Source organism: Jatropha curcas, chromosome 2 (genome assembly GCF_041381405.1).
Source record: "Jatropha curcas cultivar XTBG-Jc1 chromosome 2, XTBG_Jcur_1.0, whole genome shotgun sequence".
Taxonomy (NCBI): Eukaryota; Viridiplantae; Streptophyta; class Magnoliopsida; order Malpighiales; family Euphorbiaceae; genus Jatropha; species Jatropha curcas.
Window position 1 is genome coordinate 20,385,635 of NC_143152.1, and position 72,089 is coordinate 20,457,723.

General features: G+C 34.5%; 1 protein-coding gene across 5 annotated transcripts; it reads right to left on the reverse strand.

The window, feature by feature from the left end:
* Positions 1 to 24,714: 24,714 nt before the first annotated feature.
* On the reverse strand, positions 24,715 to 30,485 carry FAR1 (FRS (FAR1 Related Sequences) transcription factor family). 5 transcript variants are annotated; one of them, XM_089718177.1, is made up of 8 exons: positions 30,206 to 30,485; positions 27,223 to 29,360; positions 27,047 to 27,103; positions 25,479 to 25,547; positions 25,325 to 25,393; positions 25,151 to 25,219; positions 25,028 to 25,075; positions 24,715 to 24,943 (listed from the first exon to the last, which is right to left on the reverse strand). In XM_089718177.1, exons 2-8 carry the CDS (start codon positions 29,332 to 29,334, stop codon positions 24,887 to 24,889), a joined length of 2,481 nt encoding a protein of 826 aa, XP_089574303.1. In that variant the 5' UTR covers positions 29,335 to 29,360; positions 30,206 to 30,485; the 3' UTR covers positions 24,715 to 24,886. The 5 variants fall into 5 exon arrangements, with proteins under 5 accessions (XP_089574303.1, XP_089574302.1, XP_089574301.1 ...); XM_089718176.1 differs by having other exon boundaries at positions 25,151 to 25,213; positions 27,223 to 29,427; XM_089718175.1 differs by having other exon boundaries at positions 27,223 to 29,427; positions 30,206 to 30,484.
* Positions 30,486 to 72,089: the final 41,604 nt, after the last annotated feature.

The following is a 72,089-nucleotide window of genomic DNA, read 5'->3' on the forward strand; positions in this document are numbered from 1 at the left end:
GAGTGAAGGATCCTCCAAGTGAAACAATACATCCACCTTTTTTTTCATCAACTATATTGTCAGACTAAAAGGAAGTTGATAGCTGATTCAAAATTGGAAATCAAAAAATCACACAGGCAATATGTGGGATGAAATAAAAAAAGGAATAAAACTAAAGTCAAAACTGGGACTGAGAGACCAGTGGGTTTGAGTTGCAGCACCAAAATGAGACCAGCGGAACAAGAATCATCGGCAGAGGTCACCGAAAAATGCCGCATGCGCCGGTGCATGAAAGAAGGCCAGAAACGTCTGGCGATGCATATGCACACACACGTGGTCGGACGGTGACGTGATTTGACTAGAAGGCCGATCGGCAATTGCTCCTCCTTCTGAAGTGGGTAGTGATGACCAACTTCCACTCTTGACAGCGTTATGTGAACCTTAAACCTGTTTGCAGACTGAAATCGATGCCAAAAAATCACGGCAAGGCTCTAATACCATGTAGTTTTTAAAGAAGAGAGAGTTTTATTTCTCTATCTTGTGTTAAATATATACAATCTCTATATTTATATACAAAAAAACATTCCCGTATAGGAAGTAATCTAAATAGGAAATAAATCTAAACTAGGAAAGAAAATATTTACTTTAATTACAAAGATTTCAACACGCAGCTGGGTTTCGTCCTCCTTCCTAATTCCCATAAATAGCATATTGAAAAAAAAAACCTTCTGTATCCTCAAAAATGGCACCATAACCCACAAAATCTAAACCTAGAAACAATGTGCCATCAGTAAATGCTAACCATGCATTCATATCCAATCCCAACATGTGGGACATCGTCTAAATAGGACAAGGAGCTTGAGCTAACAGATGCAACACTGCACTTGCATGAGAAGCAGCTTGAAATTACCTTGAAGCTGACATATGAAATATGCAAAGGTGAAAAACATATAGCTTATCATTGCAGAAATCCATATTTTCCATGCATAAACTGTCATGCATGCAACACGTTCCATACCCTAAGAAGTAACAATTTGCTTGAATAATTATGAAAATTGGACATTAGAATCTGTCACTAGAGGGACAGTAAAACCACCTAGACTCCATCCATTTGGTGTTAGGGGGCATTGGACAATTACCTGATCAACACTTTCTTCTATCTAACAAGCTAAATTGCTTCCTACCCTAACCTCAATCCCCCTTTTTTTATTTGTTGGAATGACATTCCAAAAGGCCTACCACATGAAATCTCTTGCCTTAGGCAAGACATCTAATTTCTAAACCACACTTTAAATGAACCCATTTTGTATAACACTCCCTTTCCGTTCCCATAGGATCAAGTAGGAGATGCCACATTCTATGCCAAAAGCACATATTGACTTGCTTATTACTAAACCATTTACTTAATCATATTTATAAAAGATGTTTAGTTTACAAAAACACTAAAGAAAGAAGAAAGACTGAATATCATACTTATAAGACAAATTAAGATTTAACATCAACATAATTAAGTTTCAAATCAAATGATAGGTAAGCCCATCAAACAAACTCATAAAAATATTTTAGGAAAATTCTGCATCAAAACTACAAGAGTTTCCTTTGAAAATACAACTTATTAAAATTCGATTAAACCTGTTAACGTCACATATCAAATTTCCAAAATCTCATTCAATATTGATAAACAAGTTTTGTAAAAACATCATCCACTTGATATATCATCATCCACTTGATATATCAAACCTTTATTCCAAAAGAAGTTCAAAACTACATCCTGATTTTCAGTTCTCAAAACCAAATCCAAAATTCTTAAACATAAAACTTAAATGTTTAAATCCAAAACAAACTAAAGTACTTAAACTTATTTATTACAAATCCAATAATAAAATCATTACTCTCATTAACACAAAACAAATACACTCCACAAGCCTAATATAGGGATTCATACTTAAGATTGGAGGTTTGAAGACTTTCTCCTCTATATGCAGGTATTCAGGAACTAAGCAATAATTTAAATCTTCAACCTACGCGAGATACAACACATATATGCAATCCATACAGCATACAATTATGGTTCACTGAAACCATATCCATCAAGTCAGCTAAATTTATAGTACTGTGAACCCCTTCCCCAAAAACACATAGGCATGTGATGCATATGATGAATGAGAAGAAATACACGTGATGTGTGTGAGTCACCACCTTGTTTAATTATTTTAGGGTAAACTAGGAAAAAACCCTAAGTGACTCCATTTTTAATTAACCTAGTTACTAGATTAATTATCCCAATGATTAAGGCATGGTCTACGAACCCGAGATGGATCCCGAGACTATGTCATGCTGATGAACTAACCGATGAATGAATGCTTTGCAAGGTGAATGATGTAATTGGACCAAATGAAATGTTTATGTGATTTTGATGATTTCGACTTGCCACCCGGGGTGAAATCCCGAACGTGCCTACGTACTTCCGTTTGAATGGAAGATCAAAGTCAATGTAGTTCGATAGGCCTTCTTTGAAGGGCTTTGAATGGGTATGCTTTATGCATGAGTGTGTATGCTTTGTGCATGATTTTGTGTATGCTTTGTGCATTTTGTGTGTATGCTTTGTGCATGATTTTGTGTATGCTTTGTGCATGAGTGTGTATGCTTTGTGCATGAGTGTGTATGCTTTGTGCATGAGTGTGTGTATGCTTTGTGCATTTTGTGTATGCTTTGTGCATGATTTTTGTTTAGGCATTTTGCCAAAAATGTTGATTTTAAAGGCATTTTGCCAAAAATGTCGATTTTACGCGATTTGTCGCTAAAATGGTTGATTTTAGGCCTTTGGCCGAAAATTGGTTCATTTTAAGGCATTTTGCCAAAAGATTGATTTTAAGCGATTTGTCGCTAAAAATGGTTGATTTTAGGCCTTTGGCCAAAAGGTGTTGTTTTAGGCAATTAGTTTGCCAAAATGTGCGATTTAGGCTTTAATGCCACGATTATCAATTAATCGGGCGTTCGAGCTTAATCACAATTTATTGTCGAAACGTGATTGATTAAGGCTTTTAGCCACAATTATTGATTAATTGGACTTAAGCCGGATTTGTTCGAAATAAGGCAATTGAACCGTAGTTATTAATTAACTAGGCTCTTTTAGCCAATATTGTCGGATTTAAACTTTAATACCACGATTATTGATTAACCGGGCATTTAAGCTTAATCAAATTAATTAAGGCAGTTTATTTACCAAAAATAATGACGTGGATGCATTTATGCAATTGTAGAATTATTAAGAGTAGAAGAGAAATATGCATGAAATGCTAAAATTAAATAGGCAGAGTTTTGTTTACATACCTGATTTAATCGACGACCGCTTCTTAACTCCAGATTAAGCTCCTCGCTTAGGAAATATTAATTAATTTTAATTTGTTTAATTTTAATGTCCAAATATCACAATAAAAATGCAATAAAAATTAAATTAAAATGCAAAAAGCGGTAAAGAAGGACGCAAAGAGCGTGAGAGAGAGAAGGTTTCGTCTATCAAAATAGACAAGGCACACCAGAAAATGGCTGAAAATGGCCTATTTATAGGCCATTTTCGGGTCCCGGGCGGCAGCTGCCGCCCAGGGGGTCTGGGCGGCAGCTGCCGCCCAGTCGGTGGGGCGGCAGGCCCCGCCTGGTCTGGGCGGCAGGTGCTGCCCAGGGGCGTGGGGGAGCCAGGCCCCGCATGCGCGGGGCGACAGGTCTCGCCCGCGCGCGCGGCAGGCCCCGCCCGCGCGGGGCGACAGGCCCCGCGCGCGCTGGGCGGCAGGCCTCGCCCGCGCGGGGCGACAGGCCTCGCCCGCGCGCCCGGTAGGCCCCGCCCGCGTGGGGCGACAGGCCCCGCGCGCGCTGGGCGGCAGGCCTCGCCCGCGCGGGGCGGCAGCCCTCGCCCGCGCTGGGCGGCAGGCCTTGCCCAGGAAGTGGGGCGGCAGGTGCCGCCCAGGCTGGGCGGCTGCTGCCGCCGTGGCCGGCGGCCGGCGGCGCCGTGGCCGGTGTGGACACCGTGCCTCGCTCCGGGGGCCCTTTTGGGAGTTCTGGACCTCCGAAAAATATTCCGGGACCTGTTCCGCGATCCTCGCGATATTCCGGACGTTTTAAGTACCATATTGACATATTTTCGGTGAACTTCCGAAATAGCCTCCGGTCCGGCCGGACTCTTTGCAGTCCGGGAAAACAGGCTTTCTGAGCCTCAAAATTTGGGTATTCACAAGTACACAAACTAACATCATTGACACGTATTCATATTCACAAGTATACTCATAATCTATACTCATATCAATAAGTATATACAAGTTAATAACTATAAGTTCTTATCAAACAGATATACTATGTTCCATAAGGATGAATATTCTCATATCATGATATGATAAGTACTGTAATCCAACACATATACAAGCATTTAATATTAAACATAAATGCTCATTCAAGAAACATATACAACATCATTAGTCTTTAATATATCTCAAATAGCTTATTATAGGTATTGCATTAACATATTTTAGAATTTGGGCCTTATCAGTAACTTAGAAGAAATAGAAGTAGAACAAATAATAGAATGGTGTTTGAATAAAATAAGACTAGCACTAGCTAGATAGCCTTTTGTAGCATTAGGCTTAAAAGCCTTTCAGAAACAGTATTAGTGGAGAGCATCCGCTCAATCACAAGTCACCCATGTGTTTGGCATATGATCAAACGCTCAATCCAGTTCAAAATCAATAACGTGCTTTTTGTTTTTAAAAATAGAATAACCATATTCTAACAACTATGCAACCAAGTATACAATAGGAGCCCAGTAGATTATTATTTTAGTGAACTTATTTCAATTCCAATTCCAATTCCAAATAATAACCATATAGGTATCATATACAATTATCCACAATAAATAAGCTTTACCTCTTAGCAATATCACCTAATTAAGATTCATAGGAACTCATAAAACTGTATGCATCCCAATCTCAGCATGCTAAAAATCAAATCAGTTAATATTCATTCATAACAATAAGCAATAGCCAAACATCATCATTCAAGCTTATATCATTGAACTTATACTCATAGGTAACACATTCCAAGTAAAGCATCAAAAAGTCTTACTTATCTCTTGCCAAAGCTTCGGCCTCTTCAAGGGTCCTTGCTAAATATGCCTCTTTCAGTCATTTAATCGTGCATTTATAACATACATGCTTTTAATTGAAAGACTATTAAGTCAAAACAACTCAATCAAGCTTAATAAATCAAAAACCCTAATCAAGTTATATTCAAGTTAAAAACCTTAATTCACTTCATAATTCATCACTCAATTAACTAATTAAATAACTTACATAGATACAAGTTAAGATTCAACATAAGACATAATTAAACGCATCTCACTTTAAGGTGAGGTTTGACTAGTCTTAGTGTACTAGGATACATGCATCATATACATGATTTGATCACATAATAACATTATACCAATATCCAATTGCACTTATATGCATTCAATTTTCATACCTAGGGTCATATAGTCAAAATCTCCAATTATGGTCCAATTGATTACCTAAAACCCTAATCAAGCTATTATTACACAATCCAAGAATAATCACATATAGGGAAAATAATTATTTCGATCATGAGGTTTTACAAAATTAATTAACTCGTCCTCACATTTTTGTATATTAGGTATAGTACCTGAGGTTTGATTCCATCTCATTGGATGGTCCTTCCGTCTAATTTTCCATATTTTTGACGTTAAATGCCTCATAAAAGACCAAAATACCATTTTTATAAGAAAAAAAAAAAGTAAAGTTACCATCAATTGTTATCTCCTTCATCTCTCTAAATCTCCATCTCAGTAACTATTCAAACTCAAAATTAATTATTTTCCTTTGTCTTGGTAATTAGTAATTAATTTTGATTATTTCTTTAGACTTATCCACCGAAAGAGAAAACTAGGCCATAAGGCTTCAGTGAGATAGTTTAGCATAAATGCACATGTTCTTTTATTTTATTTCCCCTTTCCTTCACTTTCCCTTTGCTTTCATTCTTTCTTTTACTTTTTCCTCATAATTTTCTTTTATGTCTTGTGGGTTTTCTTCAGTTTCCATAAAACCCATGGATTTTCACCGAAATATTACATTTTCTTGTGACTATTACCAATCGGAGCAAGTCCTTCCGTCCTCTTTCTCTAGTTCTAAGCTTGGAATTCTATCACACTCACTAGACCTCTTGATGACCTTTTCTCTTCTCAAAATACTGTAGGTATTAATTTCTCTTTTTTTAAATTTTTTTTTTTACTTTTTATTCTTTACAATATTTATAAGAACTGCAGTTTTTGCAACAAAAAATTTGGTCTCATTGTAGCTTCAAAAAATTTGTTGCCTTTGTCTGTGAGATCGAGCTTGAAGTTGGTGGTCAGTGCCATTGATTGAGGGTCTGGATCTTAATGAGAAGGAGAAGAATCAAACAGAAATTTCTTCTATAATCTGTGTATGCAAAGTTTAATGGTACCCTGCAATGTCCATTACGATGTCATATATGTTACTTTCTTTTGGTGCTCTTTTGTTGGTAGTTGTGGCTGTCGTAATGGCTACAGTGACTACGCCATTTGTGGAATTTTTGTGGTTGTTGATAATGGTCTTTCTGCGGTTGGCAGCGATGAGGAGTTCATATAAAATGGCTTTCTTGGATATGAACAATTCTAGGTTTTATAAAGGGTACTACTTATCAATTTGAAATATCAGTCTTTCCTCTTTCTTAGTTTTTTTTTTTTTTTTTTTCAATTGAAGGAAAAAAATAGTTGATTTTGGATGGAAGGACCATCTAATGAGACGAAATCAAATCTCGGGACTAAATACCTAATATACAAAATTGCGAGGACGAGTTAATTAATTTTATAAAATTTCAGGGACGAAATAATTATTTTCCCTCACTTATAAATCAACACACAACCTCATCATAGGTTTCGCCAACTTAAGGTATTAAGCTTAAAATGGTTCTTTCATGCATTTAACCTTATTCTTAATTAGTTCATTCTACTTTAGACCAACTACTCCTCTACACAGATAATTAGGTTCATTTAGACATAAACTCTTTATCTAAGTCACACATAGCTCTTAAACTCAAAACATATCTTAAACAAACTTCAATTCAATTATAAGATTCATTACTTAATTAACAAATAAGATTTACTCATTAATCATCAATTAAACATCATAGTCATTCACCAACATGGTTCAGCCTCCTCTAGGATTTAGGTAGAACAAACTCAATTTACAATACAACCACACTACATAAGCACATATTAATATAATTCAACATTATTATAATATAATTGTACAAAATCAAAGCACAACATTCATCAATACATCACTGTAGGTTCAGCATTCTCAAACAAACAAGGCCAATGAACCAATTTGAACAAACCAAGATACAATGCCACGTTACTGAATTAACCAAACATCAATAATCAAGCAATTAACAAAATAACAAACGAAATTCACATATATACATGCACTATACCATTCAACCACTACTAGTTCTTATAGCTAGGATTACTCAATTTTCAATTCCTTTATGGAACAACATCAATTAATACCCCATTGCATAATTATCAAGTCAATTTCATCAAATTCCACCAAAATCACAGAAATTTCCAAAATACCCTCATAAATCCTAGTTGAGAAAAAATCATGCAAAATTAAAATTGATCACATTAATGAAGAGTGCTAACCTCCAATTAGACAACCAAAGTGCTTAAATGCGATAATCAGACCATTCCCTAATCTTTATCAACTTCCGAAGGTTTGTCCTTCTCTAAAATCAGTGATCAAATAAATAATCAAAATGATGCAACTATTAACGATTCCTAATCTATATGATCAATAATCAACAACAAAACTTGAAATTTCAAAAATGGAAGTCTGAAATCGTTTACAAACACCTATTGGATTTTGTAGTATGTTCTTGATTTCTTTGCTAAATACCACCAATCTAGAGGTTTAATTCTTGGTATTCGTTTTCTAAAATTGCTATTGTATAATCTAATTATGGTGTTTCATTTTAGAAGAGAAGAAATGATGAAGAAACGAAAGAAAAATTCTCTATTTGCTTTCTGTAGCTTGAGAAGGGGGCGCTCATTCTTATGCTATAAGAGCCTTCAACTTCTTTTAATATTAGCATGGAAATTTTATTTTATTTATTTATTACTTAAAGTTGGAACATCATCTCCGTAAACTAGGGAAAAATCAATTAAATCAATTTTTAATTAGGAAAATAACATAATTCAATTTTAATTAAAAATAATTATTAATAAATCATCAATTAGAAAAATAAATAACCAATAAATAGGGGAAGATACAAAAATTCCAGCTAAATTTCTTTTAAGCTTAATTTCACTTCAATTTGTGGTAATTGAGCTTTATATATCCAATTAATAGGCTAAAAATCCAAGTGCATTCTAAAATCATAAATTAAAATTCTAAAAATCAACACACTATATGTAATGCATGAATCACAAGCAAAACTCAATAATTATGAAAACAACTTATCCGGATTGAAAATCATGCCAAAACCCTAGTTTGATACCATCTATCAATCCAATAAGCTACACCCATAATTCTAGAAATAAGGGTTTTACATTTTGCACCACCTGTCCACCTCCAAGTAGCTTAATTCCCACATGATATCCTGACTTCACTGTATAAACCCCCTTTTCTCGGAATGCAAAAGAAGTGAATCTCTCCTATCTTAAATACTATGGGAACGGTAAGGATAGTTCTCATATCCCTCATACTAAACCAATTCATGACCTTAGTTATGTCCCATTTCCTTATCCTTTCCATAAATAAATAACATACCCTAACAAGATCATGAATAAAAACAACACCATCCTCTATCATGAAGGAATCTTCCTTAGGTATTTAGGGTTCTCTTGTAACAAAAATATTTTGGCATCACCCACCCTCCACCTCACACCCTTTTTTAATACATTCCTAAAGGACAAAATACTCTGTTAAGTAAAGCTATAATCAATACCAATTACAGTTGAAAGAAAGTCCCCCTGTGGGAAATATTTAGCTTTGAAAATGCGGTAGTATGATTTCAGTCAATAACCTCCGCCCTGTTTCCCCAGAAAAGCAGTATTAAAATATCTGAGCTATCTAAAACCCATCCCTCCCTCCTTTTTGCTATCCCTCATCTTCTCCCAAGAAATCCAATTGATGCCTTTTCCCCCTTCTTTCCTACCATTACCAAAAATGGTTCATCACAACTTGCAGGTCATTACAAATAGTCACAGGAATTTGAAAAATGCTCATACAATTGGAAGGAAGAGCTTAAGCCACCGAATTAATTAGAACCTCTTTACCCTCTCTATATAAAAACTTATTGCTCTACCTATTAAGCCTACTCCATAATCTGTCTTTTAAAACCCAAAAATCTGACGTTTATTTTGCCCTATTAAAGAGGGAAGCCCAAGATAACTACCCACCCAAGGGATATAAGACCCCCAACATAGTGGAAATAACACCTTTCACAATATTACTCAGGCACGAACTTAACAGGATACTTGATTTCTAGAAATTAACAGATTGCCTAGAAGCTAATCATACTTATCAAGGATATTCTTCACATTAGACACTTCCCTAGCATTACTCTAAAAATAGAAGAGTGAGTCATCAACAAAGAGTAAATGGGAAACTCAAGGACAAGCAGTTATCACCCTACGCCTATAGATTAAACCTTTGATCTTAGCCTCCTTAAAAAGCAAAGACAAGCCTTCGGCCACTATTAAAAGTATGTAGAGGGAGAGAGGATCACTCTGCCTAAGCCCTCTTTCTAGTATAATAGGCCTTACTAAATTCCCATTAACATTAATCATGTATTTAACATCAGAAAAGCACATAACTAACCACCTCACCCACTGATCATAGAGCCCAAGCCTCGCAGCATATCCTTCAAATAATCCCAGTTAACTTGATCATAAGCTTTGGTAATATTAGTCTTAAGGCACAAAAACTCAAGCTACCCCTAGAACACCTCTTCATTTTATTAATAGTCTCAAAGACAACTAAAATATTATCTGTAATCAAATGGTCGGGACAAATGTTGACTGGTTACCAGCCTTGTAACACCCCTTCCCGGTCCACCCGTTAACCCGAATGAATCGAGCCGAGACGCTACAATCTGGTTGAATTTATATCCTGTCATGTTGATATCATACTGTATGCAAAATAAGAATATAAACACTCCCAGTTACACTCTAAACTTCCAACATCTCCAAGAATCATCATAACACAATAACCCTTTATATATATATATCTTTACATAATTGTATAAATCCTCAAAAGCATTTAATATCTAGCAATTAATTTCATTCAGAATCTATATCAAGTTTTCATGACCTAATTATATCAACTATAGTAAACTATTTCATCTTCAATCATTTCATAAATATTAGTCTTATCACCAACTACTTACACCAAAATAATTACATGTTTCACTTATATTTACAATCACATAAGCTCTAACAATAAAAGAATTATACATGCCATAACTCTTAATACATGCCATAAATCTTAATTTACATCTCTCAATCTACTATGACCAAATTAAGCACTTCTGCTTTGATAGTACTCCTCAAGTCTTCAAGTAACAACCACGATCTTCAACCTGCGCGTGATAAAAATCGACGCGCTGAGTATAAAACTCAGTGGTTCTTATACTTCACATACTAAACAAAGTGCGATGGCAACTAACTTCAAATACCAATTTCATAAGCATTGATACTCATAGAATCAGTAAATTTTAACATGAATGTCTCTTTGTAGCAACGAATAAACTTCTAACTCATAAACATAATTAATCTACTTCTCTCATAACTCCTTTACATGAACCTTATATTACACATTATGATACTATCATGGTCTTACCTGCTGTTCATTGTGTTGTCTGCATGAAATCAATAAATATGTAAGAATACATAACAGTATATGTTCATTGTCTTACTTGCTATTCATTATGCTGTATGACTTATGCCCTTTTAGTCACATCATATAAATTATGATTAATAACAACTCATGACTGTATGGCTTCTTAAGAATTAAATAAATAAACTTGTGAGCATATATAACATTATACTTTCATGATCTTACCTGATGTTCTTTATGCTGTATGAACTCTGCAACTTTGATTAAACTCAGTGAATATCACAATGAATGAAGAAACATATAAGCACATACATATGTGGAAATAAATACACATTTACTCGCATATGGAATGTAAGCACACATATCATGATACTGTCATGTTTCACTTGATGATCTTTCTTGCTGTATAGTATACTGTATGATTCATGCAATGTTATGTCAAGATATCTGTATGGCTCCATAAGGTTATAGTGAAACCGAAGTGATAAGATAAACTGTATGAAACTGGGTGAAACTGTATGCTATAGGCCCCGAACCGGATTCGCCTATGCCAATATTGTCCGTTTTGGTGCACCTAACCGGATTCGCACCGCACGGTTTAATCATATCCACTCAACGGCCTGTAGCCGGAGTTCCAAACTGTATGGGGCGCAGATCTGCTATTCTATGTCGCGACATAGCCTTATCTACATGGTTTCTCCCTAACCTCAATGGAGCTTATTATGTACATGTCAATAATATAACACCATAATACATAAATGGTTGCATAACTTCATAGTTCATCATGTTGATTTGATTTCACATCATATGAATGCTTGTATGTTGTTTTCATCCATGTTCTTATGTTGTATTTTTGTTGAAAAATGATTGGATGCATGCATGTTGAGCAAAGGAATGTAATTACATAGCAAATGAAAGGCAAAAGAGTGTCAAAGCATCAGTCGCGAGCGCGACATTCCAAGTCGCGAGCGCGAGATGCTTCCCAGAGAGAAGTCGCGAGCGCGTCTTCAAACCTCGCGAGCGCGAGAAATGCATTTGAGAGTCAGAGGGTTTTCTGGCTCAAGTCGCGACCGCGTATGTGAAAGTCGCGAGCGCGAGATGAAGTCGCGAGCGCGCTTGTGTGATTCGCGAGCGCGAGATGCGCACACTGAGAGTCAGAGAGCTTCTGGCCAAAGTCGCGACCGCGCATGTGAAAGTCGCGAGCGCGACTTGCTTTCCAGACCGCGCGAGCGCGCGACGTGTTTCCAGATTGTGCAGTCTGTGTTCTTTTGGCCATAACTCTCAATATACAACTCCAAATTGAATGATTCAAAAGCCCACGTAAAGATAACACATAGAGGAACAAATAACTCTTCTATGACAATTCCTAGTTCCATCATTAACTGGGGTCAAAATCAAGATAAAGTTGCTGGTAAAATTTCCAGCAAACTCTGTTTCCACTTCATATATTTATCCCCTGTTTTCACCTCCTTCCCACTTCTTTCATTCAACAATACTCAACAAGAATTCTCATGAACAACACTCCATACAAGTTTTCATGCAAAGAACATGGGAAATAACAAGAGATATCAAACCTTGTTTTCAAAAAGCTGGGACTCTGTTTTAGCTTCTCTTTTCTGCAACTTTTGAACTTTCTTCTCCTATACACAAGAATTCTCATAACTCATCTCCAATATAACTCAATGAAATAGGAAATAACATCACACTTCAAGGAATTTTACTTACTTGCAGTTGACTTAATGCTTAACTATGTTGACAACGGAAAGAAAATGGGCGGGACAAGTAAGAAGAGAATGATAAACATGAAAATAGGAAAGTAAATTGATAAGAACGGGTAGTCTCTAGAAGAAGTGAGTTGGCTGTGTAACATATCTAATTGGTACCTCAAGTGTACAAAGGCTACAACTTCATACCCAAGCTGTATGTTTTAATGCAAGCAAGTCCTAACTTTACATTCACATAAGTCCACTTATACTCTCATTCTACCCCAACAAGGTTTGATTCAACCCAACTCAACTTACCTCTATGAAATGACTCAACTCAACTCACTAGGATGTTACAATTCTACCCCCCTTAAAGAATTTCGTCCGCGAAATTCGTTTACATTAAACACTTACAACTCTCCTAATAGTTTCCAACTCAATTTGATTCTTCATTCATCGGCTAGCACTCACTAGCCTTATGTTCTCCACATGATTCTCTCAAATGAACATCCATACTAGCTAATATATCCAGTCTACATCAACACTCAATCCAAAGACCGATATACTGCCCAGTCTAAACATATCAGCATAGCATAGACATATCATATCATCATCTCATATACATGTCAAGGCATTTCGTTGCAATAGCCTATTCAAAGATTTGCATGAAGTACATTCTCAGAAGCATGATGAGATTATAGAAACATATCCTGATATCAGATAATTTATGTTCATAACTGTATGAATAACTTCATGTCGTCATGGTACTTAATTTCATCATGGTACTTCTTCTCATCCACTGTCATGCATATATACATATAGTCATACATGCATACTTGCAAGTTCCAGTCAAGAAGAAAACAAAATGAAACCAAAGTTCCAAATGTCAATACATGAGAGTAATTGTACACAATCACAAAGTTATGCAAATCATGCAATGTGCCATATAGATTATCTCAACTTGATCATTTATCCATAATGATTTGGTAGCTGCATCCAATTAGCAATTCCACCTTTCTCTCTCTCTCTTTTTTTTTTTTGACTCATAGATAGCTCACATAAATCCATAAATCATCCATGACTTATAAATACTTCTATAAATAATTAACCAATCATTTCTGTCTGAAGAATGATCACTTATAAAATCTTGAGCATTTGGCTCAGAATTTATTCTCATATGCACATAGGGAGATCAACACGAACCACAATTTGTACATATTCATGAACTCTCAAAGGATAGTAAGTCTGATCTTGTATATACTCTGATGCATCTTTACTTCTATTTCCATCAAATCTTAATAACCATGATTCCTAACTTGTCACAAAAACTCTGAATGATTATCATCTCATTTAACTCATCCTAATCTATATTCCTTTATCTTTGTAAGTGATACTCTTCTAAATCTTAATTTACTCACATGACTAGATCCATTCTTACTTACCTAATTTCTTAGTATAACATCAATTCAATGGTTGGCCAACTATCTCTCCATGGCCAATGTCATTCATCATTTCACTTAATCCTCATGGTCCAATATGTATCTAACATCATTATCTTCATTTGGTGTTTAGGAGTCGTTTACTTTTTTCCTCGGATAATCCTTATGTATCACTTACATAACATCTAGCATTCAACAAATATTTTAAACCTCAAAATTTAAATCTTATTCAATATAATTCACGCTTATACCATATTAACCCACAAGGTGCCACAATTCATATAGTTTCCCTACTAGGCTCATCAAGAGTTACATAATTGATTTCATCCTAGAAATCACCATACTTTTCTTATAACCATAGTACGTTATATGACTCCTGATAGTCATACATTTGCAAACTAGCTAATGAACACCACAATATACTTGATTCCACCAAATCGTAAGTAGTTCTCATAAATATAAATCACTTCTCCTAAATGACTTGAAATACTGACAGTAGTTCCTATGAAAAATACTCATCACCCCTTCTTAGAACGATTCACATCAAATCATTCATCATTAAGATCATTTATGTAAATACACCAATAACTATATGTCTATATGTATTCTATCCAGCAAAATACTTATCTCAATAGTTATAATAAGTTCCATTAACCACAATCATGTAAACATCAATACTCTTCGTAAATAAATTTTCATGTCCTTAAATCCGAATCAGTTTGTTTGCTTATTAGCTAATACCAGCAACTCATCCTCAACATATTCCGTCCATAGGCACATGTACACACATTCATGCATTTTATGCAAGCAGTTCACATTTACATCATTTCACCTTTATACTCGTAATCATGCATAACTTAATATAGCTTTGTGCATACACAACCATACAAGTGTATACTTCATCTGACATACTTAAATATATACATATATGTTACTTCCATGTTCACGTCATAAACTATTATACTTTCATAGCTCATGAATTTATACAAGTGACTTCATTGTCATGTATAAAACAATCCTTCATTTATCAAAACTTTAGAAAACCACACTTGAAAATATATATATATATTTATTTATTTATATTTTTTTTTTCAAAGTGTTCTGAGAAGAAGAATTTTCATAGCAAAATCATTTGTTCAGAAGCAACATAAACTGTGCTTCTTCTGGAGGCAACATGAACAAACATGTTTATAAGTCATTCATGCCATCACCATCATAGATAAAAAATCAGTTTCAAAATATAATCTCATAATACTGATAACATGTTGAACTCATATCAACTCACGAAAGTACACAAATCCTTAATACCTCAATAATCTTTCATCTCCAATAACCATTACATCGACTTCCCTATCCACTATTCTCTAAGCATATCCTCCATGAACAATGATCTCAATGATCTAAAGGATATAACCAGTAATTATCAATAGGAACCTCAATATACACTCCGCTTACTACGCCATCATTCTACAATGGCTGGTTGTTTCCAATCAAACCAATATGGCATGTCTTTAACTTAAATTACTCATACTCTCACTGTATGTCTTTAACCTACATAGATACACCTATTGTCCGAGAACCGCCTAAACCAGGCTCTGATACCAAAAATTGTAACACCCCTTCCCGGTCCACCCGTTAACCCGAATGAACCGAGCCGAGACGCTACAATCTGGTTGAACTTATATCCTGTCATGTTGATATCATACTGTATGCAAAATAAGAATATAAACACTCCCAGTTACACTCTAAACTTCCAACATCTCCAAGAATCATCATAACACAATAACCCTTTATATATATATCTTTACATAATTGTATAAATCCTCAAAAGCATTTAATATCTAGCAATTAATTTCATTCAGAATCTATATCAAGTTTTCATGACCTAATTATATCAACTATAGTAAACTATTTCATCTTCAATCATTTCATAAATATTAGTCTTATCACCAACTACTTACACCAAAATAATTACATGTTTCACTTATATTTACAATCACATAAGCTCTAACAATAAAAGAATTATACATGCCATAACTCTTAATACATGCCATAAATCTTAATTTACATCTCTCAATCTACTATGACCAAATTAAGCACTTCTGCTTTGATAGTACTCCTCAAGTCTTCAAGTAACAACCACGATCTTCAACCTGCGCGTGATAAAAATCGACGCGCTGAGTATAAAACTCAGTGGTTCTTATACTTCACATACTAAACAAAGTGCGATGGCAACTAACTTCAAATACCAATTTCATAAGCATTGATACTCATAGAATCAGTAAATTTTAACATGAATGTCTCTTTGTAGCAACGAATAAACTTCTAACTCATAAACATAATTAATCTACTTCTCTCATAACTCCTTTACATGAACCTTATATTACACATTATGATACTATCATGGTCTTACCTGCTGTTCATTGTGTTGTCTGCATGAAATCAATAAATATGTAAGAATACATAACAGTATATGTTCATTGTCTTACTTGCTATTCATTATGCTGTATGACTTATGCCCTTTTAGTCACATCATATAAATTATGATTAATAACAACTCATGACTGTATGGCTTCTTAAGAATTAAATAAATAAACTTGTGAGCATATATAACATTATACTTTCATGATCTTACCTGATGTTCTTTATGCTGTATGAACTCTGCAACTTTGATTAAACTCAGTGAATATCACAATGAATGAAGAAACATATAAGCACATACATATGTGGAAATAAATACACATTTACTCGCATATGGAATGTAAGCACACATATCATGATACTGTCATGTTTCACTTGATGATCTTTCTTGCTGTATAGTATACTGTATGATTCATGCAATGTTATGTCAAGATATCTGTATGGCTCCATAAGGTTATAGTGAAACCGAAGTGATAAGATAAACTGTATGAAACTGGGTGAAACTGTATGCTATAGGCCCCGAACCGGATTCGCCTATGCCAATATTGTCCGTTTTGGTGCACCTAACCGGATTCGCACCGCACGGTTTAATCATATCCACTCAACGGCCTGTAGCCGGAGTTCCAAACTGTATGGGGCGCAGATCTGCTATTCTATGTCGCGACATAGCCTTATCTACATGGTTTCTCCCTAACCTCAATGGAGCTTATTATGTACATGTCAATAATATAACACCATAATACATAAATGGTTGCATAACTTCATAGTTCATCATGTTGATTTGATTTCACATCATATGAATGCTTGTATGTTGTTTTCATCCATGTTCTTATGTTGTATTTTTGTTGAAAAATGATTGGATGCATGCATGTTGAGCAAAGGAATGTAATTACATAGCAAATGAAAGGCAAAAGAGTGTCAAAGCATCAGTCGCGAGCGCGACATTCCAAGTCGCGAGCGCGAGATGCTTCCCAGAGAGAAGTCGCGAGCGCGTCTTCAAACCTCGCGAGCGCGAGAAATGCATTTGAGAGTCAGAGGGTTTTCTGGCTCAAGTCGCGACCGCGTATGTGAAAGTCGCGAGCGCGAGATGAAGTCGCGAGCGCGCTTGTGTGATTCGCGAGCGCGAGATGCGCACACTGAGAGTCAGAGAGCTTCTGGCCAAAGTCGCGACCGCGCATGTGAAAGTCGCGAGCGCGACTTGCTTTCCAGACCGCGCGAGCGCGCGACGTGTTTCCAGATTGTGCAGTCTGTGTTCTTTTGGCCATAACTCTCAATATACAACTCCAAATTGAATGATTCAAAAGCCCACGTAAAGATAACACATAGAGGAACAAATAACTCTTCTATGACAATTCCTAGTTCCATCATTAACTGGGGTCAAAATCAAGATAAAGTTGCTGGTAAAATTTCCAGCAAACTCTGTTTCCACTTCATATATTTATCCCCTGTTTTCACCTCCTTCCCACTTCTTTCATTCAACAATACTCAACAAGAATTCTCATGAACAACACTCCATACAAGTTTTCATGCAAAGAACATGGGAAATAACAAGAGATATCAAACCTTGTTTTCAAAAAGCTGGGACTCTGTTTTAGCTTCTCTTTTCTGCAACTTTTGAACTTTCTTCTCCTATACACAAGAATTCTCATAACTCATCTCCAATATAACTCAATGAAATAGGAAATAACATCACACTTCAAGGAATTTTACTTACTTGCAGTTGACTTAATGCTTAACTATGTTGACAACGGAAAGAAAATGGGCGGGACAAGTAAGAAGAGAATGATAAACATGAAAATAGGAAAGTAAATTGATAAGAACGGGTAGTCTCTAGAAGAAGTGAGTTGGCTGTGTAACATATCTAATTGGTACCTCAAGTGTACAAAGGCTACAACTTCATACCCAAGCTGTATGTTTTAATGCAAGCAAGTCCTAACTTTACATTCACATAAGTCCACTTATACTCTCATTCTACCCGAACAAGGTTTGATTCAACCCAACTCAACTTACCTCTATGAAATGACTCAACTCAACTCACTAGGATGTTACAAGCCTCAACACTCTACCTCGCAAAAGATGGGGAGCCTTTAAACCCTTTAGAAAAATGGCTACTAATTAAATTATTAAGATTGTTTCTATCATTCACCCACTGCCCATTGTTGTCCACAAGTTTTTCAATCATGTTACATCGCGCCTAGACTTGATTTAGTTATGGAAGAATTTAATATTCTTGTCACCATTAGTAACTAGAAAATCTTAGCCTGTTGCTTGGACCGTATCTCCTCTTTAGCTAATATCTTTGATCATTCCTCTTTAATAAAGAAAATCAACGATGCTTCCAAGTCATCGATTTAATTGTTCAAAATATTCCTAATGATACACTTCTTTCTCAAGAATTCCTTATTGCACTTCCTGCCCCACGGTTTAATATTGTCAATTAAACAATCCCACTTCTGCAAAACCTCCTCCCCACCCTAATACTTATTCCAGTTCATCATCGGTGAGCCAGGAATTATCGAACCTAAAGTGCCAATGATGGCTGCTGGCAATTTGAGAATGAGTGGAAATAATTAACGAGGTATGGTCTGAAATTGGAGCAACAATAGTAGTATAAACCACATTAGGAAACTAAGCCACCCAACTGCCATTGGCCATGCCTTTGTCTAACTTTTCCTTCACGCAAAACTGGCACCCTCCTTTTATCTCCATGTAAATGCAGGACCATGGTGGGCAAATTTTTAAATTGACATCGCCTGGAGTCTCTACGAAACCATTGATGAGGAAAAAGGGTTTAAGAGGACTACCAACCTTCTCCAAAGCAGATGCAATATCATTATAGTCTCCCATGTGCAGCCATGGGAGCTGACTACTAGTTGCAGGGGCCCTAATTAAGTTCTAAGAAAAATGCCTTTTATTACCTTTCGAGAAGCTGTAAAATCCTGTTACCCTCTATATAACATATTGACCTTGTATAGTGCAACCAATAAAATTTCTTAAATTACCTACTACCATCAAATTCATTATTTCTCTCCATAGCAATGACAACCGACCCCCTATAACCAAGCTGCCCACCAAGAAGCAGTTATCAAAATGGAGCAAATTTTTAATAGACTCCTTATGTACCCTATGTACTTTGGTTTCGATAAGAAACAAAACCTTCGGCTTATAGCATGAGACCAAGTCTTGTAAAGCTTAAACTATTCGAGAGTTGTCGGCACCTTGGCAGTTCCAACTGAGCATATTCATGGCTTCTGACTATCTCATTTCTCGGGATTAGCCTATGGTTTCACACTTGTCGATGAAGACAAACTAGTATAGCTTGTAGATGAATCCTTTTTAAAGGAAACTCCTGTAACTGATTGAGATTTATTACTTATAGGCCTCTTGTTATGGTCTCCAGGTCTTACAAATACCTTATCCTCCCCTAGCCCATTGTCTCCCCCTAGGCCCATGCACATAATGTTGATTTCCTTAAGCAATTCCCTTGCTCCATTATTATGAAAATTCAACCGTCAGCCATATAAGTCTAGACACTTAAATTTTGCCCATAAAAAGTTTAATGATGATACACCGTTTTTCACATAAAATTGGACTAGGGTTTCCGATCGGCCTGATTTTTGGATCAATGGTTCATGGCTGAGATTATCTACGTGTTTAGCCATTTTTACATATTTGAGTTATCGAGCGTTTCACGACAAAAACGGGCCCGAGAAGCGTGCCAGACCCGCCCGATACACTTCCTAGTATATTGTCTCATTTTGCGGGCCACCCGATCTATTTTGTAAAAGTGGACCCGGTCCCATTGTGAGGCCTGACAGTGGCATTTTTGTCATGTCAGCCACCCACCCTCATTTGCCTATAAATAGGCATTGGGGGGTGTGCTATAGGAAAGGATTTTGGGAAAACTAGGGGAGACTCTTGCATTTTTAAAACTCAACCTTAAAATCCTAAGGCAACTTGTGTTTACCTTAGATTTAAGTTAAGATCTATCACTTAATTAATCAAAAAATCCCCTATGATCAAGCTGAAATCCTAAAAAAAACAAACTTTAATCCTGAAATTCGAATCATTAGATTGAGAACCAAAGGAGTTGGGTTCTTCATCCATTTTTTATTCAACCTTCAAAGGAAACCATCAAAGGTTGTTTTTGAGAACTTTTAATCCATCTCTTCGTCTTTTTCTTTTCTTTTTCGGTGTTTAAAACACCTTCTTTGGGTCTGGCTATGAGGGAAACCTAGGATCAACCAAACAAAGGGTTTTGCACCTCTGTGGCTCGAGGCTAACAAGAGTGGCGGCGCCACTACATTTGGCGTGCACCACTACATATGGCATGCGGCACTTCCTAGTGCCTCACGCCACTATTGCCCAGAACCCCTGTCTTCACCCAATAAACACTAGAAGCCTTCCTGACCTAGGAAAGGCCCTACTTCATTAAGTGTGACGTGCACCATAAGCATGAGGCACACGCCATAGTCCCATATGAATAAAAATTCAATAAATGTCCCAATTCGGAGGTCCAGTGGCCAAACTCTGACCTTAAATGGTTCGTGATGCGTATTAGGTCGTATAGATCAAATAAACAAATAAATCAAGATTGAGATCCATGAATTGTGGATTTGTTCATCCTAATAGGATGAACATCAAGACAATGAGCTTAAATCTCGTTAAAACCTTTAAACTCATGTCATTTAAATATTGTCTTTTACTTTACAAGCACTTTATTATTACTGTTCCTCAAATATTTTTGTCTTTTAATATTTTGCCCTTTAGTTTAATGCATTATGCTTATTATTGTACCAACTCGATTATTCATTAATCTTACATTGTTAAACATTCATCATTATTATAGTTATTGAATGATTGTGTGATATTTGCTTCTGTGAATGATTGTTATTATTTATGCTTGTTGTTTCCTTATGTTTGGGATTGTGTGTAATTCTTATTCCAAAATGTAAAGGGTCCTTAATGGGATTCCTATTATTGCTTGTTGTAATAGTTAATTGAGTTTGGGAAATTTGGAGGGTTTAAGGGTATATTGTATTTTAGGAGATGGATTGTAAACTTTTCTCCTTCCCCCCCCCCCCCCCTCTCTCTCTTTGGATGCCTATTTTATGTTCTATGCTTGTAATAACTTGTATGAGTGACATTATTTACTAAAAACTACATTAAACCGTTTTACACTTTAATATTTAGTTAATTGCATTATTAGATTATTGCGAATGTTTGGACAATGAGGAGGCCGGTTTAACCGGGAGAAATGGGTGCCTAACACCTTTCCATTTTGTACCTAACTTCCGACCCCATTTCTGGTTTAAAACCGGGTTAACTAACTCCAAAGAATCGATCAATTTGAGAATTTTTCCTAATAAGGATGGCAATTCCAAAATAAATGAACCCTTACCAAAACAAGGGAACCATTTTCCGAGGATTCAACGGGTTTAATAAAAGAAAATCATTTTTTAAAAATAAAATAAATTAAGTTCGTTCAATTCGGTTCTTTCAAATCATTCTTGAAAAAACCACGCATCCTCAATAAGTAAGCTCTGAAAGCTTGAGAAGAAAGTAACATATTATCCCATTATCAAATCCCTCCACTCCCACCTTACTTCCCGCTAGGTCTAACTTGCTATTTTTGTGTAACCAGGAGCTTACCATTTGAGAAGACCAGTGACTGGGCACCCTAATACGATCATACCATTCTAGGATCAACTCTTTTTTATCCTAATATAGCCTGAGTTCACAAAATGAATCTGTGTGACCCAACCTGCCATAAAGATAACAAAACACGGACAAACACTCATATCGGAATTGAGCATAGACACATTACCAACCAAGTTAACTATTTTCTTCTTCCTTCTCAATGGCTATCTAATATCGGGCCTCACTCTAATTCTCATAAAACAGTTTGCCATGATAAGGAAGTTCTTAATATCATAGTCTAGAAATGATCCCACAAAAGTCCCCAAGGATTTTGTGATAGGTTCTATCATAGATCCCACCGATAGGTCGTGCACTTAAACCCAGAAATTCGCATAGAGAAGGGGGATTTTTAATGGGTCCTCACCATTAGCAATAGTGTCATGACTAGCAGATGATGACTGAAGGTCCATGGGGCGACGTCTACTACCCTCTCAATGTCAACAAGGTTATAAAATCTGCACAAATATCTTTTGGCCCTTAGTTCAAGATGTTAACTCCACTAAGAGGGTGCCATAGATCCGCGAAAATAGACTGCATAGACTAGAAGTTAAATCAAGTTATACGTCAAGAAAATACCCACCAAGCAAAACATAGTTCAGTACCATTAAAAAGAAAAACCCTAGCCAACAACCAAACTATTCAAGAGGAAAAGAAACATGCCGCAGAAAGCATAGAAGAGCCAACTGTTCTTCTAAGACTAATCTTTTAAATTCTCTCACGAGGATCAAATTCCATCATTTTCTCAATATATGTAAAATTATCAATTTGTTTTATAATGAGATAACAAAATATAGTTTTATATTATTTCAACTCAAATTCAATTTCAAACTTTACAAAAAATTAAAGATTTTTCAATCCTATATTTATTTTGGAGTTAATAACATCATTATCACTAGACATAATATCGAATAATTATCTAAGTTCAAATATAATCACTTACAATAATAATGCGAGCATATTTAGAAAAACTAAACAGATCAATAATCATTAGAGGATTGTGAGCCGTCGTTACATTTACTCATTTGGGTTTAAAATATAATGATGCAATAGAATTTCTACTTTAAATAAAATTCAATACCCAAGTATTCATAAAACAACTTTATTTTTTGCTTAATAAATAAACATGAAAATCAATTTATTATTTTATGATGAAATCTCAAGTCATCTCTAAATCAAACAACCAATAACTCCTTTAGATAGGTTCTTGAATGAAAAACTTAAAGACTAAATTACAAACAAACTCAATTTATGGGCAAGTTTAAATTCTAGTTTATTTTGAATTTCAAAGATTTTTCTTTTAAGTTCTCCTACCAGAATTAAATTCCATCAATTACATGTCGATGCAATCTTTTTATGTCATTTTTTGTCTATATATCGGAAAATTTTTGTACTTAGGAGAAAATTCAATAAAGTTGTGCCGCTATGCGAATTTATATTTAGACTTCTAATTTTTCTTTTTCTTTTTTTTTTTTTATTTTTTTCAAATATCTTTTCAATTTTCAGATACTACCTTTGCAGTACCTTTTGAATAATCAGCCTTAAATATTGACAACTAATAAAAAATCCACCCATATGTTAATAAATAAAATTCAAATATTTTAACCCTATATTGATGTATTGGTAGCATCCACCTCCATTTTGAATATCCTCAGGCGTAAATAAGAGACCCAAACCATTGCAAGCCCAAATGAAAGAGAATAATTAAAAAAGAGTTTACAGGATTTAAAGAAGTCACTAGGAGTGTATATAAGTATCAAACATACAATACAACATTTTCTACGAAGAGATCACTGTGCTAATCCTATCGTATAAATTATTTAGACATGACCACAACTTCAAAACCGCCAATTCCCCCACAACTTCAAAACGGTTGAGAAGTTCTATTCTAATTTGAAACCAAAATTAGATAACCTCAATATTTTTATTTTTTATTTTTACTTTGTAACTTGAGTAAATAATAAAATAAAAAATAAATTGGGCTTCTTTGAAAAAAATATATCTTTTTTTCATGAACCGCCAGTTTAGAAAAAAACCGCCAGCTGCAGATTTGAATTGCAAAAAATAAAGAACCCCAACTAAACTTTAAATACTAGATTTCGATTGTAATTTGAAATCAGAAGACCATTAACTACGAATTTGATGCCACTTTTGACCGATTCAATTTCAGTTCAATTCCCATTTGCAACTACACTATGGTCATGCCTAACATCATCTTCTGCCTCAATCGGACAATAATTTTTACAGCGAAAAAGATAATATATCACAACAAAGAAAAAGCTTGTTCTGTATGATCTTAAAAAGGCATCTTTAGTGATCTTGCCCATAAATTAAATGTAACCTACTGGACAAACAAGACGTCAATTTATACATTTCCAACAGTTTAGGCAGGACTGTTGCCATAGTATATATATCCATGGTATCCATTGCACTTGAGCTGCCCATAAATTGTGCCACCATAACTGCCAATATACCAAAAATTAAAGATCCTCTACCGGGATGAATGATCGATAAAACAAAGATCAAATCCCGAGAAAAGAAATCTACCAGCAATGCGTGTAATTTTTGGCTTTTTGAGAGAATCAATCATGATATGCTCAAAAAGAATAGCTCTGAACCATTCAATGGAGTTAGTTCTAAGTACAGCACATTACTCCAAGTCCGATCTTTGACACCTAATTTAACAAGAATATTACTTACAACTACTACAAACAAAGTTTTGGCCTTAAGCATGTCTTGGAGCATTCCCATGCAAATGTGAAGACCTCAAGTGAGAATCATCCTACAATGAAAAGAAAAAAATTCGTTCTTAGATGCATAGAAAAAGACAAATGACAATATTGATCTCATATCCTCCAAAGCTCACCTGCAAGCTATAACTGAAACTAGTTGGAGGTCGAAAATCAAATTGACCCTACATAAATTAGTATAAATCAGGGAACATCATCTGAATACAAATTTCTACACAAATAATCTTGCCATTACATACCATTCCATTCATGCTTTGCTGGGTCCCAAAAAAACCATCATGGCCCTGTGCTATTGAATTCAACTGTCCCTAATGATAAACCCAATTTGACATATCGTAAATCATTCATAAAACAGCTTTTTTTAAAAAAAGAAAATTTCATGAAGTCATAAGCAATAACCGTGGATAATTTACCAGGCCTTGCATGCTCTGTTGATTGACATAGTAACCATCATGAGGCGGCTCCATTAAATTCAGCTGCACCTGCAATTAGCACCAATATAAAAATGTCATCAATTGAAATCAAGTTTTTCTTAAAGAACTATAGTTAAAACATTGACTTGTTTACCAGTCCTTGCACATTCTGTTGTGTACCATAATAACCATTTAGCGTCATCCCTTCTGTGCCTAGATTTTCCTGCAAATATTATAACACACATTTAATAGTTCCATTACCCAAATCAATTGCAGGTAGATGCACGATCATTTTAAGACTTTATTGTCGCAGCCATATTATTGAAAATGTTGTAAACTAATATAAGTTAAGAGACATGACTAAAATGAAGAATTGCAACTAACTAATGAGCATATATCCACCAAATAAAACAGTGAATCTGTGATTTACATTCATTAGTAAGAATTAACTACAATAACTGGAGCAATGCAAAGTAGAGGATAAGGATCTAACTTTGTCGCCCCAAAAAGCATGCTAGGAGGGTCTCAAGCAACTACATTAAAGGTGCAAGGGGCACTAAGACGCAAAGCACTGCTGGAACCTAGGCACCGCTCTGGGTGAAGCTGTGCGCCTAAGCAAGGTGAGGCACAAAAAAGAAAATAATAACACAAATCTAAAAATTATATTTTAAGATCAGTAAAAAGAAAAAAGAAAAAAATTAGAAAAACATGGAAAGAAACACACACAAATCAGAAAACAAATAGCAACATGACAACTCATATTTTATGTGTTGGAGTTAAGATAGAAAAGAGTAGAATCAAGAATATGAAAAAGAAAAGAGATAGAAAGAATAGCAAGCAAACATAGGAAGAGAAATTGAGAGAGGCATATTTGAATGGCTGCTAAATAAAAACTAGATTACATTAGGTGAGTGCTAGATGGAGGAGTGGAGGCTGGATCACGAAGCACATCGCTGGGTTTTGTGTTGCATTCAATTTCTTTGGTTTATTTTTTTATTTATTTTATGTAAATAGATGTTAGCTGGACAACTTTATATTGAAAAAAAATCCTAGGTGACTTGTTCAAGAAAAGAAAAAAAGAAAGGCGCGCCTTTCCAGCACTTAAGGTACAAAAAGGTGTGCACCTGTACCCAGAGGCGATTGCCTAAGTGAGGTCCTAAGGACCGTTGAGTTTGATGAGTTTTGGTCCTTATACTTGTGGATAACAAGTAGAATCTTTCAAGGAAATTGAGAAGAATTGCCTTAAGCTGATATTTGCCTTGATACATTTAAAATGATAAGGTATTTGAAACCATTCAACTTAAAAAAAAAAAAAAAAAAAAAAAAAAAAAAGCACAGAAAGGAGGCTGGAATTGGACAACCATGCTGTAACCTGTGGCTTAATAGAGTGCAGCAGTTTGTAAGGGTCAGGACCACTACTTTAATGCTAACAGATGCAACCCTAACAAAAAAATAAAAAATAAAAAATAAAACAACAAAAATGCCCATTATTTATAGGTGGTAAACGTAACACCATCCCCAAAATCTGTTATGTAACGGACCCCTGGTCACAGTTAGGCAGCTGACATCATCCCTTCAGAGACATCAATAAGAAAAGAGCTCTTAATACAGACTAAGCTACATATAATGAAATATTAACGACATCCTTCTTTTGTCAATATAATCCACAACATCATTTATACTGAGATCACAGGACATGAGAGCAGAAAAAACAGGACAAACCATTTGATGCATGCTGTCCTGTGCTTCCACAAGCATGACATCTGTATCAGATTGTACCTGAAATAGAAAGAAGCAACATTCAAAGACCTTTTCTTTTTTGTGGAACATTAAATGGTAGAAGTAGCATATATAGAACATAAACAGGTTCAAACACGAATTTCAATTCCAGAACTAACCTTTCTTTTCCTGACTGGATTCTTCTTCTTACTTGACTTGGTAGCAAGATTTCCTTGGTTTTCTTCTTCTACATGATGAGCCAAGGATTGGCTACCAGATTCCACCACACTGTTATTTCTGTTATTTACATTCACACAATTCTTCAGTGCTTCTACTAGTGTGCGGAAAGCGATATTATAACTCTCTTCACCTAATGATCCTTCTTCACTCATTTCAATTGCTAGTTTGCATAAAGTATTGTAGCGCTGCACCCTAGTTTCTACCCTTGTTCCTTCAGTCAATGGTTGCCTACACCTTGCATCCTTCGTCCACCTCTTCAAAATATACTGAGTTGGGATGCTTGAAAGACCACAGATTTGGAGAACAATTAACGCATGCCGACAAAGAAAACCTTTGTATTCAAATAATCGGCATAAACAGGACACTGCTGACTTTGTCTGGTCCCATGTCACCAAAAAATACTCATTCTTTTCACAGTCTTGAACTCTAAATGTCACATTTGTTCCATCTTCATTTTCCTTTTTGGGATGGCAGCCAACTACTCCCAAAACTTCAACTTGAAATTTTTTGAATATCGCATGTGTGTAAACCATCGACATTTGCTTTTCCCAAGGAGAAGGAGATTTTATGGCCGGCTGTTTGTGAGAAGTATCAAAATCTGCTATGGCCTCCTCCTCATACCTATTTTGCAAAATTAATCCATATTGTTTCATAAATTCTTTCAGTGTGATTTTCCTATGAATATATTTATCAAAGAAAGAGTTCATACTTTCAGAACGTTGAGTGGCAGAAATACCGGCTAGAAATGTATCCCCCATGTATGTAGGCACCCACTTTTTACGATCATCATATAATGACTGAATCCATTCATCATCATGGAGTTCAAATTGTGTGACCATTGTCCACCACCTCATGTCAAACTCTTCATCTGTCCATGATTTAAAAATGCACTTGTGAAATTCTGGCAAAAAATCATCATGCCGTTTGATCACATGAGAAAGAGTTTCTGACATCTTTTCCAAAATATGCCACAGAGAAAAACAATGGCGGGTATTTGGGAAGACTTCTTCAATTGCTGCCTTCAAGGTTTTGTCCATATCAGTGATAATAACTTTAGGGGCTTGCCCACCCAATGCTCTAAGCCATGTTTTCAATAACCAAACAAATGTCAATTTAGACTCATCTGCAACAAATGCACATCCAAGCAATATCGGCTGACAGTGATGATTTACCCCAACAAAAGGAGCAAATGGCAATTTTTCATGGTATTTAACATAGTAGGTGTCAAAAGAAACTACATCACTGAAGCTGATATAGTCATTCCTACTTTTTGCATCAACCCAAAACAAATTTCTCAGACGCTGCTCTTCATTCAAATCTATCGCATAGAAGAAGTTGGGATTCTCCTTCTTAATACGCTTGAAATACTCTAGTAACGCTTGGGCATCTCCGTCATCAAGAGCCAAGTGTCGGCCTTTCTCAAATTGCGAATTAATGTCACTTTGAACAAATGCAAAATTTTGACATCCACCAGACTGTCTCAACATCTCAACATACATCTTTCTTGTTCGTTCGCTAACAGCATGCAAGATGTCAATATTATTCTTTTCAGCTAGTTTTACATTTCGATGAATTCGAAAATGATATGCTAGGGCTGGTAAAAGCTCATGGTTATGCTCCTTAACAAATTCATGAATTATCCACTTGCCATCCGGTCTTCTCTTTACATGCATACTGGCTTTGCAATCTGTTTTTTTCACACTTGATCGCCGACTATTACTACCATCAGTTTCTGGCGTAACTCCATATCTAGAACATGCAAATTTGGCATCTATAAATTCTTTTGATTTCTTCGAACGTCTACTGTTTTTTATTGAAGTGGTGAACCCCATTGATTTAGCATATTCTTGATAAAATGAGTATGCTGCCTCATGTGATTCAAATTCAATTCCATTACCCGGCTCAAAGTCTGTGCTCTCTTCAAACATTGCAACAGCTGTTTTGGGGTAATTAGCAACCCCACCATCTCCATTTTGCGCCTCGTCCATGACATCAACCATATTTTCGCCCAATGCATCTCCAAAAGGCACATTATCTTGCAGATTAACCATATCATGAGCCACATGCTGATTCCTTCCTGCCATTATTATCATCTACTTCCATGAGTAAAAACCACTCCTTGCAAAGATTGCTTATAATGATACCTAAAACAACAAAGGAAGTGTATAAAGATACATTTTGAATGGCATGTAAAAGAGACCATGTGATACAAGTAAATTCGATGAACCAAACACTTAAAAGTTGTTGACAAACTCAATAACGTTTTCCTCTTCACTATTCCTTCTTGCCTTCTCAGTTTTTGTAGTTTCTATTGCCAGTTGAATTGCAGTCATGAGTTGAGAGATTTATGTTAAACAGAAACTAAAAACATTGTCCTCTCAAGATATTATAAAGATAGCTCTGCACAAACACCAAACAGCTAAAACAAACAAAACAAAAATCCCAGTTCACAAATTCTAACAGTGATCATTCGGATTAGCTACCATTGCCTCTCAAGACCTAAAAGGAATCTACTGGCAGTTGAACATCAAATCAAAGACCCTCTCCATCAAATCAAAGAACAAAAGTAACTAAACTGCAAGCTTGCCAAGATAATCGAAATGAATGATATACAATATCAAACTTCTGTGTACATTTAGCTACATTGGACGTTGATAAATAGATTGGAAAACCACCTAACAAGTCCATGATGTTGCATTCGGATAGAGAATTTAAAATCGAAACCTTTTAGTTCAATTTGCATAAATGACGATATAGACACGCAGAGTTTCAGAAATAACATTTTCCAATTAAATCTTAAAGCTTATTTGAAAATTTAGCTTCTCTTGAAGAGGGAAAGAGAAATTTATGGCAAAAGATAACCAATTCCTGAGAAAAGAAAAGCAAACAAAAAATTAAAGAGGCATGGGTGAAATAATCAACCTGAATTCAAAGAATCCAAAGTAACCGCTTCCTTCTCTACACTAAAACTTCCTTCCTTTGTAATTCTTCAAAATTTCTTGCTTTATCCTTCCGAAACTTTCAAGTTCTTGGAGTCTTGGAACCATACAAAAAGGGTTTGGGAAATCACAAGCAATTGTTGAATTGAGAGAGAAAAGAAAAGGCTCGAGTGTGGGGAAGAGGAGCTGGCTGTGGTCTTGTCGATGCGGAGAAGAGCGGGGTGGAGAAGAGGTGTTGGCTTAAACTTTTGCGAGGTGATATTAATTAACAGGTTAGTATATACGTGGTCGTTTGACCAGTTTTTTCCCCTTGCCATGTTCAAGTCAAGGTGTTCATAAACCGGCCCAAACCTCTCAAATCCAATCAAATCGTATACAAATTTGGAAATAGTTGGAGAATAATTAAACTTTTCATAACACCGTTAATGAAATTTGAAATATTATATCATAGCCTTAATTATAGACAATTAAAAAATATATTTTATTAATTAATTAGATATAGATTATGAAAATTATTTTTTAATAAATATATATAGATGATTAATTATTATATGAGATCTCTAATCTCGGCTAACAAGACAAAATAAAGGGATTTATATTTAATTTTTATAAAGACGAAATAATTTTATATTTATATTAGATGTAAAGACGAAATAATTACATTAGACAATAATAGAAGAAATGAACATGCTATAAAAACGAAATAATATAAAATTAATGAAATAATATGAACGTGTTATAAATACGAAATAACTAAAACAAAACATATAAATATTCAATTAATGGGAAAAATTCATTATCTAAAGAATAGTAGACTTGATAAATAAATAGTAAAAATTAGTATAACAAATAAATAATAAAAAATGTTGATAAATAAATAATAAAAATTTATTACACAAAGACTAATAAATAAATAGTAAATGAAAGATAAAAATTAGGAATTCATATTGATATTTAAAAATTAGGAATTCATATTGATATTTGTATATTATTAATATTATTGTATATACTAAATAGTTTCTTAATTTAATGGGTACATATAACATCATCAACATAATAATACAAATTAGGAATTGATATTTTATATATATTATTTATTATACTTTATTATATCAAACATATATTAAGAACACTATTTGAAAAGTTTGTCTAATCTTAATTAGAAATTAGAACTCTACATATATGTTTAATTCGTGTAAAAAAAATTAATCCTATTTTTTTCGCTTTGGCTATTAAATAAATTTTATTTTCTTTGCATAAAGTGTTTATTGATTTCGCTATTAACGATTTTTTATTTCATTATCAAGAGTATGTTGAATGCTCTCGTGACTTATCATTGTTGATAATTTTTTTTTATTCTTAAGTTATTAAATTTTTAATTCAAATTATTCATAATTTACAAAAAGTTGCAATTTTATATCACTTTTAAAGATGAAATAAAGAGATTTTGGCAATTTATTCCGATGGATATGAATTCTTATATATTTGTTTTTTTCTTTTCTTCCAAAAGCTTAAACTTTAATATTTTTATCTAATCTCTCTACCTATTTGGTTTTTAATAACATTGTTATTATAACTAAATAAAAGTTTTTAATTTATAGTATTTGCTTGAATATTTATATGCTTCATTCGAAGCATTAAATTATTTATATAACTTTTTTATTTTTGTCAATTTTTTAATGTTTACAATTACAATTCAATTTTGTGAGAAGTTTATGAACATGATGTTTAATAAATATATTATGTATAAGTTAAACAAAATTTAGAACTAAATAATTCGATGCAGATTTGTTATCTGTTTATATATTACTAAAAAATTAAATAGAAGATTTAAACGAGGAAAATGATTAATTTTTAAAATAGTAGATGCAACAAGGAACTACAATAAATATAAATAATGTGCAACATTCGTGTATATATATTTATAATTTATCTATCTATATTATATATAAATGTAGGAATAGAGGTGAATTATGAGATTTTGGATAGTGCCTTTAATGAAATTTAAAATATGCTAAAAATAATCCTAGTTATAGCCAATAGAAAATTACATATACTATATATAAATGTGGGAATATGGGAGAATAATGAGATTTTCGATAGTATCTTTAATGAAATTTAAAATATGCTAAAATAACCTTAATCATAGACAATAGAAAATTACATTTTATTAGTTGATTGGATATATTTATAAAAATTATTTTTAAATAAATATATATAGATAATTCAGCATTTCAAAATTTTAAGTTTTATCTTTTTAAAATTTATTTACAATAAATATATATTATAAGGAGACATTGAAAAATTTTATACTTTATTTTTAAAATATTTGATTCTATTCTAATTATAATTTAAAATATTTTATTTTGAAGAGAAATAAAAATATATTATTTTTTCATTATATTTGTTTGATTTAATTGGATATATTTTTTAAAAAAATAAAATTTCAAATAGAATATATATAATATTTTATTCAGGAGAGAGATAAAAAAACTAAAAATATATTCTTTTTATAAATATTTTTTCTTTATATTTTTATAATTTGATTGGACATATTTTTAAAAAAAAATAAATTTTCAAATAGAATATACATAATATTTTATTTAGGAGAGAGATAAAAAACTATATAATTTTTATTAATATTTTCTCTTTATGTTTGTATGATTTGATTGGATATATTTAAAAAAAAAATAAATTGTCAAATAGAAAACACATAATTAAATATTTTAAAATTTTAAAATTTTCACTTGTCAAAATTTATTTTAAATAAAATAAACATATGTGTGGGATTGGCGAATAGTTTAAAATTTTAATTTTGAAAATATATATAAATATTTTATTGCTATATTTATATAGCTATATATATTGAAACCTTTTTTTTAGGTGAATTTTGAAAAGAGTTTTATTCTTAATAATAATTTTTTATTTTTTTCGTTACTGAATAATTTGTAACTATTATCGTTTTAATTTAGTAAAAGATTTATATCTCCCTTGCAATAAATAGATGACTTATTAATGATTAAGTATTTTTAATTTTCTTAATATTTTTTCCTCTTATATCATAAATGTGTTTGACTTGAAAGAAAATAGTGTTTAGGAAACTGGAAAAAAACTAGAATTATATACTTCTATTTTGGGTCACTTTTTGGATTTCAAAAATTTGTGTATATGTGCATATATTCATTTCTCTAATACATTGGGTAAGTAATAATGCTACTGTAGCAAAACTGATTACTATTATCAATTCAGTTTGAGACCATTTCATTATATAAAAATATAATTAAGTGAATAAGAAGTAGCATTACAAGCAGTGTGTATGGCAAAATGTAATACAAATTAACTACTTTTATTTATTTTAATCTAAACAAAAACTTATGCTTTCACATTATATTTATGAAAAAAAATTAAAAGAGTACAAAAAGTTAATATATAACGAGCATAGTCAACGTCTAATGCACGTCATAAAAAAGACTAGTTAAACTAAAATCGGTCAAACGTATTAAAATATCTTGAGCTTTGCATTTTGATGCAATTTACTCCATTTAAACCTTGTCCCAATTTTATCTCAAATTGCACATATTGTTGCGATCTTATCCTAATTTTCAATTAAGCTCCTATTGCAAATAAAATATACAAACCGACGGGCTCCATTCCCACTGTAAGTTAAGTTAACCCAAATCTTTTTTCTCTAAGCAAAATGCACCTTTATACGAAAACAAATTTTTAATTTTCTTAATATTTTTTCCTCTTATATCATAAATGTGTTTGACTTGAAAGAAAATAGTGTTTAGGAAACTGGAAAAAAACTTGAATTATATATTTCTATTTTGGGTCACTTTTTGGATTTCAAGAATTTGTGTATATGTGCATATATTCATTTCTCTAATACATTGGGTAAGTAATAATGTTACTGTAGCCAAACTGATTACTATTATCAATTCAGTTTGAGACCACTTCATTATATAAAAATATAATTAAGTGAATAAGAAGTAGCATTACAAGTAGTGTGTATGGCAAAATGTAATACAAATTAACTACTTTTATTTATTTTAATCTAAACAAAACTTATGCTTTCACATTATATTTATGAAAAAAAATTAAAAGAGTACAAAAAGTTAATATATAACAAGCATAGTCAACGTGCAATGCACGTCATAAAAAAGACTAGTTAAACTAAAATTGGCCAAACGTATTAAAATATCTTGAGCTTTGCATTTTGATGCAATTTACTCCATTTAAACCTTGTCCCAATTTTATCTCAAATTGCACATATTGTTACGATCTTATCCTAATTTTCAATTAAGTTCCTATTGCAAATAAAATATACAAATCGATGGGCTCCATTCCCACTGTAAGTTAAGTTAACCCAAGTCTTTTTCTCTAACCAAAATGCACCTTTATATGAAAACAAATTGAGATAATTGACTTCACGAGTAACAACATTTTTGCCTGAAAAATCCAGCTTTAAAAATCACAATTAATTCCAACTTCTCCCTTCTTTGCTCCATATGTGAACCTACATTGATTCTTCTTTCTCCTCTGAACTTCAACACTTCCAATCTATTTAATTTCCTAATATTGACCTAGGGCACTCTCTTTAACTTTGATTGGTAGTTTTTCCTCTTCAATCTTGCATTGTAGTTGATGATTACTCAATATTAGAAAACAATGATTCAAATTAGGTGAGGATTTATTTTGAGAAAGCAAACCACAATGGAGAACAGCATGGCTTTACCTGGTGAAATGAGTAAGGTTTCTCTAACAACCACAAACCCATAGAAGTCCTATCATGTGCAAGCATAAGGCTTCATAAAACATAAAGCAAATGAGGGTACTGATTAAAGTGCTTGCTACCAAAAATCCAAGAGGGACTAAATGATGTTTGTGACACCTACATTGTGAAGATTTCTTGTTGAAATCTACTTCATAGGTTGTATAGACTGTAGCCCAAAATACTTTCTTGAAACCCTTACCTCTATACAACTTCCAATTAGCATGAACAGACTTTGCCCAGTTTGTATATTTTGCAAATGGAACATGATTTGTAATAGCATTCTCCAACCCCTTAGTCATAATACAATGCATAAAATTAAAGTATTAATATTCATGTAATAGATAAAAGTGAATGAAAAATCAACACATTATTCATACTCCAATTAGAAAAAACTGAATAAAAGAGTAAGAGGGATTACTTATGTCTTTATTTGTGAGGTCCCACTTGAGCACTAAATCCAGTTTGCTAAAGGAATTGAAATGCTGCTTTTGGACTTGAGCTCACAGATGGAAAGTAGCTTTTTAGACTTGAACTCATAGAAGGAAAGTAACTATCAGTTTGTTTTAGAAATTTTGATGTTGGAGTAAGTTGCAACATTAACTTTCAATTTTTGAGTAGAAACTATAAAGGAGAAAATCATAAATTGACTCCATACTTATCCAATAAAAGGATCATTAAAACTCAAAACTAAAGAGGATTCAGGGATTAGATTTTTAGTTTAAGCAATATAAATTTGGCTAATGCTTAAAATGAAATTTTATGAAAATAATTTCATGACATTATAAGATGCATAGACATGTAATACGTGAACAATAAATAAACATGCATTCATTCATAAAGTAAAATAAAATAAGAAGAGGAGGAAGAATAATATTATTTCATTTATTTGTTTACAACTTTAGATTTCCCAGCATATTGCTTTAAATGGGAATCAAAATACTAGAGTTCTTTCTGTGTTGAGATGGGGATTGATTTTATTCTTTGATTGTTATATGTTAGATTTCTGTTTATCAAGATTTGAGAAGATGAGAAGAAGATATTAGGAGTAGAGAAACTTTACGTTTGTCTTCTTTGATTTTAAAGGAGAAAGAATGTTATGACTTTTCTTGTTATTTTAGGATATTTTCTAGGATTTTAGTTAGTATTTTATGTAATTTTTCTTTTATTTTGGTTCACAATTTGTTTTTTGTGTTTGTCTTCGATGCGAAGTGGAATTTGACTAATTTTGAACTAAAAACGTAATTTTGAGCTAAAAAGTTATTTAATGTTGTGTTTTAGAGATAGATTTTTAGAGGACAAGTTCATTTGATGGGATAAGGCTTTAACACGCTCATATTGATATATAAACGGGTGTGTTCCAAACACACAATCAAAGGACCGAGCAATATAACCATGATGTAAGAAGAGCAAACTTCCAGAGAGTAACAAGGGCTGCGACATACCCATGCCGTAGGGTGTCTTGAAACTCAAGAAAAATGCTCTACAAGTTAAAATACAATTGTCCAAACTCAACACGCCCATGTCAGGCCTTAGGCAATTCCGCTTTTCTCGCTTTTTCTAGTTAACATGAACATGTTACTTTTCAATATGCGCGTGTTCTTCATGATTTTTCAAGATTTTTCTATTGGAAAAGGTCATGGATAAACAATTTTAGTTTTTACATTTGAATTTTGTATTTAGTTGGAGCATTATAAGATAAGGGAAACGAGAACCAGAGAGGAGAATACTAGAGACCATATTTGGATCACAACAGAGAAGAGAATTAGGGGGGCATCATCCAAACAACAAAATATAATTTAATTGAACAAGAAAGAGGAAAATAAATTGAAATTTAGAAACAAAGTAAATAAGTCCAAAAATATTGTATGGATATTAATTATTATATGAAAGATTAAACTTATAAAATTACAACTTAGAAAAAAACAACAATACTCGGACCTTTATAAAATGGGATTGTTGAGCACCCAAGGAATTTGATTAAGGCCCACGATAGAAAAATGGGATTGTTTTGTAAATTCTTTCAATAATGTTTAATTGTTGTATAAAAGTTAAAACTTACAAAATTATATCTTAGAAATAATTAAAAAATATTCAGTGTCTTTGTAAAATAGAACTGTTAAGAGGCCAATGTCTTTTCCAAGAGAATAGTACAGATGTTTTTTCCAATATTAGTTTATGAGAATGATTGATGATTAGGAAATAAAAAAAGTCATTAAAATTATTGATTTTCGAGGAAAGAAAAATGGTTAATGAAAAATGGTTAATGAGGTTATGAGCGGAAGAGATGAATGAAATTTAACTATAGTTGTTTTAGATGGGTTAAAATTAAAGTTGAGTAATTAATATAACCATTCTTCCATATTTCTAGGTTATTAATTGCCTTAATGAGTGGAAAATTGTACCCATTAAAAAAATTGTTAAAATTTTATATTTATACTATTTTATCCTTTCTTCATATTTTTTTAAACTTTTTTCATTGCAAAATACAAATATCACAAAAAGATACAGAGATAAACTAGTTAATTTTGATTAAGGTAAGGTTAAATTAGTTAATTTTTTTAAAGTAGTATTATAAGGATTAATGAAAAAGTTTAAAAAATTAATAGAGAAAGTAATATAATAAATACAAAACACAAGGAAAATTAGTATATTGTAGAAAATATAAGAAAAAATTAATGTATTTTGATAAACTACATGGATGAAATAGTAATTTTCTCTAAATTAAATCATTAGTCATTTGTTTCACTTTCTATCTTTTTCATGTAATATTTATTTTCTATTTTAATAAATAATTTCTTAATTTGAAAGTTTGTCACTTCTATTTTTTTTTTTTTTAGAAAAAAAAGATATCAATTCTAGTTTTAGTCCTTGCTTGAAACCTTTAAAAAATTCTTTTAAATCAAACCTTAAAAATTTATAGTTGCAAGTTTGTATTCTCCTTAATTATTTTCATCCCTAATGTCTTTCCTCTTTTTAATTTAATTTGATTCTATTAATATTAGTGAACCATAAATATAACTAGTGTAATAAATTGAAATTTTCAAATTTTAGGGTGACATTATTTCAAAGCAAAATTTATTTTTAATTGAGCAAAATTTATTATGCGTACAAAATAGGATTTAGACACTTTAGTGCTCTCTCTCTTGTATACGTTTAAGGTGGGTGATTTCTCTCTTCACCTTGCACATCACAGGATAACTATGTTATTTTTCCTTTTCCTCATTATCATATAAAATAACATTTTTTTCTTATATTCATAAAGTTTTATTTTTTTTGTTATATATTTGTTTCTATTTCTCTATTTCCTTTGATTATTAAAACCTATTAATCTATCTTTACTTTTTAGTGTAGACCAATTTCTATATCTAATATCTTTCTTGAATCTTATACATTTCTCAATTTTGACTCCTTTTGTGACTAAAACTTGAAACTATCAATTTAATTAGCAAAAAAAAAAAAAAATTATTTTTTTATTTTTTAAATAACTTGAGATGAGAAAAAAATAGTTTGTATTTGACTATAGGATTCAAGATGTCTTGAACTTCTAGGAGGAGGAAATGGAAAAATTGAATTTTTAATACTTAACAGTACCAATAACCTATTCTTTTTAAGGCGTTAGCTGTTTGTACATGCTTAACTTGGTTTAAAGATAGTCTATTCTCATCGGGTTACATCTATACAGATTGCTAATATTTTTTTCCATGCTTTAAACTCTTAGTTTTTTGATTATTCATAATTTAGAATTGTTATGAATAATTGAAAACTTTATTAGTTTTTAGGTATAGTATTGCTATTAGATAGTTTCGGAGATAAGTGAATGTAGGAGCTTATACACTAGTTTGAGCTTCCTATAATCATGATCGTTTCTAAGTGTGGGAGTTGATTCCATATTGCTCGTTATCATTAATCTTAATATAGAGTTTGTGGTTGTTTGCTTCAAAAAAAAAATTATAATATCAATATTTTTATAGTGCTTGGTAGCTGATATCTAAGGAAGAAGAAGCCACCATCTACCTTTGAGAAAAAGAAAAAGAATTCATTCAAAACTAGCATAAACGGAGAATTTTATTTTTTTGGATGGGGGAGGAGGGGAAGGGGAGGGCTCTAATGTCAATCCCATTAAAATTAAAGTATTTTTCTTCTCCTTCATCCTCATCGTCATCAAATAACATGAAGGAGAGTGTATGTAGCACCGATCGTCTAGCACCTTTTTAAGATACAGATTTAAATCTTATTAGCTAAAGACATGGATAAATTTTTTGTTTTATATAGTTTGTTTCAAGTCTCATAAGTCTAGTAAGTCTATAGTTTTTCTTAGAAAATGATTTGGAAAATCCTACACAAAAACTGCAAGAGTTTTTCCTAAAAATTGGAATTAACTAAAAAAAACTGTGAAATAAGAAAATTCTTTCAAAACTAACCACAACAATCCACCAACTCTAATATAATCAATCTCAAACTCAAACTATAATACATATATAATCTTTAAATCATCGTCATCATCATCTCATGATCATATATTATCATAAATACTCTTAAATATAAATTCCACAATCCATTCATGTATAAATAACTTAAACTTCAATTATACAACTTAAAGATACCTAGCTCCATAATTAATAAAACTCATACAAGCTTCTAATATAGATTCTCATACATAAGTCTCAAATAATTACATATTTCAAATAACCTTAATTTATATGCCATAATTATCAAATACATAAATTACATGATTTAAACTACATAAAATTAATATCCTTTCACTTTAATGCCAGTACCTTGGTCTTCTACCAGCACTATCAGTCAACAACCTGCTCATGAGCACTGAGTATAAAACTCAATGGTGCTCATAAATTACATATATCTAAATATTGTGATGGTAACATACATTCAAATGACAATTTAGCATTCAAGCTCGTTCTCATATAATCATGTGAACATTAAACATGCATAAGCATTTATAGTACATGTAATCATTTTAAGCATATAAATCAATAATACTCATAATGAAATCATATCATATCATCTAAACCATACTTAAGCATTTATATTATATATAAGCATGTTAAACATGTGAATCTAGACTTCTCATGATTATATAATGTCACATCACTTAACAGTATAATATATACACAAGCCAGAATCACATAGTATTGTGTCAATAAACATCAGACAGACAAATAATAGAATTCAAGCCTGTATAGCATAGGTCTAAGTTATAACTCACAAGTTCACATATTATGAAATATTATCTTATTAAGTCAAATTCCTTTAAATAAATACTTTGGGGCTCACACACACTTATTAGAAAATGAAGCAGATTAGATTTCAAAAATAGAGTCAGAGGGGCTTTAAAAGCCTAACAAAAGTAGATAGACCGCATCCGCTTATACAGAGGGCACCCACGTACTAAGTATATGATCATAGTTGTATCTAAATAACAGAATGGTATCAAGTTATGAGCATGCTCATAAAATAGAGTAAATCCAAATCTCATAATAATTTCACACAAGTATGTTAGAGCCTAAAACTTTACTTGTTCAGATAGTACGTACATAGCTTATACAAGATTGTATCTTAGTTCACGTGTCCTTGAAACCATTTAACACAAATATAGAAAGTCTTATATGCCTTAAATCCAAGTAATTAGAATAAAATCTTCATGATCATACATATCAAGTCATAAGTCTTAAGCATATAAGGCATGGAGAAGTTACACGTCCTATGAAAATTGCTCATAAGCTATGTAATTTAAGCATAGCCAATATATTTGGAGAATCTCATAAAGCATATCATAAACACTTATGAACTTATAAATGGTAATTAAATTTTTATTAACACTTATAGCATACAAGAATCATGCTTAAGTACTCATGAAAACTTTGAAATCTCAAAGAGCCTTGAAAATCATATAACTTCCTGGATTGTATATAAGTCATATTCTTATATGCATATTACATTTCCATCACTAAGTCTTATAATCATAAATATATCCCTTATATACACTAATCAAAGTTACCTTTCAAGGCTTATATCTAAAACTCTATTTTCATGAAAAACACATTACTTGGAAAATTTATCATTTTTCTTAAAAATCAAAAAATTTAAAAATCATACTTAATTCAACTCTTTCATATGTGCAGTCTTAGTACTCTTCTCCTAGCACTTTAAAAAACCTCATAGGAAAAGATTCATGGCCTCTATGGCCTAAAGTGAAATTCTTATAAAATAAAATTTTCTTGTCACATTTGCAACAATCAAAACCTTAAATTGACACTAATAACCATAACCAAACTCAATTGATGTATAATTCTTTCAAATTTTTTCGAAAATTCAAAATTTTACTCATAGAAAAAAAAAATACTTATTTCCAAGGATTCATTAAAAATATTTTCTCCAATTTAGACCTTACTTTATCATTAAAAGCTTAACATAGGAATTTCATGTCATAAAAGTCATTTTTCATATTCAAAACACTTACTCATCAACTAACTTAACCAAAACATTCCTTAAACATATATAAGCATATACATATGCAAAACATGCAAGCTTAACGACATATACTTAAAGGTTCATATAGCTAAAGTTATGGGAAAACTTAAGTCATAAGTTTCATTCTTAACATTAAGGCTTTCTTTTTCTCATCAATTCATTCAAAAATACTTTATGTACCTTAAGAAATATAAATACTACTAAGGCATGCATATGCTTATAATTTTTTTCCAAAATCTCTATGACTTAAGTCATAGGAGTTTTACTAATTCTTAATATATATAAAGGATATCTATATCACATTCAAATAGTTATACCAATTTGCAAGACTTCCATTTATTAAAAGCATAAGAATTCTTTAGTCAAGTACTATTCCTACATATAGCCATACATAGGAAAAATCTCGTAATTACATTCCCTTCATGCAAATCAAGCTTTTGACATCCTAATATCACGCATTAAATTCCAACATCATATAAATGTGCTCAACACACTCAATTACAAGGTTTGGAGGCAAAATCCCCAACTTTTACCATACTTTTTGTCATAGAAAAATTCACAAAAGCAACAAATTTTTGCAAGCTAGCTTCACCAACATTTAGATACATTCATATTACAATACTTAGAAGCCTAATCATGCTTACAAAAAAAGAAAGCACAAGTCTTACCACCCATGGGTGGTTTAACCAAGTATAGCTCATAGGAGGGGGAGCTTCTCCCTTCAATCCAATCACTCACATCATCCTTACTTGCTCAAGAACACAATCTACATAATAGAATGCACCAATGTAACCATATAACACATTTTCCCCGAATTTGCATACTTTTAATCATAGGAAAAATTAGGAAAACTAAGGATACACACTAAAACTTTTACCACATGTTAAATACATATCTAGCATCATTCTAAGAGTGTTACAAAGAAAAAAAAGCAAGAAGAACTCCAAGTCTCCCTTCCTAGTAGGTTAAGCCAAAGCTAGGTGAGAAGGAGGGGAAGATGCTTCCATGCAATTGATCATTTTTCTAGCTTATTCCAACACTCAAGAACATAACTAAATGCTTCACATAAGCCAATAATCATGAAATCTCAAATTTTCTAACATAGAACCCTAGAATAGAATATTTGCAAAATTAACAAAGGATGGGGATTTATGTGCACTAACCTCTTAAATCAACAACTAAAACATTTCCTTTCCTTTGTCTAGCTTGAAGGGTTCTCCTTCTTCTATACAAAAGAGAAAGCTAACCATAAACACAAAGAAGACAAAAAGAAAGAGAGCAAAGAAACAATGTAGAAATGCATGAGACTTAACTTCCCATAGTCTAACTTAAATAAAAAAACCCTACTTGAGCTATGAAGTTTTCTCTAAAGTTATGAACTTCCTCAAGCTAAAAGCCTAAAAGATAGCCTTCAATCTTTAAGAATCAAGGTGGGTTTTATTTTAGGTGAGCTATTTAGTGAGTTTTCTTATAGTAAAATGAAAAGAAAAAGGAGAGGAGAAGAGAAGTGAAGAGGGATTCAGCCACCATGGAGAAGAAGAAGGAGAAGCAGGGAAGAAAATGTGATAGGAAAAGAAGGAGATAAAGAAATAAAAGAGTTGTAGCTTTTTCATTAATGACATTCTTGTAATTTCAGACAACTTAATTAAGAAGTTATCTAATGTGTGATTGAAATTAAATCTTGGATTTTGATCCAATGGCTATAAATATTTCCAAATATATACCTCTGATAATATTATTTTTCTTCACTTTAATTATTAAAAATACTCCATGAGAATAATTCTCCAATTTTCTAATTTCTAAAAATATCATAATTCACTATTTGCTAATTACTTAAATTCTCCAAATAAATTCATAATTTATTTTCTTACCCATCAAAATACTATATACGTGCTCTAAAATAATTATCAAAATATTAGTTATGAATAATAATTTTTTGCGATCGGAACAACACTAATTTCTAGTCGAGTGGTACTATTCACAAACTAATAAATCACTATTCATGACATAGAAAAAATCAGGGCATTACAATATAAAAAGTTTTATAGTGCTCCAATTTGTCTCTATCATATGTGAGTTTAAGTGAAGGAACAAAAGGATAAGACATGTTTCAATCTATATTATTTTGAGTTTCAATGAAAAAAATAATGGGTGAATGAATAAATGAACATAACGATCAATTTTACAAATACAACAAATTTTATTCTAATAGTAATAGTTTTTGCCTTGTAAATAACACCATTCTAATTTAATTCTTGGATACGAAAAATGATAAGTCTGAGATTATAAATTTCATAAAAATTTCTTGAAAATAGGCACTCTAATGCCCCAAATCCTAGGTCAGTAGAAATATTTGGATCATGATCAGTGGTCTTTGGGAGTATCCAGTAACTTTGATCCGTAGATAATGTTATTTAAGTTACGTGAGTATGTCAAATTTGGTGATAAAGTAGTTGGTTTAAACAGTTAAGAATCAACGTTTCTAACCTGGGCAAGGGCATAGTTTAAATTATAGAAATATATATGGATGTGTGCTAATGACATTGTTGTAAATATTGGTGTAGAGATAACTAAAAGTTGATTTCTAGAGTTAATCAGTTAAGATCCATAGAGTTGAGGGGTCCGAGTGTAAACAAAGGAAAGTTTTAAGTGGGTTAATTATGGAAAATTATTATTTTGTCCCTGAGGTTTGCCATAATTATTTAAGTAGTTCTCGACATTTATACATATATTTATAACGTCACTGAGGTTTGCCACCGTCATATTAATTGGTCCTTCCGTAAAAAAAATACACTTTTTTCGTTAATTTTGAGAAGAAAAGACGAAATTATCCTTTGGAAAAATAATTATTTCGTCCCTGAGATTTGCCATAATTATTAAGTAGTCCCCGACATTTATACAAATATTTATAACGTCCCTGAGGTTTACTTCCGTCATATTAATTGGTCCTTCCATAAAAAAATACACTTTTTCAGTTAATTTTGAGTGAAAAAGACGAAATTATCCTTTATAAGTTTTCATTGACATTATTATTAATCCCTTTCCTCTAAAATACCTAAAACTCACATTTTCACCATCTTCCTCAACCCAACGCGGTCTTCATTGCCACCACCGTGTCAATGAAAACTATCATCTCCATAACCAGATCACCACCAAAACTAAAACCCAACATCCAAACCCAATCAAGCCATCATCACCCTTCATCCATTTATCTCTCTCTCCTTGATTAGAGGATTTAGGATAGTTTGGTCATTCTATTGAAAATTAACAGCAAAAAGTGTGTTTTTTGGACGGAAGGACTAAGTAATATGACGGAAGTAACCTCAGGGACGTTATAAATATTTATATAAATGGCGGGGACTACTTAAATAATTATGGCAAACCTTAGCGATGAAATAATTATTTTCCCTTTTAGTTTTGTTGGTGATCTGGTTATGGAGATGATACTTGACAGAGACACGGTGGTGGCAATGAAGACCGCGTTGGGTTGAGGAAGATGGTGAAAATTTGAGTTTTAGGTATTTTAGAGGAAAGGGATTGACAATAATGTCAATGAAAACTTTTAAAGGATAATTTCGTCTTTTCCACTCAAAATTAACAGAAAAAGTGTATTTTTTTTTATGGAAGGACCAATTAATATGACGGAAGTAAACCTTAGGAACGTTATAAATATTTGTATAAATGTCGGGGACTACTTAATAATTATGGCAAATCTCAGGGACGAAATAATTATTTTTCCAAAGGATAATTTCGTCTTTTCCTCTCAAAATTAACGGAAAAAGCGTATTTTTTTGACGGAAGGACCAATTAATATGACGGTGGCAAACCTTAGGGACGTTATAAATATATGTATAAATGTCGAGGACTACTTAAATAATTATGGCAAACCTCAGGGACAAAATAATAATTTTCCCGGGTTAATTATAACCCTTAGATCAAGAGTGGAGACTAAACCCTAGCCATTTAATCTTAAGAGAATGTGATGAAATCTGAAGGGTTTATATCATCCCATTCTCATCTCCTACAATAAGCAACGCCCATTTTCTCTCCTCTCTTCCATTTTCATCCCTTCACATTATTTGGCCCCTCTCTCACTCTCTCTCTTTCTCTCTCTCTCTCTCTCTCTCTCTCTCTCTCTCTCTCTCTCTCTCTTTCTATAAAGAACCCTCAATCAATCCATGACCTATGATCCTATATGAGTTCACATAGATTAAAAAATGATTTTGGAGCTTGGAGCTTAGAAGAGAAATGGTGTTTTGCATTAATGGTGGTTGAAAATAGAGAAGGGTTTAAGGAAAAGCATTGATTAAGGTAGTGTTCTTTATATATATATATATATATATATATATATGTCAATCAACTTGATTTCAAAGATTTATAATAATTAGGGTTTTGTTTCAAATTGAAAAAAACCTAAATTCGACTTGCTAATGTGTTTAAAATATGGATTCATAGTTAATGAAATGATATTTGTTAAAAGAAATTATTAATTGAATTTAGTGTTCAATCTTCTTCTTTTCTTTGGATTTGCAATTGCTCTTTGTTTTGCTTGATTGAAATGGTTAATATGATGTTTAATACGTGCTTTTGAGTTAAAAGAATGAGCTTTGACATTGAACTACAACCTTGAGGAGTTATATGAAAAAGATATGCAAATGGGTATGAAAACCAATTTTCATGATGATTTTATTTGGGTTTGTTGATGAATTCGTAGATGGATGTTGTGAGTCAAATCTTTAATATTTCTTGAGTATTTCTACTCCTATTTAAACATGTGTATATGTGGTTTTAAGTGTCTATTAATGGTACTTTGAAAGAAGGTTTGATGTGGTATGTTTGAATGCTCAAAGAGGGAAATACCCTACATGTGGAAAACCCAAGTTATAAGGCCGTGTTACCCAACACGCCCTATGAAAACCTAATTTATTACAAAGTTTTAATTTTTTAATTATCAATTTTTTCTTAAGTCTCAAATTGGACAAAATTCAAAACTCAATCAAATGATTCCCTTCATTTGTGTTTTGATCAATCTTCTTCCTTCACATGGATTTTGATTATCTTAATTGATTACAAAGAAGGAAGAAAAAGATTAAAAAAAGGAAAATTGTCAGTCTCTTCTCTATACTCCAAATCTTCGTTTAAGCCATGACATCCTCAAAGTTAATCACTTGTAAGAAGATAAGGCCAAAACAGAGTCAGCCAAGGGATATGAGAAGAAAATCCATCTTTTATGCTCCTTTATGGTCCTCCTTACATTTGCCCGTATTACCTTCTCCATGAGGAAATGAAAACTACATGGATGCTCAATATCCGTAATTGTATCGAAACCCAAAACATAATCATCCAAGAGCTTGATTTGTAAATTTTTTTTGTCGTAGTCTATAGCTATTAAAAGATTCTTGTTTGAAACTAAGTTTGTTATCAAGTAATTTAAAGCCATTGTACCTAAAACTACAACAACCATGACCTTACCACATCCATGCCCATTTCAATCTTCATTTCTAAATCCCAAAATAAAGTTACCCACTAATTAAAAAGACTCAAACTTTAATACCCAAATCTAATCTTAGTAGTAAAAAAATTGAACAAATTTCTTTATGCTTTGTAATCTGAAAGTTCTTAAATCTTCTTTAAAGTTTGCCTTTTTTTTCTAATTAGAAATACATATGGAAGAGGGAGAGAGTTGAGATGGAAGGGATTGAGATTAAGATGAAGGCAATTTTCTATTAAAAAAAACATAAAAAAATAAAATTTGAACATAAGGGTATAAGAATTTAACGGATCAAAAGTTAAGGAAAAGTAGTGTATTTTTAAAAATACAAGTGTAAGCTAATTAATTTTGATAAAACATAGGGATAAATGCATAATTTTCCCATAAAAATATTCTATTATGATAATAAAAGATTACCTTGCATTCAATTAAGAATTATATTGACAAACAATCAGTGAAAATTATATAAAAATTTAATTTACAAGAATATACAACGAGTATAAATAATGTGCAAAGTATGTTGTACAAAAAAAAATTAAAGAATAGATCAATATCAATTGTTTTTAAAATATTAATGAAATTTAATTTAATAATTATAATTTTTGGGGTTCTTGAAAGATAGGTTGTGGAAAAGGTTAAATGGGTTGAGCAATACATTTCTTTCAAGGGCAGGTAGAGAAGTTCTTATTAAGTTTGTGGGTCAAGCTATCCCTACTTATTATATGAGTGTATTTTTTAATTCTTGTCTTGTTGTGTAAAGACCTGCAGGTGATTATGAATAGATTTTGGTGGAAGGGTAAGAGGAAAGGTGGGGGCATTAATTGGCTTGCTTAGGATAAAATGGGGGTAATAAAAGGGAGGGGGAATGGGTTTTAGGGACCATAGTGTTAGTTATATGCCCTATAGCCAATTTGATTGGTTATATTTTGGATATAATATTTCATGTAATAAATATTCTATTATTAATAAAAGACATTTATTTATCTTTTATATTCTATTTATTGAATCTCAGTAAAAGATAAAGTCCATAAGATAATATTACTTTGTAAAGTAAATTATAATATTGTTATAATTATGAATTTTATTTTGCATTAAAGCAATGTCTCTAAATATTCCCGGTCAATGTTCTTCTCATTATTGGACGATGATTAGAGCTGTTGAAACTGGTACATATTATGTTCTTTTCTTAGGAAAATAGTTATTCTCATAAGCTAAGATATGTGATCTCTAGAACTAATATGTAGGTGCTTGTTATTTGAACAAGTTCACTGAATAGACCTGCATGAGAATTCCATATGGAGAGTTACCTATGTCTAATACTCAAGTGATGGTTGTGTAAGTGATCCTTTGACTTAAAATTACTAAGCTATCTTGTATGGGGAGATTATGTTTTGATTCTTCATTCACATTATTCATTTATGAATAATAAGCAATGATTAATTGGACATAGTAGGAACTATATGGAGATACTTGTGTAATTAAGATATGATTCATCATCATAGGTAAATTAGAGAAAATGTTCTAATTGTTTTTTATTAGTATTTATTAAGAAATCCTTGCTCAAGGTAGAAAGAAATTAGCAAATCAAATTTGGAATTTCTTTCAAATGATCAATGGCTAAGATTACGAACACTGACATGATTTAGTAAACTAGACACACTCCCTGCCTAATTACTAAATCAGAATATTAATGATGAAGAAATATTAATTACACTAATAAATCATGCACTTAAAGGTTAAGTCTAACCACTTTGACTTTCCAAATATTTAGGTAATCATAACATGTTGTTAGATAATGTACTTGAAATTCAAATATTAATTAATTAATTAATTTATTTATATTCTTTGCCAATATATTTGGAACTTAATATATCACACACATAAGAATGCATATGAGAAAGTGAAAACGAGAAATCGAATCAAGTATGACTTGATCACAAATAAGTTTTGGGACATTAAGACCAAAATTGTAATTTACATTTAATTACAATTTTATCTAAATTATTAAGTATTGACTTAATTAATTCATGTCTAAAATTTATTAAGATAAATTTTAAATTAAATAAACCTAATATTTTAATTGTGATTTATTTATTTAAATAGTTAAATAAATAAATATAATTGATTGAATTTAAAATCCTGTTACTATATGTATTATGATTTATTTATTTAAATTGTTTAAATAAATAAATAAGCACATATAAATTTTAGTTATAATTCATTTATTTAAAAGGTTTAAATAAATAATTATAATTAATTTATTTATGACCTAGAGGTTTAAGAGACTGTCTAAAAATGGTTGTTACTCATAGCTACAAAACTAAATATAGAGTGTAAGATAGCTAGCACTATCATACTCTCAATTCTCTCAACCCACTAAAATACTTTTAGAGTTTTTCGATTATCTATTCGTGTGGATACTACTGGAGTCCGGACAATTAGATGACTTATGATTTGCTACAACCTAGTCGTATGGATTAAAGTTTCAAAGAATTAGCAAAAGAGGTATTCTTCTAAACAATTTTGTTGCTTTAATTGGTTACACGAAATCTATTTTGGAATGATTATTTTGTTATAATTATCTTACTCTACTGCGTATTATTCATATTGAAACCCAACACTTAGGAGTTCTAATACTTTTATGCTTTAATACCATAGTCATTAATTATCTTATACCAATTATTTTGTTATAATTATTTACTTTTTTACTGACTCAGTCTGTGTTGACGGACGCTCTCTTCTCCCCTATGCTCCTTGGGGTGCTTTTACTGCTTTTCTGCATTTAGTGTAGGCTTTTATTACTCTGCTGTTGTGATATTTGGCCACTTAAATTAAATTAATTCTAATCAATATTCCCCAAACGAGGAGTTTAATCTGGAGTTTTCAAGCTGAAGCTAAGAAGCGGCCGCCGATTAACTCAGGTAATAACAAAACTCTGCCCATTTAGTTTCAGCATTTCATGCATATTCTTCTTCTACTCCAATTCTGAATTAAACTGTTGCATAAATGCATTCACGTCATCAATTTGGCAAATAAACTACCTTAATTAAATATGATTAAGCTTAAATGCCCGGTTAATTAATAATCGTGGTATTAAAGCCTAAGTCCGACAATATTGGCTAAAGTATCTAGTCAATTAATGACTATGGTATAATCGCCTTTATTTCGAACAGTCCGGCTTAAGTCCAATTAATCAATAATTGTGGCTAAATAGCCTTAATTAAACACATTTTTTAGCAATAAATTGCCTATATTGCAATTCAATTGATCACTTTTGGCAAACAAATTGTCTATAAGTAGATTAATCGTTTTTAGCGACAAATCGCTTAAATCGAAGCTTTGGCAAAATGCCTTGAATTAATCAATCTTTTGGCTAAAAGCCTTAAATCACTCATTTTGGCGACAATCGCCCAATCAACACCTTTTGGCAAACAAACTGCCTAAATCAACTCATTTTGGCTAAAAGCCTTCAAATAATCAATTTTGGCGACAATCGCCTAAATCAAATCAATTTTTGGCAACAAATTACCTAAATCAATCTTTTTGGCTAAGAGCCTTAAATTAACACTTTTGGCAACAAACGCCTAATCAAATCAATCAATTCTTTGGCAAAATGCCTAAACAAAATACATGAAGCATACACACACTCATGCATTAAGCATACCCATTCAAAGCCCTTTAAAAAAGGCCTATCGAACTACGTCGACTTTGATCTTCCATTCAAACGGAAGTACGTAGGCACGTTTGGAGTTTAATCTCGAGCGGCAAGTCGAAATCACTTAAACATTTCATTGGTCCAATCACATCATTTACCCTGCAAAGCATTCTTTCATCGGTTAGTTCATCAACATGACATGGTCTCGGGATCCACCTCGGGTTCGCAAACCATGCCTTAAACATTGGGATAATTAATCTAGTAATTAGGTTAATTCAAATTGGAGTCAACTTAGGGTTTTTTCCTAGTTTACCCTAAAATAATTAAACAAAGTGGCGACTCACACATTCACGTGCATTTCTGCCCTTAGTCATATGCACTATATGCCTATTTTCGGGGGAGGGGTTCACACCTATGCATTTAGACGTATGCCATTTGGATTATGTAATGCTCCTGCTACCTTTCAAGGATGTATGATGGCTCTTTTTTTGAATTTTCTTGGAGAATGCATGGAAGTTTTTATGGATGATTTTTTTGTTTTTGGCTTAATGTTTGAGGCTTGTTTAGAAAATCTAGCTAAAATCTTAAAACGACATGAAGAGACCAACCTCGTGCTAAATTGGGAAAAGTGCCATTTTATGGTACAAGGAGTTGTCCTCGGACACATCATTTCAGAAAAAGGCATAGAAGTTGATTGAGCCAAAGTAAAGGTGATGGAAAATCTACCACCACCGTCATCCATAAAAGAAATCAGAAGCTTCCTAGGACATGCTGGATTTTATTGAAGATTCATCAAGGACTTATTAAAAATATCAAAGCCATTATGCCACCTATTAGGTAAGGATGTTCCTTTTCTTTTTGATGATAAATGTATGAACTCCTTTTGCAGGTTGAAGAAGGCACTAATATCTACACCAGTGATCTCACCACTAGATTGGTCCCTTCCTTTTGAATTGATGTACGATGCAAGTGATGTAGCTATTGGAGCTGTACTTGGGCAAAGGAAAGATAAGAAAGCATATGCCATCTATTATGCAAGCCGGAAGCTGGACAAGACACATGCTAATTATACCACAATAGAGAAATAGTTTCTCATTGTAGTATGGGCTTTGGATAAATTCAAAGACTATCTATTTGGATCTAGAGTTACCATATATACAAACCATGTGGCAATCAAGTACTTAATTTATAAATAAGATGCAAAGTCGAGATTAATCAGATGGGTCTTGCTGCTAAAATAATTCGATTATGAAATTAAAGAGAAGAAAGGATTAGAAAACATTATAGCAGACCATCTATCCAGAATTAGAAGAGAAGGAGATATCAGAGACGAACCATTAGTGCCCATTGATGATTCATTTCCAGGAGAGCAAATCTTCGCTTCCAGCAAACAAGAGCACCATGATTCGCAGACTACGCCAACTATTTAGCAAGCAAAATAATTCCTCATCACCTCACTTTCGATAAAAAAAGACGCTTTCTCAGAGAAGCAAGGAATTATTACTGGTACGAACCACTCCTTTACAAAAGTTGCATAGACGAAATTGTTTGTATATGGCTACCAGAAGATGAAATGCTACACACTATCTTTTAGTGTTATTCTTCATCATACGGAGGACACTTCGGCCCTGCAAAAATAGCTGCAAAGATTCTACAAGCTAGATTCTTCTGGCCTAATCTTTTTAAGGATGTGAAGCAATTCATCGCTACTTGCGACAGATGCCAAAGAATAGGGAATTTATCTAGAAGGAATGAGATGCCACAAAAAAGCATTCAGGAAGTAGAATTATTCGATGTTTAGGACATCGACTTCTTGGGACCTTTCTTGCCATCATTCAACAATAGATACATTCTAGTTGCAGTGGACTATGTATCTAAATGGGTCGAACCAATAGCAGCACCAACAAATGACTCAAAAGGTGGTTGTAAAATTTCTGAAGAAGCACATCCTCACCAGATTCGGTACACCTTAAGCTCTCATTAGTGATGGAGGATCACACTTTTCCAACAGAGCTTTGGAGATTTTACTAAAAAGATACGGAATCACTCACCGTATAGCTACTCCCTATCATCCTCAGACAAACGGACAAGTTGAAATCTCTAATCGTGAACTAAAGACCTTGGAAAAAAATAGTAAATAACTCTAGAAAAGATTGGTCCTTAAGATTAGATGATATTTTATGGGCTTACCAAACAGCTTTCAAAACACTGATCGGAATGACTCCGTTTAGACTTGTGTTTAGAAAATCATATCATTTACCAGTAGAACTAGAACACAAGGCGTTCTGGGCTATAGAACTCTTAATTTTGACTTAAGAAAGGCATTTGAACGAAGACTAATGCAGATAGAAAAGTTGGGAGAAATACGACTTGATGCCTACGAAAATGCAAAGATTTACAAAGAATGAACCAGACGCTGGCACGACAAGCATATTCTGAAAAGGGAAATTAAAGAAGGAGACCAAGTACTATTATTCAATTCCCGACTCAGACTTTTCCAGGGAAATTGAAATCCCACTGGACCGGACCCTATAAGGTGATCAAGGTACATCCACATGGCATAGTGGAAATTTGGAGCGAGAAATTCGAAACATTCAAGGTGAACGGCCAAAGGCTCAAACTCTATCTAACCGGAGAGAACCTACCTGACATAAGCAGGTGGTACCTCGTTAATCCAGGTTATTACCCTATCCTTAGCTAATATATATATGGTAGTATGTAAATAATTTATAAAAATAAATAAAAAGAACATAAAAATTGTTAATAAAAAGGTAATTAGAAAGTATATATAATTAGGATTTTTTTATTTTCGTCTTTCTTACATTATTAATTACTAGTAAAATAGATACATTTATATACTTATGCATATTGAATACACCATTTATTATAAAATAATAAAAATATATATAAATAAAAATTGGAGCAAGCTAGGCGAGAGCCTAGTCCATTGAAAATGGACCATAGGCCATCGTTCAAGGGTAATCTGAGACACTCTTATGAGATCGCCTGGACCAAGGAAGAAGCTGGCCCAAGCGACCACCTAAGCAAGAGGATGAGATCGCATACCTCAGCCAATAAGGCAAGGCAAGCGACTACCTACCAAGAAGCAGGAGATCGCCTACCTCAACCAAACGGCCAAGGCAGGAGATTGCCTAAGTGGAAGCAAGCATAAGCTAGGCGCACATCTACTATCCCAGGTACACAACTTCAAGCACTCGCTTACTCAGTACACACTTGTCACTCAAGAGATCGCTCAGACTACTAGACTAGCCAAATAACATGTTTAGGAAGATGAGTTGTCAACTTAAGAAGAGATGAGAATAAAACGTGTAAATCAAAGAAGGACTCTTACCTCACACTTATCATTTAAGCAACGCAAATCACCTTTTGCATGATTTATAAGCAAACTCATGCAACAATCAGCACTCCTCGCCCGCCAAACTTTGCTAAGCATTCACAGAACCACCAAAGCCAAACCTTCTAAACATAGAGCTTCACACCCTATTAATGGCACCCAGAAGATGAATTTCAATGAAACTAGTGATATACAAGCGCAAAAACGAACCAATATCACCTGGTATGCCCGTCATTCCCATGCCAAATCCTCAAAAAACATTCAACAAACCAGAGAGAGCGAGGATTATCGTTCCAACAATAAAAATCAACGAAGAACTTCTTAATTTAATTGAGGATCCAAGCGAATTTGCACGTATTGATGCACAAAATGGGGTGGGATAGCTTAGCAAGTTTGAAGTTAGGGTCATGCTGGAGGTTATCGTCATATGATTTAGGATGAATTTTTGGAAGACCTCCACCTAACCCCCTGTGGGAGTTGCCCATTCCCGTCTATAGTTAGTACTTTTTGGTGAAAGTGGAAGAAATATTTTACTTTTTGTAAGAGAGAAAAAGAAGAAAAAAAATCTTATGAAATAAATAAAACATTTTTTCTTCAGTTCTATTCTATTTTTTATCAATTATAATTGCTTATTTACTTATTGCATAAAATACAGAAAACCAAAAAAATTATACACTTCTAGATAGTAATATTTCAAATTAATAATAAAGAGAAAAGAAAAGAAAAAGGAAAGAATCAAAAATATAAAAATATATAGGCCGAGGAAGCTAGGCGAGCGCATGAGCTTAAGCTAGCCGATCTCCTGGCTTGAGGACCATGCACGCCTAAGCACTCCTTGCCCTTGTATTCCCCAAGAACAGGTGCTCGCCTGTCCCCTAGCAAATCCATAACACAGGCGCTCACGTGTTCATTCTATTTTCCTTACCTAGGCGATCGCTTAGCCCCTCACTAAACCACAAATAAGTGCTCGCCTATTGTCTCTCGTTCCCTTTAAATGCATGTGCCCTGTTCCTTTTTCTTCTTCTCTCTCTTGTAACTCTCTCTTTCTCAAGCACATAGCGCCGCTCACTTCCTTCTAACTCTTGACCGACCACCATAACAACACCGCTCCATTTCTCTCTCTCTCTTCTTGTGGATATTGATGCCGCCGTGAACCTCTCCTTCTCTAACTCCTTTACGATCTTTGTCCTTCTTAAAACGCCGGTTCTCTTCTGCACCACCATCGACAGGTAACAATCACCTCTTCTTTTTATTTTTATTTCTTTTTTAATTTTCTTTCCCTTTTCATTTGTTTGCAATTTCCTTTAAATAAATTTTCATTTTTCCATATCCTTCTTTCTGTGAATTGTTTGTGATCAAATAGAAATATAGCCAATAGATATTTTTGGTGCAAAAATGGTGCGAACCAAAAATCTTATTCCCGAAGCTCAGCCGTAAGACACCCGAAAACAACGGAAGTCCACTGCAAATGAAGTCGGAACCTCTTCACAGCATAAAGGGAAAGCTATCGCTTCGCAGCCTCCCTCGATACAATCTACCATTGAAAGCAAGGTAACATTTAAAATAATGGCAGAAACAATTTTACACTTCCTTGATGAAAAGGAATGTTATATCATCTCGGTACCTAGACCTGAATGATTTGAATGAGATTAATATGCTTGAGCCTATTACTGCTATGTTTAACAGTATGGGATGGGACACATTTTTGGTTTAGAGCTACCCGAGTTACCGGGAATTGACATTAGAATTTCTTAGCTCTTTCCATTTCGAGTATACAACCCATCCGATGGGAAAATATGGTTTAGAATTTTAGATAAGATATTGAAATATGCTTTGGTCAATTTAATGAATTATTAGGACTACCCAAAGCATCTAATGAGCCATATTTGGTACCATCGGATTTTGACATTGAAGATGTTTGTCAGAGTTTGACTTTTGGGGCCCCTTTTGATAAAAATGGTGAGGCAAAATCCTCGTTCATTAATAGATTCAGCCTTAGGATTTTGAATCGACTGCTGGGACATACACTGTTAGCTAGAGGAAAGAGTCCAAGATCAGTTTCTAAGACCGATCTTTTTTATCCTACACTGCTTTGCACATAGACATCAGCTTAATATGGGACCCTTATTTATGAGCATATTGTCACCACCCTATTTGGTAACCAGGCTATAATAGTAATTGGTGGTTTAGTGACAGCTTTAGCAATAGGACTGACTGAGTTTGATATCACGGATCCACCTTGTCCACTTATTGAGGGTAATACTAGGATGGATATTGGGACTTGAAAACAGATGGGTATGATTCAGCAGCAGGGAGTGAGATATGAGTTTATTAATAGATTTTGCCAAATTTTACCAATTCCTAAGGATGGAGATCCACTTCAGAGCCTTGGAGGAGGAAGAGAGAATGATGTAGAGGATACTAGTTAAAGCAGGTATTTCTCTTGCAATAGCATAGATCACCGAGCGACTTGACCGCCTAGAGTCTGATCAAAATAATATTTTATGAGTCCTCGAGAGTCAAGGACAAAAGCAGATGGAGATTTATCGACTGCTTTGATAGCCCCACCCTACGCCTACTAGTGTACCTCTGATATTCTTCCCTCCACAGACCCACCATCACCTTGCACCACTTGATGCTGGGATCGTTTACTGCACATTTTCATTTTCTTTATGTATCGTACTATTTATTTTTATTTGCATGTTTAGAACTTATTTCTATTCCCTGTTTTGCTTTTATAACTAACATATTACTTTTATAAGGAATATTTTTATTTAGTCCTTTTTAGTTGATTCTGCACTTAATACAGAAATATTTTTACGATCAACATCGACAACATCAGGTGTGATTTTCTCTCACCCTTATTTATTCTTTGATTAAAGACATTGGAGGCAATGTCTAATTTAAGCATGGGGGAGGGAATCATAAAAATTATTCAAAAATTTCAAAATTTTTCAAGAAAATTTTTCACTTAATATTTGTTACTTTTCCTCAAAATATTATGAAAAATTATTTCCTTTAATAAATTAAATTAATTATTTTAAGGATAGAAGTCAAAATTTTATTTTCTATTTCTAAAGAAGAAATAAATTTTCTTTCAGTAATTAACTCTGAAAATATTGAGTATGCATCATTATTTCTTGTGGTTAATTCTAAAGAATTGGTCATAATAAGTCAATTAGCTAATAGAAAAATATTCATTCCTTTAGATTCTAGAACCTTCTTTATAACTCTTTGAGGCGAAATATAAAAGAATTTTGTGTATCTTTAAGAAAATGATCTAGGCATTCTTTGAATAAACTGCATCAAGGACCGATAGAATTTTTCCTACCTTTTTGAACAATTAACCCCTTGATAAGACCCTTTGAGCCTTGGAAATCCAAATTCTTTTCTTGAGGAAACCCAAAAAAACATAAATCACCAAGCCTAAAAGCCTTTATCTACCCTTCTTATGTGAATTATATTTTCTGGTTAAAAATGAAAAATGACAGGAGTTCAAGATTTTTAAGGAAGAAAGTTGATTTTCTGAAAGAAATCTTAAACAAAAGGGAAATTCAAAGAAAAAGAAGAAAAATAAAAAGAAAAATTCAAAGTTCCCAAGAAACAATAAGGTAATAAGAAAAAGGGAGGAAAATTCCAGGAAAATTTATATTGAAGAGGAGAAGTGAGAAAATGTGATTGAAACGGAAAGAAGAACTGTTAAGAATATTTTTTTAACTAGAAATATCAATCACATATTACTTGAGCTTAAAATAAATCTTTTTTTTTGTGAACTCAATTTTTTCTAGAGCCCCATTATAACCCTGGAAAAGACTTGTTGATTCTAGAGGATGAAAAATTTCTTAATTGGTGGAGAAGAGTTAGGTCCGATCCCCAGCAGAGTCGCCAGACTAAGAACACGCACGATTTTTCCCAAAAGTTTGGAAAGAATCGAATTGAATGGGCTTGGTTCATTTTATTTGGAAATTGGTTTTCCTTTATTAAACCCGTTTAATCCTCGGAAAAAGATTCTCTTACTTTGGTAAGAGTTTTGATTTTGGAGTCACCACCTTTATTAAAGAAAATTCTCGAATTAGTCAATTCTTTAGAATCGGCTAATCCGGTTTTAAACCAAAGACGAGGTCTAGGAGTTAGGTACAAAATGGAAAGGTATTAGGCACCCATTTCGGCTGGCTAAACTGGCCTCCTCGATGTCTAAAGATTCACAATTAGTAATAATGCAATTAACTGAAATTAAGATGTAAATCTTTTTATCCAATTTTTAGAAAACATGTCATTCGTACAAGTTATTGCAAGCATAATAAAAATGAAATATAAAACATTCATGAAGAAAGGGAGGAGAAAAGAGTTACAAACTATCCTAATTATTACAATCTACCCTCAACCCTCTAAATTTCCCAAACCCAATCTATTTATTACAAACTAGCTCTTTAATGAGATTCATTAAGATATCTCTACATTTTGCAATAACAAACAATAGAACATGATAAGAAATAAACATCCAAACAAACAACATAATAACAAAGATGAATAATATTCCTAGAACTAAAGATCATACATCCCAATAATTGAAGGAGATAGAAAAGTGTTTTTGTATATATATCCAGTAAAGAGATACAACATATATATATACATAGTTAGTCCCTAAAACTTAGGGATTACATAGATACAAACTCATTCAAACTTAATAAACTCTAGCCAAGAATATCTCAATCTGTTATTATCTCCAATACCCCCGCTCAAGCTATGAACTTCGTGTAAGAATTCGGAGCTTGTTCTTGTGCTGAGCAAACCTGTGAGAACTCAAAGGTTTGGTAAAAATATCTGCAATTTGATCCATCGTGGATATATGTTGTACACTAATGTGGCCAGCTTTAACCTGCTCTCGTACAAAATGGAAGTCGACTTCGATATGTTTTGTTCTTGCTTTGAAACACGGATTCACCGCCAAATAGGAAGCTCCAATATTATCACACCAAATGATTGTAGGATTCTGAACTGGTTGCTTTAATTCTTTCAGCAATGATCTAATCCATATTATCTCTGCAGTGGTGTTAGCCACAGCACGGTATTCGGCCTCCGTCGATGATCGAGCAACAGTTGGTTGCTTCTTGGCCGACCATGAGATCAGATTGGAACCCAAATAAATTGCAAAACCACCTGTTGAACGACGATCTAAAGCATTCCCCGCCCAATCAGCATCGCAAAATGCTTGTAATTGAGAACTTGACGCAGACCCAATAAAGAGACCATGTGCTAGCGTGCGTTTAACATAGCGTAGAACACGTTTGCAGGCTGTCCAATGAGCTGTTGTTGGAGTGGACATAAACTGACATAATCTGTTCACCGCAAATGCTAAATCTGGACGGTTAAACAAGCATATTGCAAAGCACCAACAGTTCTACGATACAAATTAGGATCAGCCATCGGTTCACCATCATTATTGGTCAATTGACATATAGTAGCCATAGGTGTGGTAACTTCTGTAGCTTGATCCATATGAGTGGCAGCAAGTAAATCACTCAAATACTTTTGTTGAGAAAGTAAAATACCTTTGGAGTGATAAGAGACCTCAACACCAAGAAAATAACTCAACTTGCCAAGATCACGAAGCTTGAATTCAGTTGAAAGTTGCTAAACACACTTTTGAATTGCTACTGAACTACTTCCAGTAATAACAATATCATCAACATAAAGAAAGATGTAAATAACAGCACCAGCCGTTTCTTTAATGAAAAGAGAGGAATCTGTATGAGAGCCTGCAAAACCAATTTTAAATAAATATGAATTTAGCCGTTGAAACCATGCACGAGGAGCCTGCTTAAGCCCATAAATTGATTTTCGCAAGCGGCATACGTAATCCGGGCATCTAGAATCTGCAAAACCTGGTGGTTGTTGCATGTAGACAGTCTCCTCTAAATACCCATTAAGAAAGGCATTGCCACCAACCGTGCTTTACATCGCTCGATACTGCCGTCTGGATTATATTTAATTTTGAAGATCCATTTACAACCAACAATGTTGGTATTACGTGGCTTTGGCACAAGATCCCACGTTCCATGGTGAATTAATGCAGTAATTTCGTTGCTCATTGCTTCACGCCAAACCGATTGTTTCATGGCTTGCGTGTAACAAGTGGGTTCAACTACACGTACAACAGATGTAAAAGCAAAGTTCTTCTTCTTTAGCTTTGTCCGAAGTTGCATAGGATGTGTACGACGCGGAGCAGTGGTTTCTACCGGCTGTTGAGTTGAAGAAACAGACACTATTTTTTGTTGAGAAGCTGTTGTCGAAACGGGTACAATCTGTTGGTCAGGTGCAGGAGTGGAAGCCGACGTGGGCTGAACGAAGGAGGTTGTGGCTGAACCAGAATGGTGTATCACATCAGTACAGGCTAGGGCAACAGTAGGAATAGAAATTTGTGGAAGACCAGAAGCAAGAACTGAAGGTGCAGCAGCTGTCAAAACCAACCAAGGAGTAAGATCAGATTGTTGTTGTGGCTGACCAAGGATTGAACCTCTTGCAGAATAGGCATCCTTATATAAAAACTGTGTTTCATCCACATGAACATGACGACTAAGATAAATCTTGTTATCTGCAGGATTAAAACATATGTAACCAAGATGATTAGTAGAATAACCCAGAAAAACACAAGCTGCCGTACGATAAGAAAACTTGTGCCGATTATATGGCCGAAGCAAAGGATACATGGTACACCCAAATACCCGAAGGAACTCATAATCTGGAGGTTTACCATACAACCTCTGAAATGGAGAACAATTCTGCAAAACAGTGGTAGGAAGCCGATTAATCAAGTACGCAGCTGTTGTCATTGCAAAATTCCAAAACCGTTTAGGTACCAAAGAATGAGATAGCAAAGATAAACAAGTATCAACCACATGTCTAATTTTCCGTTCTACAGTGCCATTCTGTTGATGTGTATGTGGATAGGTTATACGATGATGAATACCATGTTCCTTTAGATAAGTATTAACCGGTCTAAATTCACCACCCCAGTCTGATTGAAACTGAAGCAACTTGGAATTTAATTGTCGTTCAACAAGTTTATGAAATTGAGAAAAAACTGATTGCACATCACTTTTCTGCTTAATCGGATATAACCAACAAAAACGAGAAAAGTCATCGACAAAAAGAAGAAAATAACGATCTCCATAAAAAGACAATTCTGGAGTAGGGCCCCATACATCACCATGAACTAGTTCCAATGGTTTGGAGGCAATAGAACCAGTAAGAGGTAAATGAATTTGACTATGTTTTCCTAAACAGCAAGCTTCACAAAGACTTGATGTTGGTTTTATTGACGAACCAGACAAATGAAACTTAGAAGTAATAAATGAAACTGTAGCTTGTTGAGGATGACCAAGCCTTGAATGCCAATCTGTTGGTTGTTTACAAATAGAATGCAATGCTCTTTTAGTCGTAGCAACCGGTGACAAAGAAAACTTGTAAAATCCCATCCTCAGCTGGCCCTCGAAAAAGAATCCTCTTACTTGGCTTGTGCTTCACAATGAACCCAACAGAGTCAAATTCAAAAGTATAATCATTGTCTGTAGCAAACTTGTGAATAGAAAGTAATTGATTTTCCAAAGCAGGAACATGCAAAATTTTATTCATTTTGATTTGTGCAACAGAAGTGGGAATGGTCCGTGTACCAACATGAGTTATATGTAAACCAGAACCATTACCTATAGTAACTTTATCCGGTCCTTTATACTCATCTGAAAGTTCAAGAGCGGATAAATCTGGCGTCATGTGATGAGAAGCTGCAGAGTCAGCAAACCAAGTGTTTGAATCTGAAGAGTCTGAAACATGAGCTGTATTAGCGGAAATCTGTTGTTCATCTTTGTCATAACGCTTTCGACACCATTTGGCTTGATGATTATTAAGGCCACAAATTTGGCAAGGATTAGGGTACCACTTTTTTGAACCCTTTGAAGCAGAAGTGAAATTGCGGGAATTGTTCCCTCGCCGTTGATTATAAGATTTTGATCCAGAATTGCTTTGCCGTGCGACATTGGCATGAATCGGCGATGTGCGATTGGATCCCTGCAGAAGAATCTCATGAGCCAATAGCTGACCAGAAAGTTCAGAGAAGGATACTTTCGTTTTGCTCGCAGAGAGAGTCGCAATAACCGGATGATATTCCGGAGTTAACAATCGAAAAATAGTGGCGTTGAACTCATCGGTAGAAATAGGCGTTCCAGCAACAGCTAACTCATCAGCAATTGCTTTAGCTTCACGCAGAAATTGGGAGATAGGTTTGTCTCCTAAGGTCAGATTCTGTAGAGAAATGTGAAGCTGTACTCATTTGGCACTATTTGTTGTTCCAAACGCATCAGACAGAGAGTCCCAAGCCGCACAAGCAGTGTCAATTCTAGTAACATAGGGCATAACTTCCTCAGTCAAGGAAGAACAGATCCAGCTAAGAAGGAGTTGGTCCTCTTGCTCCCATTTGAAATAATCTGGATTAGGATCCGACTGCTGCGTTGTTGAATTGGTAACAAAAGGAGCAGGAGGTGGTGTTCCATCAATATGCCGTTTTAGATTGTAGCATTTGATGATAGGTAAAAACTGGGTTTTCCAAGCTAAATAATTTGTTTCTTTCAACTTTAAGGAGAAAGAAAGTTGTGCGTGAGGTGGCGCAGAATAAAGATTTGGAGCTTGAAGAGAAATAGCTGATAGTGGAGATTGAAGAGAGGAAGAGATAGAATCAGTGGTTTGTTGGGTAGTGGCCATCGTGAGATGTTAGATGGCTCTGATACCAAATTGAAGGAGATAGAAAAGTGTTTTTGTATATATATCCAGTAAAGAGATACAACATATATATATACATAGTTAGTCCCTAAAACTCAGGGATTACATAGATACAAACTCATTCAAACTTAATAAACTCTAGCCAAGAATATCTCAATCTGTTATTATCTCCAATACCAATCAACCAACAATCACACACTCATAAGAATGAAGAAATGATGCATGAACAAAATAAGAACTTGTTGAATAGGGGGTTAGCACAATAACAAACGTAAAGGCATTAAATTAATGAACATAAAATTAAATGACAGAAAAGTAAAGTGCTTGTAATGTAAAGAACATTAATTAAAAGACGAGAAGTTAAATGGTTAATTAAGATTTAAGCTCATGATCTTGATGTTCATCAAGGATGATGAACAAATTCATCAATCACAACTCTCAACCTTGTTCTATTATTTATTTGATCCATTTGTGACCAAATACCAGTCCCAAACCTTTTAGGATTGGAGCTAGGTCACTGGATGTCCGAGAAAGGGGCATTTATTGAGTTTTTAACATTCTAGGCCTCTAAAAGAATGGTCTAGCACCACAATGAACTATGGCGTGCACCACATAGGTGTGGCATGCACCCCACATAATGATGCTAAGCCATTCCCAGATCAGGAAGGTTCAAACGAAGAACAGGTCAAAAATAAAGATCTGGGCTCATGTGGCACGAGCCACAGGCCTGTGGTGCATGCCACACGTAGTGGCTTCACCATTAGCTTAGGCAGTACGCCACAACGGCATAGAGAGCCTTTACTAGTTGATCCTCGATTTTCCTCTCAACCAGACCTAATAGAGGTGTATAAAACACTAAGAAAAGAAAGGAAAAGGAGTAGGAATGAAGCTAAGGTTCTTAGAAACTACCTTTGAGGATTTTTTTTTTTTTTGAAAATTAGTTCAAAAGTACATGATGAAACCCAAACAACTTGGCCCTTGATCCAATAGTTGGAAATTCGAGATTAGATGTGTGTTTTTAGAAAGATTGATTGCAACTTACTCAGATTCTTTTAGAAAACTTTTCTCTCTCAACCCAAATTAATAAGACTTGTTATAGATTTTAGGTTAAGGGAGTTTTGAGAGAAAATTTTGCAAGAATTTCTCTTAGCAATCAAAAATTCTCCTCCTTTGGCTCACCCCTAATGTCTATTTATAGACATTTGAGGGTGAGGTGGCCCCATCTAGGGCTGACGTGGAAAAAATGCCACTATTTGGCCCAACAATAGGACCGGGCCTACTTTTACTAAAACGGACTGGGTGGTGTGAACCCCTTCCCCAAAAGCACATAGGCATATAATGCATATGATGAATGAGAAGAAATACACGTGATGTGTGTGAGTCGCCACCTTGTTTAATTATTTAAGGGTAAACTAGGAAAAAACCCTAAGTGACTCCATTTTTAATTAACCTAGTTACTAGATTAATTATCCCAATGATTAAGGCACAATCTACGAACCCGAGATGGATCCCGAGACTATGTCATGCCGATAAACTAACCGATGAATGAATGCTTTGGAAGGTAAATGATGGATTAATGAAATGTTTGAGTAATTTTGACTTGCCACCCGGGGTGAAATCCCGAACGTGCCTACGTACTTCCGTTTGAATGGAAGATCAAAGTCAACGTAGTTCGATAGGCCTCTTTTAGAGGGCTTTGAATGATATGCTTAATGCATGGGTGTGTGTATGCTTAGTGCATGATTTTGTGTATGCTTTGTGCATTTTTGTGTGTATGCTTTATGCATGATTTTGTGTATGCTTTGTGCATTTTTTGTGTATGCTTTGTGCATGAGTGTTTAGGCATTTCGCCAAAGATTGATTGATTTTTTAGGCATGTTGCCAAATGTGTTGGTTTTAAGGCATTTGTGCCAAAAACGGTTGTCGGGCGATTTGTCGCCAAAGTCGTTGATTTTAAGGCTCTTAGCCAAAATGGTTGATTTAGGCAATCTGTTTGCCAAAATGATGTGATTGGGCGATTGTCGCCAAAATGATTGATTTTAAGGCCTTTGGCCAAAAAGTGTTGATTTAAGCAATTCGTTTGCTAAAATGTGTAATTTAGGCGATTGTCGCCAAAATGGTTGATCTTAGGGCCTTTGGCCGAAATGAGTTGATTTAGGCAATTAATTTACCAAAATGTTCGATTTAAGCGATTTGTCGCTAAAATGGTTGATTTTAGGCCTTTGGCCAAAAAGTGTTGATTTAAGCAATTCGTTTGCTAAAATGTTCGATTTAAGCGATTTGTCGCTAAAATGGTTGATTTTAGGCCTTTGGCCGAAAATTGGTTCATTTTAAGGTATTTTGCCAAAATGTCGATTTTATGCGATTTGTCGCTAAAATGGTTGATTTTAGGCCTTTGGCCGAAAATTGGTTCATTTTAAGGCATTTTGCCAAAAATGTCGATTTTACGCGATTTATCGCTAAAATGGTTGATTTTACGGTTTTAAACCGAAAATGGTTGATTTTAAGGCATTTTGCCAAAAAATGTCGATTTTACGCGATTTGTCGCTAAAATGGTTGATTTTACGGTTTTAAACCGAAAATGGTTGATTTTAAGGCATTTTGCCAAAAGATTGATTTTAAGCGATTTGTCGCTAAAATGGTTGATTTTACGGTTTTAAACCGAAAATGGTTGATTTTAAGGCATTTTGCCAAAAAATGTCGATTTTACGCGATTTGTCACTAAAATAAATGGTTAATCTCATTTATAAGCAATTTGTTTGCTAAAAATCGATTAGACCGTAGGCAATTAGTTGCCAAAATTGATTGATTAAATGTAGGCAATTTTGTTGCCAAAAAACGTGATTAAATGAGGCCGTTAGCCACAATTATTGATTAATTGGACTTTTAGGCGAGATTGTTCGAAATAAAGGCAATCGAACCATAGTTATTAATTAACTAGGCTCTTTAGCCAATATTGTCGGATTTAAACTTTAATACCACGATTATTGATTAACCGGGCATTTAAGCTTAATCAAATTAATTAAGGCAGTTTATTTACCAAAAAAAATAATGACGTGAATGCATTTATGCAATTGTAGAATTATTAAGAGTAGAAGAGAAATATGCATGAAGTGCTAAAATTAAATAGGCAGAATTTTGTTTACATACCTGATTTAATCGACGACCGCTTCTTAACTCCAGATTAAGCTCCTCGCTTAGGAAATATTAATTAATTTTAATTGGTTTAATTTTAATGTCCAAATATCACAATAAAAATGCAATAAAAATTAAATTAAATGCAAAAAGCGGTAAAGAAAACGCAAGGAGCGTGTGAGGGAGAAGGATTCGTCTATCAAAATAGACAAGGCGCACCAGAAAATGGCTGAAAATGGCCTATTTATAGGCCATTTTCGGGTCCTGGGCGGCAGGTGCCGCCTGGCTCGGCGGCAGGTGCCGCCCGGGAGTGGCGGCAGCTGCTGCCCTGTCGTTGGGGCGGCAGGCCCCGCCCACGCTGGGCGGGGGGGTGCCGCTGGGAGGGCGGCAGCTGCCGCCCAGTCGGTGGGCGCAGGCCCCGCCTGGTCTGGGCGGCAGGTGTCGCCCAAACTGGGCGGCAGGCCGCCTGCGCGGGGCGACAGGCCCCCGCATGCTGGGCGGCACGCCTCGCCCGCGCGGGGCGACAGGCCCGCGCGCGCTGGGCGGACGGCCTCGCCCTGCGGCGTCGGCAGGCCCCGCCCGCGCGGGCGACATTCCTCTCCCGCGCCGCTTGGCTGCAGGCCTCTCCCGCGCGTGGAAGCCTCCCCGCTGGGCGGATTCGCCCGCGCGCTGGGGGGTCAGCCCGCTCCGCGCGGGGCAGGCCTCGCCCGGCTGGGTGGCAGCCTCGCCCAGGAAGTTGGGCGGCAGGTGCCGCCCAGCCTCGCGGCCCGGCGCAGGCGCGCCGGCCGGCGGCAGGCGCCGCCGTGGCCGGTGTGGACACCGTGCCTCGCTCCGAGGGCCTTTTTGGGAGTTGCGGACCTTCGAAAAATATTCCGGGACCTGTTCCGCGATCCTCGCGACATTCCGGACGTTTTAAGTACCATATTGACATATTTTCGGTGAACTTCTGAAATAGCCTCCGGTCCGGCCGGACCGTTTGCAGTCCGGGAAAACAGGCTTTCTGAGCCTCAAAATTTGGGTATTCACAGCATCAAAAAAGGCTCTCAGCTCCTTCAGCGACTTCTTATGCCGGACCGGATGAAGGTTTGATTTGTACCATCTCCAAGCCAGAGGCGCCAACCCTGATTCGGGGTTAGGCTGGAGCAACTCTGGGCGAGTATAAGGAAAGTGCTCAAATGCCCAAGTCTGCAGAACAAAAAGGGGATCAGTAAAAAAAAAAAAGGAGAGAGAAAGGAGTACAGAAAGGGAGAATGTTCTTTACACTACCTCCCAGAAGTAGTAGGTCCCGCTAAGCTTGCCGTGGCCTCGGCTCAAGTCACACATATCATCATACATGCGGCTCAGAACAGCACCGGCCCAGTCATACTCCTCTAAATGAGCCAAGTTCTCCAAACTCTTTAAGATAGAAGGGTTAAACCTCTCTTTCCTGTTGGACCAGAAGGTCGAAGCAAACAACAGCAACAAGGTAAATCGGGCCACCTGAGTAGCCGTCAGCTCTCCCCGCCCGTATCTAGCGTAGATGCCTGGGGCCTGGAGGGATAACCAACGTCTGGAGATACTCAGAGCAGGGGTAGCAGAGCCTGGCTCGACAGTCCGAGGCAGGTCTATCCCAATCAGCTCCACCATCCGGTCGGGGGAGATATCAACCCTCCAATCATCATATAGCTCGATCGGCCGAATGCCGAAAGGGATCCCGGAGATCACAAAAAAATCCGCAGGGGTCATTGTCAACTCGCCCCAAGAAAAATGGAAGGTATTGGTAGTGTCCCACCACCTCTCAGCCAAAGCGCACAATAGCTCCTTGTAGTTACTTCGACCCATGTCAAGATATCTCAGATAGCCCAGATAGGATGGACGGATAATCGCACCAACCGGGTTATTTTGATCAAATAGTTCAAGCGGAACTCCGGCCACAGAACTTTCGGCTACATCCAGTTTGATACGGGAATCCTAAAAGGTAAAAGACAACCTAAGAGTTACTCCTCGGTTCCTTACTTAGGGTAATATCTTAGTTCCATTTCTAGCATGCATACTAATAAAGAGGTAACAAAAGAAATTCCAAAGTTCACAATTTGGCCTAAGGCCCTAAAAATCCACAGTTTTTTTTTCGGCCTAAGGCCCAGATAATAAAATATGCAAAGGTGGAAAAGAACTCACCTGGGCATAGATGCCAGTCATGGAAGCGTGCGTGTCAGCGTCTGCCATTAGATTAACCTCGTCGAGAGAAATCCCCAAAGACCCGAGAAAATCCTCCTCACTGCTTGGTGAAGCCATAGAGGAAGGAGGTCTTGTAAAACTTTGAAAGATGAGAGGATTTGAGAGAACTCTTGTGTGTAGAGAGTTTAGAATGAGTGGATAGTGAGATTTCAAGCTATTTATAAGAAAATGGCCGAAACGCGGGTCTTCTGGACGCGTCCGTTTTTCGCCTCCAAAATTTGCGTTTCAGACAACCACCGACTCCCATAAATCTTTTTTATGGTTGCCGGTGGGGGGCAACTGTGAACACCCAAATTTTGAGGCTCTAAGAGCCATTTTTTCCGGACTGCAAACAGCCCGGCCGGACTAAAGGCCATTTTGGAAGTTCACCGAAAATATGCCAATATGGTACTTAAAACGTCCGGGACATCGCGAGGATCGCGGAACTGGTCTTGGAATTTTTTTTGGAGGTCCGGAACTCTCGAAAAAGCCTCCGGAGCGAATTTTGTCAAAACCACCGGCACGGCGGCTCTGCCGCCGGCCTCCGGCGACCCTGCCACCGAGCTCCGGCGGCCCGGCCGCCGAGACCCCGGTGGCCCCGTCGCCAAGTCCCTGGCGGCCCAGCAGCCGGACACCGGCGGCCCAGCCGCCGAGACCCCGACGGCCCGGCCGCCGAAATGTCCATTTTTTTTCTATAAATAGTGGCCCCGACCCTCCGTTTTCGGCACTCAGTCTGTGTTGACGGACGCTCCTTCTCCCTACGCTCTTTGCGATTCTTTACTGCTTTCTTGCATTTTTTTTTAGTTTGATTTTATTGTTGTGATACTTGGTCACTTAAAATTAAATTAAAATTAATTCCTTTAACGAGGAGCTTAACCTGGAGTTAAGAATCGGTCGACGATTAAATCAGGTACGTAAGTTAAACTTTTGCCTATTTAATTTTAGCACTTCATGCATGCTTCTTTTCTACTCCTAATAATTCTACAACTGCATAAATGCATTCATACCATCATATAGGCAAGTAAATTGCCTCAATTAAAATATGATTAAGCTAAATGCCCGGTTAATTAATAATCGTGGTATTAAAGTTTAAATCCGACAATATTGGCTTAAAATATCTAGTCTTTCAATGGCTATGGTATGATTGCCTTTATTTCGAACAATTTTCGGCTTAAGTCCAATTAATCAATAATTGTGATCAAAAGGCCTTAATTAATCACGTTCTTTTGGCAACAACTTGCCTAAATCAACACATTTTGGCTAAAAGCCTTTTAAATAACCAAACTTTTGGCAACAATTGCTTAAAATCAAAGTTTTGGCAAAATGTCTTAAAACTAAATCAATTTTTAGGTTTTAAAACCTAAAAATCAATCATTTTGGCGACAATCGCCTAATCGACACTTTTGGCAATTTATTGCCTAAATCACAAAAATCATTTTGGCTAAAAGCCTTAATTCATTTTTGGCAAGCAAATAAGTCCAATCAAACACATCTTTTTGGCTAAAAGCCATTAAAATCAACACTTTTGGCATCAAATGCCTAAAAATCAATCAATTCTTTGGCAAAATGCCTAAACAAAAATGCACAAAGCATACACACACTCATGCATAAAGCATCCCCTTCAAAGCCCTCTAAAAGAGGCCTATCGAACTACGTGGACTTTGATCTTCCATTCAAACAGGAAGTACGTAGGCACGTTCGGGATTTCACCCCGGGCGGCAAGTCGAAATCACTTTAAACATGTCATTCACCCTGCAAAGCATTCAAGCATTCATTCATGGTTAGTTTATTCAGCATGACATAGTTTCGGGATCCATCTCGAGTTTGCACACCATGCCTTAATCATTGGGCTAATTAATCTAGTAACTAGGTTAATTAAAATTGGAGTCACTTAGGGTTTTTTCCTAGTTTACCCGAAAATAATTAAACAAGGTGGCGACTCACACATCACGTGCATTTCTTCCTTAGTCACATGCATTCGTATGCATTGATATTTGGGGAGGGGTTCACAGAACCGCCCTCGGTTTTCTTTTTTCCTATAAAATCGGCCCCGGGGCCTCCGTTTTTACTCACTCAGTCTGTGTTGACGGACGCTCCTTCTCCCTCACGCTCTTTGCGATTCTTTACTGCTTTTTTGCATTTTTATTCAGCTTTATTATTTTTCTTGTTTTGTTATTTGGTCATTTAAAATCAAATTAATTAATATTACCTTAACGAGGAGCTTAACCTGGAGTTAAGAAGTGGCCGCCGATTAAATCAGGTACATGAACTAAAACTCTGCCTATTTAATTTTAGCATATCATACATTCTTCTCTTCTACTCCTAATAATTCTATAACTGCATAAATGCATTCATGACATCTTTAAGCAGATAAACTGCCTCAATTAAATAAATTTAGGCTAAATGCCCGGTTAATAAATAATCGTGATATTAAAGCCTAAACCCGACAATATTGGCTTAAAAGCCTAGTTAATCAATAACTATGGTGGAATTGCCTTTATTTCGAACAAATCCAGCTTAAGTCCAATTAATCAATAATTGTGGCTAAATAGCCTTCATTAAACACGTTTTTTCTTGGCAATCAATTGCCTACATTGCAATTCAATTAATCAATTTTTGGCAAACAAATTGCCTATAAATTAGATTAACCATTTTAGCGACAAATCGCTTAAATCAATTCTTTAGCAAAAAATGCCTTAAATTAATCAACCTTTTTGGCTAAAAGCCTTCGGATAATAAATTCTTGGCAACAATCGCCTAAATAATCATCTTTTGGCAAACAATTTGCCCAAATCAACCTTTTTTTGGCTAAAAGCCTTCAAATTAATCAATCTTTTTGGCTAAAAGCCTTAAGATCAAGCATTTTGGCGACAATCGCCCAATAATCAATTTTTGGCAACAATTGCCTAAATCAAACTTTTTGGCTACAAGCCATTAAAATCAACATTTTGGCATCAAATGCCTAAAATAATCAATTTTCAGGCAGAATGCCTAAACAAAATGCACAAAGCATACACACACTCATGCATAAAGCATACCCATTCAAAGCCCTCTAAAAGAGGCCTATCGAACTACGTCGACTTTGATCTTCCATTCAAACGGAAGTACGTAGGCACGTTTGGGATTTAACCCCGAGCGGCAAGTTAAAATCACATTTCATTAGTCTAAATCACATTAATCACCCTGCAAAGCATTCATTCATGGGTTAGTTCATCAGCATGACATAGTCTCGGGATCCATCTCGGGTTTGCAGACCATGCTTTAACATTGGGATAATTAATCTAGTAATTAGGTTAATTAAAATCGGAGTCAACTTAGGGTTTTTTCCTAGTTTACCCTAAAATAATTAAACAAGGTGGCGACTCACACATTCACGTGCATTTCTGCCCTTAGTCATATTCATCATATGCCTAATATTTGGGGTAGGGGTTCACAATGACCCATCACGACACACATTTCCTCGTAGGTCGGAGTTACTTCAGAATCTTCAAACCGAAAAACCATAGTGTTGGGGTTGAAGTATCTCACGAGCCAGGACAAGAACCATGGTCAGGCTTCAAGTCTTTGAAGTATTTCAGCTAGGCTAGTTGGTTCATGGGCTGCCACAGGTCATCAGGAATGGATTGAACAAAGGATGAGACTTGATTTCTGAAAGCCATGGAAGAAAAGGGTTATTGAAGAAAGGAGTTGTTTTGAATGTTGTGGAATGAAGAGAACGAAGAGGGGAACTTCTATTTATAGGAGTGGAGAGGCTTCAATGAATGCAATGCTATCACCAGCTGGCATGGTATCTATTGTCGATTCATCGTACAGATGGGCAGCTGGCATCCGAATAAAGCGGGGGGACCACTTTGGAGAGTGAAAGGTAGAGGGGCATTTATGCCTGGACCACTCTGGTAGTTGGGCATTTATGCCCGCATTAACTAAGATGGACCACTTTTGCAAGCGAGTGGGACGTATCCTTTTTCTTTCTGTGGTTTTTATTTAGTTCTTG

Excerpts from the sequence above, each read along its gene's own strand:
- FAR1 (XM_089718175.1), bottom strand. The coding sequence starts at position 29,376 with ATGATAATAATGGCAGGAAGGAATCAGCATGTGGCTCATGATATGGTT. Across the intron at positions 25,548-27,046 it reads AGGACAGCATGCATCAAATG|GAAAATCTAGGCACAGAAGG; the intron begins GTTTGTCCTGTT and ends TAATATTTGCAG. Across the intron at positions 25,076-25,150 it reads AGCAAAGCATGAATGGAATG|GGTCAATTTGATTTTCGACC; the intron begins GTATGTAATGGC and ends TAATTTATGTAG.